Source organism: Aquarana catesbeiana, linkage group LG03 (genome assembly GCF_042186555.1).
Source record: "Aquarana catesbeiana isolate 2022-GZ linkage group LG03, ASM4218655v1, whole genome shotgun sequence".
Lineage (NCBI taxonomy): Eukaryota > Metazoa > Chordata > Amphibia > Anura > Ranidae > Aquarana > Aquarana catesbeiana.
In genome coordinates, this window is record NC_133326.1 from 554063420 (window position 1) to 554135508 (window position 72089).

At 43.2% G+C, this 72089-nt stretch overlaps 1 long non-coding RNA gene and 1 pseudogene across 1 annotated transcript; both read right to left on the reverse strand.

Moving 5' to 3' along the window:
* Positions 1-11096: 11096 nt before the first annotated feature.
* Positions 11097-11251, reverse strand: LOC141135996 (U2 spliceosomal RNA; annotated as a pseudogene).
* An 8670-nt stretch (positions 11252-19921) lies between these two features.
* LOC141134638 (uncharacterized) lies at positions 19922-40381 on the reverse strand. The gene is made up of 3 exons (XR_012243251.1): positions 39867-40381; positions 25683-26164; positions 19922-20546 (listed from the first exon to the last, which is right to left on the reverse strand). It is a non-coding gene; the product is annotated as an uncharacterized lncRNA (long non-coding RNA).
* Positions 40382-72089: the final 31708 nt, after the last annotated feature.

The window sequence follows — 72089 nt, forward strand, 5'->3', positions numbered from 1 at the left end:
TAGTGAATTCAGCTTTTGCATCCTCTGCCTTTTCTCCCTTGCACATATCTGAAGCATCAACCCTCTAACAAACGCTTTGTGGGCGCACCACAGTACTGCCGGGTCAGACACCGAACCAGTATTGGCGTCAAAAAATTCAGATAGATTTTTACTTAAATTACTAACATGCTGTGGCATTTGAAGAATACGTGTGTTGGCTCTCCAAATATATGCCGGACTTGGAGTGTGCCCCTCCACCACCGTGATCGATACAGGAGCATGATCAGACCATGTTATGTCATGTATGGTGGAGGAGGACACTGCCTGCAATAACATTTTATCTACCATAATCAAATCTATTCTGGACGGTTCTTTAATTCTGATTGCTAACTCTGTGGGCAATCAGTTTGCTGCTTTTTTTGTTCTGATTACTGTACACTTTTTTTGTCTGTCATTTTATTTTATGGTTGATTTGAATTTTTAATTGAACAAGTTCTGCCCCTCATAGAAATCAATATAATTTACCTCTGAGTTCAGGTTCGCCAAATTTTGAGCAAGATTTGCCATACCGTTGGTGAATCAAACATGGGCAGATGCGCCCATCACATTAGCTATTGCAAAATTTTCACACAAAGTTGGATTTTCTTATTCATTTGGGATTACTGTGAGCAGACTGAGTTTGGATTAAGCTCATGTGTGTGTTTATCTATGACCATAACTATATGGGATAAAGACTTGAATTGGTAACCTACTACGGTGCCCTTGCACAGATCTGATGTTTCATATTGCAACTATTCCTTTGTGAATCTAGTATAAACATAAAATATGTTTACTTTCTAGGTGGATACTTTGGTAACTCTGGATTACAAACTGTACCAGAGATTATCACTTATCATAAGTGGATCTGTGTGTTTGATTGTCATTGGCAATTCCTGATTTGTCCAGACTGGGGTTAAATGGGAATGTGAGTACTGAATGGATGAATATCCTATTTACTTGCCTTTACCAATATTCAAGTGTCTGTAATGGGATAAATGATGATTTTGGATGATGATTTTGGATGAATATCTAGTAGATTAAAGTCTTGTTTATGTGCTTATTTTAGTTCCACCTTGAGAGGGGGGAAATGTGTATGCTCTACATATGTTCTTATAATCTTTTCAATTATGAAAACTGCACATGATACCTGGTTATTATATACTGGTGGCAGAGCCATGTGATTAATTTATTTTAATAATTGCGCTTTATGGGAAACAAAGTCTCTGCTCTGATATAACTTGTGATGGCAATTTATACTAATTAAAACTTTATGTGAAAGGTGCAGGTATTAGAAACCAACAGTGTTATGGCTATTTAAGCATCGTGTTGACCCATCCTACTTTCAGGCTACCATGTCGTCCTACTATACATGTACAACGTACATTCAGGTGAGCAGTCAGGTGAATGGAGGGAGATGCCTGCTGTCTACAAGACTTAATTTTCTGTTTAAAGGTTTTGACCTTCTAACATATAGAGTTCATACGGCAGTGTCCCTGAATGTAACATGATAACATAGGTTGAAAAAAGACATCAAGTTCAACCAATAATAGAAAACCTTCATAAACAGAACCCTATATCCACTGTTATTCCAAAGAAAGGCCAAATATAAACTCCTATACAGCATGGTCCAGTTTGCTCCAACAGGGGAAAAATTCCTTTCTGGTCCCAAAAGGCAATTGGATATTCCCCGGATCAGCAATCGCTGGTGCTATTACATGTATCCAGCTTTTCTTTTAAAACAATTACCGGGCTGGCTAGAAGTAGTTCCTGAGGTAGCCTATTTCACTTTTTTAGAGCTTTTACTGTAAAGAAGGTTTTCCTCCAGACGCAAAGAGTGCCCCCTTGTCCTTTGCAATGACCTTAAAGTAAATAACTTTGCACCAAGATCACTATATGGACCATTTTTGTCATTATACATAGTGATCACATTCCCCTAAAATCACCTCTTCATAGGGGAGAATACATTCAATTTAGGTAATATTTCCTTATAGCTGAGCTCATCCATGCCTCTTACTAGTTTAGTTGACCTTCTCTGCACTCTCTTCAATTCCCTAAAATCCTTTTTGTGAACTGGTACCCAAAACTGAATTGCATATTCCAGATGATGTCCTACCTAGGTCTTGTACAGGGTCAAGATCAGGTCTTTCCCTCTGGAGTCTATACTTATTTTATTGCAAGAAAGTACTTTGCTTGCTTTAGAAACTTCAGCTTCACATTGCATGCTAGTAATACAGTCATGAACTCCCAGAACTCCCAGATCCTTCTTGATCATTGACGCAGTTGTACTTTCCCTAAAATATATGATGCATACATGTTACCAGCCTCCAAGGGCATAACTTTACATGTATCAACATTAAAGCTTCATTTGCTACATAGTTGTCCAATCAAACAGTGCGTTCAGGTCTGCTTGTAAATTGAAGACATCAGTGAGGACATCGTTTGTTGTCATCTGCATAATACGCAGATATGGTACTTTTAATCTCAAACTCTATATAATTTTTAAATAGGTTAAAAAGGAAGGGTCCCAACCCTGAACCTTGGGATAAACCATTAACAACCTTAGACTACTCCGTTTATGAATCATTAATTACTTGATAAGCCACATCCCAGTCCATGGGGCCTACTGTGTAGTATGACCATGAGGGTAAGGCCTCCTCATGTCTGGAATACTTATTGCTACCAAGTGACCTCCAGGGTTCTGCCTGGTTGCGGGTGGCCAAATGCCCACTAATACAGAGACTCTCATGGTCCATGGGTAGTTTTACTAGGTTTAGCAGTACAAGTACAGGGACCTAATGATATACATGGCTTCCACAAGATAGTCTCTCTCATTCTCCTTATAACCTAGTCCAGCGGCAGACCCCTCAGCATTCTGGCCGACCATTTTGAGAGTCACAGAACATATAATGGTTACTCCAGCCCTCGCTGTAAATATAACTCAGCAAGGGTGTACAAACCTTTCACACATTACACTGCGTCACACACATCCAAGCTCTCTGAGCAGTGGAATGTCTAGTCAGATTAATTTGGTATTTTATTGAATTAATGAAACATATGTTCAGGATCCAAATTATTGGCAGTTTATTATACATCCTCAAGATTAAGGTATTTCCTTCCAAAATACATGCTCCTTCACATCCAAACCTCTCATATATCAAACATTTCACAGGAACATCCAGCTTACCAGTGGTCAAAGTCCCTCAACACTGCCATAGGATAATCTTCTAGTTGTTCTTCAAACTGCTAGGACGTTTTAGGCCCAAAGCAGGGGGCCCACCCAGGGTAACATGTGGCTCCCTAACTACTGCATACTGGAACTCTCCTTGGTCCTTACTGCAGCTATCCTTTCCACTAGCAGCTCCAACTCCTACTTATATGGTCTAACAAAAGGGGTCTTTACGTCAGTTTTCTATCCATTTACTGACTGAATTATCTAAGCCTACACATTATTTTACACATCTGTGGAGAACCATATCAAATGTTTTTTGCAGAGTCTAAGAATACCGTATGCACAGCCACGTCTTTGTCTAGGTTTATGCTTACTACATCATAAAAAGAAAGTAGATTTGTTTGAAAAATTAGGTCTTTTTTGTAAATCTATACTGATTATCGCGTATAATATTGTTTTTTTTTTTTAACTTGTCTATGTGGTCTTTGAAATTCTGAAAATTAAACGTGATGATTGTTTATTATATATTAGGTGCAGGGCCCTGTGAAAGTTTTTAAATGTTTTTAATAATTTAATAATTGTGCTTTATGGGGAATAAAGTTTATTTGATTTGTGTATATATATATATATATATATATATATATATATATATATATATATATATATATATATATAGTGATGTTAATTATGCTGATTAAAAGCTTATGTGGGAGGTATGGCTATTAGAGACCAACAGTGTTATGATTATTCATGGAGTTGACTCATTTGACCTCCAGGCCTAGTTCCAGGCGACCGCGTCCTCTTACTGTACATGTACATTCAGGTGAGCTGTGCCACTCTGCTCCAGACAGGTGAATGGTGGCAGATGCCCGCTGTCTCCAGGAATCAATTATCTGTTTATAGTTTTGAGTCATTTTTCCTCCTTACCCAGCCCAAGCCTCACGGCATAGTGGGGCTCCCATGCATCCTTGTGTCTGCCAGTTATAAAACATGTTTTCCACCATCAGACTCAGCTGGGTAGGAATAAATAGCAGTGCTTGCTCCACATGGCGTCGTGGGACTGTCATCTATTCGAAATTTCCGAAATGATTTTGCTGTATTAATACATTTACAGGCGTGTTAGTAATTGGGCAAAATATCACTCCTAATACGTTTTTTGGATAGGTTTTGTAGGCCACAACAGCTGTAGCCAAGGTTAATCTCTCGCTCACAGGCCAAATTACATTATTTTCAGCCTAGGTTACACTAAAGCACTGACCAAATATCCTGCAGATGTGCAATTTCAGTTAAGTTAGCTGAATGGGATTATCCAACTTGCAGTGAAAATGCAGGCAATTTGCAATAGTGTGAAGTGGATAAGCCACATGGCAATAATGTGGCAATTTTGGAAGTTTTCTATCAGCTTTCAGTTCCAACATTAATCATGTGGAATTGAACGATCCACAAAACTGTTGTGTTAATGATAACATTTTAAAAGTTTCCAACTGAAAACTGCCACAAGCCATATACATAATAATATGGTCAGAAGATATGATCATGTCATAAACATGCCCAACTGCATTCAAAATAGATTACAGGTTAAAATGTTCAGGGAAGTCAAAGACTAATGATAAGTGAATCACTCTTTTTGATTAGGTTAAACACCACCCATAATACACTAGAATCAGAAAAAAATTGTAGACTTAAAATCGAGAATGCTATCATTTGCAACAGTTAAAATGATAGAGACCTGAGGTCATTTTAAAATGTCTTGTGAAATTCAGTCTATGCCTTGTGCTTTGTTAAGAAAATGTAAGGAATTACAATTTAAACACGTGAGGTGAAAACTTTACAAGGCTTCTTCTCAGATTCCGTTTCGTTAATTAGTCATAAATGTTGTCACTTCTTCTGTCTGGTTGTGAAGGTGCTCCCTTTTTAATTGGTTAGTGAAACTCAGTGCCTCAGAACAGGCCGATTATTTTTGGCTGGCAATTTGATACAACCCTGTTATCTTGTGTCAGGATGGCACAGGAGTAACTTTGTGTCTGTCTGGTGATGCTTCAAGACTCTGCAGGCTATACATTACTTTAATAAAGCAGCAACTAACTGGACTTCTCTTTCTAGGCACAGTTTTCAGTTTAGGAAAAAAATGCAGAGGTCACTGAATTAGACTTTCCATCTGGAGCTCCCTACATAGAAAATACACCTGACCTTTCCTCTTACATACTCATTACCTCTAGAACATCACATCCTCCAATATAGCCTTCCATAAAGTAAAAAAATACTCTGCTCCTGACTTTATCTTTACCTTTTTGATTACACCACGACCAGGATATCACATCTTGCAACATGACGTTCCATAAAGTAAAAAATACTCTGCTCCTGACTTTATCTGTACCTTTTTGATTACACCCAGACCATGATATCACACCCTACAACATGACCTTCCAAAGGGTAGAAACTACTCTGCTCCTGACCTTTTCTCTGCCTTTCTGACCACCACCCGGCTATAACACCCTCCAACATGACCTTTCATTATGTGGAAGTACTCTACTCCTGTCCTTATCTTTACCTTTATGATTACACCACCACTGGGACATCACACCCTCCAACATGACCCTCCATTAAGTAGAAAATACTCTGCAATAATAAAACAAAAAAAGGGGGGGGGGTAAGTAATAATTAGAGTGGTTATAAAGGCTTTTTTTCCTAATGTATTAAACATGTTATAATAACCTGGTCTGTTCAGACCCCGGGCCTCCTCTACAACCACCTTTGGGAGATATAACTAGAATGGGATTAATCAAACAGTTTGATCGGCCCCATGCTGATTATATCTATGCAATGCCCCTAGTGGGTTTTATATTGCAATTATAGGGGAGTGTTATCTCGTGGAGACTTAAAGGATCACTAAAGATATATATATATATATTTTTTTTAAATAACAAACATGTTATACTTACCTCCACTGTGCAGCTCGTTTTGCACAGAGTGTCCCCGAACCTGATCTTCTGGGGTCCCTCTGCGGCTGTCTTGGCTCTCCCCCGCAAGGAATCAACACCTTCATGCGAGCTCCCTCGCATGGTGTTGAGTGCTTGCGGGCGTGCTCCCGTGATACAGCCCGCGGCCATAGCTGCTCACTGTATCACTCGGCCCCGCCCCCGGCACGCCATGTCATTGGATGTGATTGACAGCAGCGCGAGCCAATGGCTGCGCTGCTTTCAATCCATCCACTGTAGCCAATGAATGGCCAGGCTGAGCGGCGAAGAGGATGTCGGGGGTGAGCGCGGGACTTTCGAGGGGTCAGGTAAGTAAAACGGGGGGGGCTGGGGGGGCTGGTATTGTCGGATGTTTTTTCACCTTAATGCATAGAATGCATTAAGGTGAAAAACTTTTACCTTTACAACCCCTTTTAAGGTAGTGTAATCACTGTTCTGTGGAACATTTTGTAGGATGTTACTGTGAATGTGCAGCTGACACCCGGATTCCAGGCAGTGAATTGTTTTTAATAACAATGTTGTCATTCTTACTGGTGAGGGTGAAGGTTGGTGATTTTGAATTTTTACTGGTTTGTTTTTATCCCATTAAAGTGCAACTAAACCCTCCTATCGTTCTCAACCAAGGAAGCTGTCATCTTGGCCTATGTTTGATCTTCAGCTGCCATGGTGCTACACATCAGTTATGACACAAGCAATTTGATGGTTTGACAGCTTGGTTGAGAGCACAACCAATGTGACAGTTACATTCCCAGCTTTTTTTTAAACTGTTAAATTGATGGGTTTAGTTCCGCTTAAAATTTCTAATAAATTCTGTGAGTTAAACCACATGGACCTCGGGTGGTAACCTCTGTATTGCTATGGGCCACTATTGGCCTATAATTTCATTTTTTTTCAGAAAATACTCTACTCTTCACTCTGCCTTTCTGATTAGACCAACACCAGGATATTACACCCTCCAAATGATTTTCTGTATTGTAGAATTCCTCTGCTCATGACTTTCTCTCTACCTTTATGATTACAATACCAACAGCACATAACGCCCTCCAACGTTGCCCTCTATAAAATAGAAAGTACTCTCCTCCTATCCTTGTCTCTACTTTTCTGATTATACTCACCAGTAGGACATTGTAGATATCAACTTGATTCACCATAGGGGAGAAAATTCTCCCCTCCCGATCTTCTCTCCACATCTCTGACTGGAGCTCAGCATTAACTTCTAAGCATTTCACCAGATCTGGGACATTTTTCCAAAACCTTCTAATTTTGAACAAAATTTTGGGAAAATAGAAATTCTCAAATAAGGCTAATCCCTGTGTTATTTCCAACAGGCAATCAGAAGTGGGCATATAATTGTATCCAATTATAGCCTCATGCCCATTGGTCTCAGCTGGTACAGGAATAATTTAGTGCAGACTGTACAATACAGCACCAACATACACTGAAAACTTAATTCAACTCATCAATGCAGGCTTTGTGTGCCCAAGTGGCTCAAACTGGGCCTTGGCACTGTTTACTATCACCCTCTTACTTCCTGACACTTCCTGTGGGAAAAGTTGACCTTTGTCTGCGCTGAGTGCTCCTTTTGTCTAATGACGCTACAGCCAACCCCCTTCGCAGCCTCTCCACTTCTTGTCTGTCTGTGCCCAGCGTCAACGCCATGAGTCATGCTGATAACATGCCCACTTTGATCCCACTTGCAGTTGGTGTGTTAGGTGACGTCCTGTAATTATCCCCTCTCCTGTCACTCTCTTCTCTAACCCCCCCTTCCAGTGCCAGCCAAGCATGGCAAACATTCTTCATCTCATTGTTCTCATGCCCACGTTGAGGCTACAGCGATCTGATACTGTGTCCTTTCAGGGAAAACTGAGCATGAAAGACCACTATTAAGTGCTTGATGATTGGCTGTCTCTTTGAATTTGCGGTCATCCCACAAAAGACGATGACTTAAAGCCTAAAAATAGGAGATGCTAATCTGTTATCACAGCTCCCTCTTCCGTGTCCCGCTTACGAGCTTGTAAAGGTGTGACACATGTGACCCCCTGTGACACTCGGCATTGCTGCCATGACATATTGTGCAAACGCCGTGTGCCTGTTTTTAGCAAGTGCTGCATAGTATGTAGAGCAATTTGCAAAGCCGTCCAATCATCCTTGCTATGTGTGGCTGATGCTTCTCCCCATCCCAGCCTCACAGTTGTTTTCTCTAGTAATTAAAATGTTGGTCTTCAAGCTGTCATCACTTTTGTAGCGCCAGGCCGAGCATTGAGACTGTTCCACGTTCAGGGCTGTCTCATCTTTGTCTTAATGTACCGCAATGCACAAAGCTGTCTGCACCTTGCGCTGTCATCTGTAGCCAACCGTGTTTCCGCAGTGTCATGTCTCGCTCTGTCGCCCCTCTGCATCTTTTCATTGTCCCCACTTACACGGTTGTCTCCTGTCTCCCCTTTTAAGTCTGAAGTCATCCTGATTTCTCCATGAAGTTATGCTTTTACAGTAATGGCAGCAGGCATCGTCATTGGAATTTAAGAAATTGATCATTCGCCTACTTAGGCACAGTGAAGGTTGCTGTCCTTGGGGCTAGGCCCTTGTTCTGTCTGTCAGTTCACTGGCATGCAATTGCATCGTTAAAGCCTAACTCCAGCCAAAGTTTTTTTTTTATAATTTTGGATAGAGTGGGAAAGGTTCAAATTTCAGTTTTTTATTTCTGGAGCATGTGTGACTGAGGAGCTGGACTTGACTCATCAATGAATCATGGTTGAAAAAGGTTAGTCAAATTCATATGAGGCATAATGACTTTGGGAGGCTGCTCTTACCACAAACAGGGTACTCCTTGTCTCAAGGACCCATAGTTTGGAATACATGTGTTAAATGTTCAATGAGAGCACCAGGCCAAAGAACTAAGAGTCCAAAATTCGTTAACATCGGTGTTCTTTTAAAACAAGACAATATAAAACAGTCAACAGGTTCAAGGAGTTCAAACACGTCTCCCTTTATCAGAGTTTGAAAATTTTATGTACTTGGGAGGACTTAAAAATGGCACAGTCACCATAATAAATTATTTGGAATATAAAAAGTGGAAAGTGCCCATGAGCAAAATATCAGCAGCATTCTTTTTTTAGGTTTTTTTATGTCTAAAGCCTGGAACACACCACTATTTTTTTTTCTTTCAACCCAGTGGGCTGAACAAAAAACTTGACAGCTCAGGAGGAGCTGCTGTACTAACTATCCAATGTTGGTACAGCGATCTCCCCTGCTGAGCTATAGTGTTCTGACAGCGGAGACGCCCCCATCCCCCCACCAGAACACTTTGGTCAGGAGCCGATCGGCAGACATTTTTTGGTCATGCCCCAAATGGTCGGCTTCTGTTGGACTGGCTGTTGTACACACCGGCCAATGCTGTCTGACATTCGGCTCGTGTGTACTAGGCTTAAGACTCCATTGAGTAGCTTTCTCCTTCATGTACCTGTGACACCCGTACAAGAAATAAGAAGATGGTTGTCACCAAGACTAGAAAGCACAGACAGCAACAGTAAGAATATCAGAAGGACTAAACCCTTTATTCTACTCTCTCCACTCTACAATGTCTGTGTCCCCCTTGAAAAAAAATCACATAATTTCCTGTCCTTTCCAAAAAATAAATAAATGAAAAAAAAAAAGTAATACGCTGCACTTTTACAGTTTCTTGTTGCTTACTCCCAAAGCAAGGTAAAAAATACCCTGTGCTGGCAGCACACTGAAGAGTCAAACTGTTGCTCTCACACACAACGCAGGTCTCCCATGGTCCAACACACCCTCGGCTCACTGCTCCAATCAATCGTTGCATAGAGAGCTAGAGCACCATTGATTGGAACTGTGTGCAGGAGGAGTGTGTTGACCTGGGGGACACCCATGCCACTGCTTATGTATGAGAGCAGGGGTCCGACTTCCCAGTGTGCTGCCAGCACAGGGAATTGTAACCTTTGCTGCATTGTTTAGCAAGTAACCCTAAAATAGCAACATATTTACTCTATATGCAGCATGACTGCATTACAGTAGTGAATGCAGAGGGTTCAACTGGGCTTTAAAGAGTATCTAAAGCCAAAACTTTTTTCAGTTTTGTATGGAGTGAGGGAGTGTTAAACCCCTGTCAGGTCCTAATTGCTGACTGTGTCCAGACTGGAGAGTATCATCTTTTCAATATCTCCTTTTGACTATTGTTAAAGTGATAAGAAATCTAAATGTTTACAGGTTGTGGTGCAATTAAAGTGTTTCTCTGGACCACCTCCCAAATACGTAGGACCCCTCCCTGACCCCCCCAAGGCACAAGGCTCTTGACAGGGGTAAGGCACCCTCAGGTCCACCTAGTCAAAAGGCCTGGTGGACCCATCTCAGCCACAGCAGACATCAAGTACTAGGTGAGGAGCTCTACCAAAGAGGGACCCCAACCCAAGGCAGGGGAGGAAGGAACCTGATGGCCACACTTCGTTCCTCCCACTAAGACTTCAGAGTTGTTCCAAAGACCCACATCCTCCATCCTAAGTAAAAAAGGCAATACAAACATAAGTGCACATGTGCAGAGAAAAAATATGCAATTAAATAAGCACCAGCGCAGTTCCATTAGCTAAGCGTTTTGGCCTGGTAACAAAAATTGCCCCAGTCTCAGCCAAAAGGCTAAGCCCATGAGGCGTAGTGCAGAAAAAGCAAGCGTGTTGTGGGCTAGAGCTCATTCTCAAAGTGAGGTTTCAAACCCATAGTGATAAAAAGAGCACTCCCAGTGCGCCACTCCTGGGGGGCGCTTGACACCACAAGCTGTCTGCCTTACCAGCCCATGAATACAACAGGTAGCACTGTTCAAATCAAGAGGCACTTGGCTGCTTGAAACCCTCCACACCAGGGAAGTACTCCTGACCCATACCTTACGTGGTGCATGCTTTATTCAGTTTCCTTGCCTATTGGGAAGGTCCAATAAGAACTCCCATCAAACCAGCAGAAGCAATATATGACAACCATCCTATCTGAAAGGACCAGACGAACCTTGGAGCGCACCTACTGGACACTGATAAGAACAGATACTACACTTGATCTTAGCCAAAAGGCCACAGGAACAGAGGAAAAATCTTCCAATGAGGAAAACTGTTCTGGTGACAACTGTTTAGGAGAGGATTTTCCCTCACTTTACAGGGACGGGAGTAATGGAAATCTCCCTAATGGGACAAAGACAAAAAAATGACAGGGGCCCTAACCATTTCTTATTCTATCCATAGCCATATACTTAAAAACGTTTTGGCTTTTGGTAATACTTTAAAGCTGAACCCAATGCAAGATGCAAAAGACACACACTAATTAATCTCTGTATTTATTAATACATCAGTCATTTTATATACAAGCAGTGTAATTACCTGAATATGACCTGGTATCAACCTTTTGCAGTACCTATACAGCAGCGCTCAGACTGGGAGCAGGAAAATCAGCCTAAAGATCCAAGCAGTTGTGCCTATGCAAAAAGCATGATGATAGGAGAAAGTAGAGTGACAGAGAGATAATCTCACCAATCTGCTGCTTCTCCTTTTCACTGACCAGTCACAGGCTGTGGGAGAAAAAAAACCTGTGTTACTGTAAAAATATCAGGTCTCCTGCACTGCCAGACAGGCTTTGCTGTGTGGCAGATCTGTGTAAATCTCAGGTCTGGATTGAGCGTAATACGTATTCTTTGCAGGCAAAATCGCTTCCTTATACCTAGTACAGACAATAAGAATATTGGACCAGACAAATGATCATTGTTTTTTTTTTTTAGCATGCTTGTCTCATATTGAAAACCAAAAGGTTACTGAAGTTACAAAAATTCTTGTACGACAGAATACCACTTGGGAAATGATGTAATATACTGTAAGGTATTCTTTAATTTCCGAGCATTAGGGATGGGCCGAACACCAGCCCCCCCGTTCGATTCACACCAGAACACCTCGAACAGGCAAAATGTTCTAGCAAACATGCGAACCCTATTAAAGTATACGGGACACGATCATGAAAAATGAAAAGTCCTAATTTTAAAGGTTTATATGCAAGTTATTGCCATAAAAAGTGTATGAGGACCCGGGTACTGCCCCAGGGGACATCGATCAAAAAAAGGTTTTTAAAGCAACTGTTTTTTCAGGAGCAGTGATTTTAATAATGCTTAAAGTGAAACAATAAGGGTAGTGTCACCTTATACTCCTTATACTCCTCTGTGGCGCAATCCAAGCTTATCCCATTTTTTTGCCTATCCAGATCCAATAGTCTGGACCAGATTTGGGATTAAAACAGTGAGTGCGGTGATTGGAAATGGGGTGTTATTGACGTTAGATGTGCTCAGAAGTAAGCACCAGCTCCCTAGCGCGCACCTGTTCCATTTTCTGTTATTCAGGCATGCTTTTTCAGCTCAGTTTGGGTCCTCCACCCTAAATGTGCTGGCTGTGACCTGGAATCACTACTCAGGGACAAGGAACTACCCAAAGCCTTATCTACTATATATAAGGAACTGTTCACTGACACTACAAAGCTTCTCACATCCTGTCGTGCTGCCTGGACGCTGGATTTCCCGCAGCTTGACAATGATGACTGGGATGATGTCTGGAGCACCACATTTGCCAGACTGGTGTCAGCCCCTGATCACCTGATACAGTTCAAGTTTCTTCATAGGATATACTACACCCCCGCTAAATTAGCAAGGATTTTTCCTGCGCACCCCTCGAACTGCTGGAGGTGTGATGCACCTAGAGCAGATTATTTGCATATTTTTTGGCTCTGCCCACACATCCAGCGGTTCTGGGTGGGTGTGATGGACTGTGTTAGGTCGGTAACTACAATTGCTATTGCACCATCTATTGAAATTTGTTTGTTGGGCTTGGTGGACACATAAGCACCCAAAAATGTGATCCGTACTCTACTCACATTGCTCCTGTACTATGCTCGCAAAGTGATTATCTTATCATGGAAGAAACTGCTGGCTCCTACCCTCATGGCCTGGAAGGCATTGATTAACAAGGCTCTACCGCTGTATGAAGCTATATATCTCAGTAGAGGGGTACCAGATAAGTTTAAAAAGGTGTGGGGTGGCTGGATAGATGACAATTCAACTGCATCAGATTAATTGCCTCCTGGGGAATATATGAACTATGTGGCGGGTCGTGAGGCTTGTGTAAGCCTAGATGGGAACCTATAACCTCTTTTACTACTGCTATTTGGGGATATCATACTGCATATAATAATTGTACATTGTTTCCCTTTTTTCCCCTTTACTAGGGTTTAATATGGAAGGATTTCTGATGTATGTTATTATTTGGTATGGGAGTTGCATTGTACACTGGTGCTGGGTGCTGAATGTTTATTATGTTCAATGTTTGTATGTATCTTTTTCTATGTTTAAAAAACCTTTAATAAAAGAATTTACAAAAAAAAGTGAAACAATAAAAATTAAATATTCCTTTAAATATCGTTTCTGGGGGGTCCCTTTAGTCTGCCTGTAAAGTGGTGCATATGTTACATATAGTAACATAGTAGGTGAGGTTGAAAAAAGACACAATTCCATCAAGTCCAACCTATGTGTGTGATTTTATGTCAGTATTACATTGTATTGTAACTGTATGATGTGGTCGTTCAGGTACTTATCTAATCATTTTTTGAAACTATCGATGCTCCCCACTGAAACCACTGCCTGTGGAATATGTGCGATGTGTAGAACATGCCGCAGCAATAATGACATTTCTAAAGGAAAAAATGTCATTTAAACTTGCTCACATCTGTCATGTATTGTCGGCAATGTAGATGAAAAATCAAGGAGAAAAACGGCGTGGGGTCCCTCCCCAGTCCATACCAGGCCCTTCAGGTCTGGTATGGATTTTAAGGGGAACGCCACTCCAAAAAAATAATTGGCGGGGGGGGGGGCCAAAATCCATACCAGACCCTTGTCCGAGCATGCAGCGTGGAGGTCAGGATGGGAGGGAGACGAACGAGCGCCCCCCCCATCTGAAGCATACCAGACCACATGCCCTCAACAACCCCAAAGCACCTTGTCCCCATGTTTAACAAGGGGGCCCCCAGATCCCGCCCCCCCCCCTATGTGAATGGGTATTGGGTACATTATACCCCTACCCATTCACCAAAAAAAGTGATACTTTTATTGGTGAATGGGTAGGGGTATAATGTACCCAATACCCATTCACATGGGGGGGGCAGGATCTGGGGGTCCCCTTGTTAAATGGGGCTTCCAGATTCTGACAAGTCCCCCGCCCGCACACCCCGACAGCCATTGGCCAGGGTTGTTGAGAAGAGGCTCTTTTCCCCGTCAACATGGAACAAAGTGCTTTGGGGGCCACTATAAAGCACCCTCCCCATGCTGAGGCCAAGTGAGCGGCCTGGTATGGTTCAGAAGGGGGGGTGCTCTCTCGTCCCCTCCCTTTCCTGTCCTGCCAGGCTGCTTGCTTGGAAAAGGGTCTGCCATTTTTTTTTAATTTTGCCGTGAAGTTCCCCTTAAAATCTATAAAGGAAAAGAACAGTAGCAGCGCTAAGATTGATAAAAATATAAATATAATTCCAAATATTGATATTAATTAGTGAGCATCAACACTAATAAATGAATCACTCAATTGGTTGATAAACAATATCTATACCGTGAAAAACCTTACCCCAGGGGTATATATAAATAAAGGATCAATAAATGATTAGTATCTGAAAAGTGTTCAATAAAAATAAAAAATAGATATTAATCAAAGGAATGTTCAAAAAAATGTGCAAAAGGTAAACTTCACAAACATGAAGGAAATAATTCCGTGACAAATCCACCACCGCATCCAAGAAGTGACCACCATGAGAAATGCATGCTTACTGAACAGCAAGCAAGAGAAGCTTGTGACCTTAAACCCGGTCAGGGCCTTTACCCCAAGGCAGGCAGGTAACTCTGAGTGCCAAGCTGGTCTAGGGACAGAGCGGATGTCTCAGGGAATTTCAGCATTCATCAGAGGATACAGATAATCAGCAAGCTCTCTTGGGTCAGAAACCTCCGACAAGCCGTCATATAAAACCCGGAAAAAAAAGGCTCACCATAGCGTTATACCATCAAGAAAATTTATTAAGAATAAAAAAATATAATGCACTTACAGAAGGTTAAAAGCAATCAACAGGGAAAGTCGGCCGGCTAAACAGAAAAAATGCCCGTCCAATAGAGACACTGGTACGCGGTGACATCAGCACGTCAACTCCTCCCGACGTTCGCTTTGTCAACAAATTACATCGTCTGGGTTCCCCAGCGCTAAGATTGATATTTTTGATCTTAGCGCTGCTACTGTTCTTTTCCTTTATACTGTTGGGTGTATCTCACTTTTAGCAGCAGCTGTACATGTTTTGTGTTGCAATATAGCGCGGTATTCTACTTTTGTTTACCCTTAAAATCTATGCCAGACCCGAAGGGCCTGGTATGGATTTTGGGGGGACCCCACACCGTTTTTTTTCTTAATTCTGTCATATGGTTCCCCTTAACCACTTCAATACACTGTATCATGTACTCTGCACTGCACTATATACCCTGCACTGTATTATATATACTACACCGACTGCACTATATATTCTCCACTGTATTATATATACTACACTCGCTGACTGCGCTATATACTCTCCACTGTATAATATATACTACATGGACTGCACTATATTCTCTGAACTGTATTATATATACCACACAGACTGCATTATATACTCTGAACTGTATTATATATAATACACTGACTGCACTATATACTCTGAACTGTATTATACTTACTATACGGACTGCACTATATACAGTTGCAATAAAAAGTATGTGAACCCTTTTGTAATGATATGGATTTCTGCACAAATTGGTCATAAAATGTGATCTGATCTTCATCTAAGTCACAACAATAGACAATCACAGTCTGCTTAAACTAATAACACACAAAGAATTAAATGTTACCATGTTTTTATTGAACACACCATGTAAACATCCACAGTGCAGGTGGAAAAAGTATGTGAACCCTTGGATTTAATAACTGGTTGAACCTCCTTTGGCAGCAATAACTTCAACCAAACGTTTCCTGTAGTTGCAGATCAGACATGCACAACAGTCAGGAGTAATTCTTGACCATTCCTCTTTACAGGACTGTTTCAGTTCAGCAATATTCTTGGGATGTCTGGTGTGAATCACTTTCTTGAGGTCATGCCACAGCATCTCAATCGGGTTGAGGTCAGGACTCTGACTGGGCCATTCCAAAAGGCGTAATTTCTTCTGTTTAAGCCATTCTGTTGTTGATTTACTTCTATGGTTTGGGTCATTGTCCTGTTACAACACCCATCTTCTGTTAAGCTTCAGCTGGCGGACAGATGGCCTTAAGTTCTCCTGCAAAATGTCTTGATAAACTTGGGAATTCATTTTTCCTTCGATGATAGCAATCCATCCAGGCCCTGACGCAGCAAAGCAGCCTAAAACCATGATGCCCCCACCACCATACTTCACAGCTATGGTGCCAATATCTGAAAATTGATCACACCTGAAGTACTGACGGCCTATTTCATTTCCTGAGACACTAACATGCCAGAAAAGTACAAATACCCCCCAAATTACCCCTTTTTGGAAAGAAGACATTCCAAGGTATTTAGAAAGATGCATGATGAGATTTTTGAAGTTGTCATTTTTTCCCACAATTCTTTGCAAAATTAAGATTTTTTTTTTTTTTCACAAAATTGTCATATTAGCAGGTTATTTCTCACACACAGCATATGCATACCACAAATTACACCCCAAAACACATTCTGCTATTACTCCCGAGTATGGCAATACCACATGTGAGAGACTTTTACACAGCCTGGCCACATACAGAGGCCCAACATGCACGGAGCACCTTCAGGCGTTCTGGAGCACCCAGGCCAATTCTGACATTTCTCTCCTACATGTAAAAATCATCATTTATTTGCAAGAAAATTACATAGAACCCCAAAACATTATATATGTTTTTTTAGCAAAGACCCTAGAGAATACAATGGCGGTCGTTGCAACTTTTTATCTCACACGGTATTTGCGCTGCAATTTTTCGAACTCGTTTTTTTAAAAAAAAAAACAGTTTTGTGCCTTAAAAAAAACAAAGCAGTAAAGTTAGCCCAATGTTTTTGCATAATGTGCAAGATGAAGTTATGCCGAGTAAATAGATACCTAACATGTCACCCTTCAAAATTGCACACACTCGTGGAATGGAGCCAAACTTCGCTACTTAAAAATCTCCATAGGCGACGCTTTAAAATTTTTTAGTGGTTACATGTTTTGAGTTACAGAGGTGGTCTAGAGCCAAAATTATTGCTCTCGCTCTACCGATCGCAGCGATACCTTACATGTGTGGTTTGAACACAGTTTTCATATGTGGGTCTGGACTTACGTATGCGCTCGCTCCTGCATGCGAGCACACGGAGACAGGGGCGCTTTAAAATTTTTTATTTTTTTTTATTGTTCATTTTACTTTATTTATTTTAGTTTGATGCTTTTTTCCAAAAAATTAATTTTTTGATCACTTTTATTCCTATTACAAGGAATGTAAACATCCCTTGTCATAGGAATATGGCATGACAGGTCCTCTTTACTGTGAGATATGGGGTCAATAAGACCCCACATCTCACCTCTAGGCTGGGAAGCCTGAAATAAAAAAAAAAAAAACGATCCTGGCTTCGATCATAGTGGTGAGTCGGTAGAAGCACCTGAGGGCGGCGGGAGGGGGGGGGGGGGGCGTCCCCTCTCGCCTCCCGTAAGAGCAATCAAGCAATGGAACAGCCACTATGATCACTCTTATGGTGTAGGGAATCACCGGCTGAAAAAGCTGATATCTGAATGATGCCTGTAGCTGCACCCATCATTCAGATATCCCCGCACAAAATCAAGGACGTCGTATGACAGCCAGCGGGCGGGAAGTGGTTAAAACACATTTTTTTTTTTAACACAAAGTTGTCCACAAAGTTGTTCTCCTACTCCTCCTGAGTACGGCGATATCACATGTGTGAGACTTCCACAGCCTGGCCACATACAGAGGCCGAGTACAGCAGAGTATGGCAGAGTATAGCTGAGTATGGCTGGGTATGGCAGAGCATGGCTGGGTATGGCTGAGTAGGCAGTGTATTACAGGGTAAAGCTGGGTATGGCTGGGTATGGCTGGGTATGGCAGAGTATGGCTGGGTATCACCGAGTATTGCAGAGTATGGGTGGGTATTACAGAGTATGGGTGGGTATCACCGAGTATTGCAGAGTATGGCTGGGTAAGGCAGAGTATGGCTGGGTATCACCAAGTTCCCTATACAAAGGTTGGGGGGCTTTTGGTTCCTTGAGGCTGAGTTCACATCTCTGTGCGGAGGGGCTCACAGCAGGGGTCCAATGCATCCCTGTTCACCATTTCAGGTCCGATTTTGATCTGAATTTTGGGCTGAATTCGGACCTGAAATGGACCAGAAGACGCACAGGACTCATGTGCAATTCGCTAGGCAGCCGTCCCGGAGCTGTGTAAACCGGCTCCATTGAGAGCCAGTCACAGGCTCCTGACATGCGAATTGAATGCGTTGAAACCTGCATCCTATTCGCAATAGTACGAACCCAGCCTTAGCCCATTCTTACCATAACCTGTATGATTGGGTTGTCTTGTTAGGTCCCAAGCCCTACTCCATAGAAGCCATGGTTCCCATACACTGCACCGGCTGTATGCCTTTTAGAATAAATTGCTCTATAATATCAGGCTATTTTATCAGTATACAAAGTGCATGGCTAAGGGGGTACAAAGAAGTGATTTGCATGGCTCTGTCCACTGTCCTAAAATGAGGGATAACCCTCTTACTTTTGTAATATATGATGGACTGAGACATGTGAATACTTTCTGCTCTAAGCAGGCTTTACTGTGCTACCCACTCAATTGGTTAGAATTTTTGATTCCTTTAGCTCCAGCAGGGCTGGACTGGGACAAAAATTTGGCCCTGGACTTCATCCAGACCGGCCCTCTTTAATTTTGCAGACACACACAAAAACAGTATATAAACTATGCGCAATTGCACAAAAAACATAAGTAAAAACATTGCACTGTAAGTATACTTTTACAATTTTGTTGTTTATTAATAATTTTTTAAAATATTTTTTTCACAGTGCTTCTGGGGAAGGGGTGGGGGGTATGTGGCAGTGGACGGTGTCAGTAGGACAGTGGTTGGTGTCAGTAGTTTTTTATTTTTACGTATTGATTTTTTTTACAATCAATTTTTTTTCACAATGCATTTTGGGGGGAAGAGGTTGGGGCAGTGTTGGTACTGCAGGGGGAAGTGGTAACAGTAGTTTTTTAATTTATTTTTTTACAATTAAATTTTTCAATATCTATTGTATTTTTTTTTTTAATCTGCCCTGTTGGTGGGCTTTGGTGAGATATCAGGGGTCTAAACAGACCCCTGACATCTCCCCTTTTGAGACAGGGACTAAGGATTTCGCAGTCCCCTTCTCAGCACTGAAGATGAATGGACAGGAGACAGCAGCTCCCGTTCATTCATAAACTGAAGCACACAGTTTACTCGCTTTTTGCTCAGTTTTCACAGGGCACAGGAGTGATCAGTAGCGATTGCTCACTGTGTCCAATTTAGGAAAGGAAGGGGCCAGTAAATTACATATTTACCTGTCCCTTCCTTCGCTCTCCATCCTGATGGTTCCCCACCGCAGCCGGCGGGAGAGAAGAGGAGGGAAGCCAGCTGGGGGGGGGGGGGGATAGGAGGACACAACGGGGCTGAAGAAAGAGGACAGGGGGCCGGAGGAGCACACAGGCAGCAGCTGGGAATGATCAATGAGGCAGGAGGGACAGCTGTGAACACCGATCTCCCTGTATTGCTTGTTAGCCGACACCTGTGGGTGGGAGAGGAGAAATGGCTGTCGGCTAAAAAGCTATACAGGAGGATCGGTATTCACAACGGTCGCTCCCACCGCACCGATCATTCCCGGCTGTGAACCAGGGGACCAGCCAGGATCGGCCCTGCAGCCTTGCAGCCGGGATATCACAAGTACCTTGCGGGTACGCGGGAGACTCCCGCACCTCACTGGAGACTTGGGATGTCTGGAAACCGTCCCACTGAGCCATCGGCCCACTGGGATACTCCCAGTAGTCCCAGGGGCCAGAACATGCCTGAGCTCCAGTATGGTTCTACTACCTCATTCAACTTTAATAATAAAAATTCCAGCCCGTTTTTCAGACTCTAAACAGGTGCATTTTAAATTCACTACACTTCAATACATTTCTGTTCTCCCTCAATTCCTCCAATCCATCAGCTTCTCACTCCTTGTCAAGAGTCATAAAATTGTTCTTTGTCAACCTGTTTACGATTCCTTTCAGAAAACCTTTCCATCCTCATTGCCATCTCTGCGAATGTTTGGAAATGGAAAAACAGAAATATTAGTTTAAACACTACGTGTTAAAAAAAAAAAAAAAAAAAGTGGGGAAGGGAGGCGGAATACAGAGTTATATGACTTTTACAAAATGTAGAAAACATCAGAAGACTGCATGTTTATAGATAGTTTAAGTGTTCCTGGCTCTGGACAAGTTCTGTCTACTTGTAGACCTGTTTTATGCAAGTGACATCGCATACTGCAAATAAGAGGAATGAAAGATGGCTGAGAGGGTGACTATGGGGGTAGAAAAAGAAATGAGCTACAAGATGTGGAGGTATAAAAGACATCTGGGCAAATAAAGTGGTTGTAAACCTCAGACATAAATATGAACAAAGCATATCCCTCTATAGTGTGTACTTGTCTCAATTAAGAGCACTAAGTGTCATTTCTGTCTGCTGCTTCATTCTTCTGCTATCATCACGAGTCACTTCTGACAATTTTTCCTGACACCAAGAGAAAAATGGTGACACAGGAGGGACCTCCAGCTGATTGAAAGCCTCAACTCTTTTCCTGTGTGCTGTGTGAAGGGGGGGTGTGTCACTTCCCTCCAATCAGCTCTCAGATCTCTCCTCACTGAACTCTGCGGAGTCAGCTCTTCATCACACCTTTTTTCAGGACCCTTAGGCCTGGTTCACACCTATGCATTTTTTAATGCGTTTTCAGTTTTGTAGAAACACACTATAGTCCATTTAACATGGTTTCCTATGGATGTAGTTCACATCTGTCCATTTTATGGAAAGGGCTAGGGACTTTCTTCTGGTTTTTGGTTCCATAGACTTCAATGGATCAAAAGCGTGTATTGAAAAATGCAAAATGCACCTGCAATATGCAAACTACAACCTGCACAAGTGTTAAACGGGCCTTAGGCTCCATTCACACTAGCGCGTTTTTTGATGCATTTTGCATTTTGCAGAAATGCATGGGAATTTTTTAACATGGGTTCCTATGGAACATGTTCACATCAATGCTTTTTTGTATCTCTGCGTTTTTGGAAAGGGTCGGGGACTTTTTTTCATGCAAAAAGCAGCGTTTTGCATGTAATGGATTTCAATGGACAAGCATCAAAAACGCAAGTGCACCGTTTTTGCAGCGTTTTTGCAGCGTTTTTGGTGCGTTTTTGGTGCGTTTTTGCCGTTTTTTTTTTTTATTTTTTTTTATTTTTTTTTTTTTGTAATTTTTTTTAAGACTGTAAAAAAAAATGAAAAAAGAAAAAAAAAACACAAAACGCAAATCGCGGCAAAAACGCCGCAAAAACGCTACAAAAACGCTGCTCAAAAACGTGCCAAGCATGAAAAAAAAACCTCCAAAAACGCTCAAAAGCAACATGCATAGGTGTGAATCGAGCCTTAGACAAGTTTTATAATCCAGCACTTTGAACAATGAAGAGAAGATTGCAGATTAACAGGTACAACTACTGTATGAGGATGTGTTTCATCTCTGTGTACCACCTGAGGCCAGTCACTTCACTGGGTATATGTAAGGGTTTACAACCACTTTAACAATAAGGGGAAAATAAAGTACTATTAATATAGCATATTTGCCAACAGTCCAGATTTTCCCAGGACAATCACGATTTTGGGACCCTCGTGCCGATCGGAGCTTGTCCCGACTAATTTCCCGGGATTTTGCTTTTGTCCCGGGAAAATCAGGAATGTTTTAGGGAAAAAACGACTTACGGGCTACAAAAAAGTGGCCGCCGTTGCCTCTGACAGTACATTTGCCCTTGTGTTCAGTGGAGAGAGGAGGGGCAGCCAATAGTCTTCTCTCTTCAGTGTTCAAGTATTCTCTTGTACACAGAAGCCTATTGGCTGCACGGATCAATTGGAGGTCCCTCCTCTCTCCACTGAATACACGTGGAAGCTGGGAACTGTGTAGCTGCCGCTGCACATGAAGGAGATGATCGCCGCTGCTGGGGACAAGGAAAGCTGTGCTGCACTGATGACACAGATGTAAAGGAGGGCTCTTCTGCACAACACGGATGTAAAGGAGGGCTCTGCTGCACTGGGGACACGGATGTAAAGGAGGGCTCTGCTACACTGGGGACACAGATGTAAAGGAGGGCTATGCTGCATAACACAGATGTAAAGGAGGGCTCTGCTGCACTGGGGACACAGATGTAAAGGAGGGCTCTGCTGCACTGGGGACACAGATGTAAAGGAGGGCTCTGCTGCACTGGGGACACGGATGTAAAGAAGGGCTCTGCTGCACAACACAGATGTAAAGGAGGGCTCTGCTGCACTGGGGACACAGATGTAAAGGAGGGCTCTGCTGCACAACACAGTTGTAAAGGAGGGCTCTGCTGCACTGGGGACACAGATGTAAAGGAGGGCTCTGCTGCACTGGGGACACGGATGTAAAGGAGGGCTCTGCTGCACTGGGGACACGGATGTAAAGAAGGGCTCTGCTGCACAACACAGATGTAAAGGAGGGCTCTGCTGCACTGGGGACACGGATGTAAAGGAGGGCTCTGCTGCACTGAGGACACAGATGGAAAGGAGGGCTCTGCTGCACTGGGGACACGGATGTAAAGGAAAGCTCTGCTGCACAACACAGATGTAAAGAGCTCTGCTGCACTGGGGACACAGGTGTAAAGGAGGGCTCTGCTGCACTGGGGACACGGATGTAAAAGAAGGCTCTGCTGCACAACACAGATGTAAAGAGCTCTGCTGCACTGGGGACATGGATGTAAAGGAGGGCTCTGCTGCACAACACAGATGTAAAGGAGGGCTCTGCTGCACTGGGGACACGGATGTAAAGGAGGGCACTGCTGCACTGGGGACACGGATGTAAAGGAGGGCTCTGCTGCACTGGGGACACGGATGTAAAGGAGGGCTCTGCTGCACTGGGGACACGGATATAAAGGAGGGCTTTGCTGCACTGGGGACACAGATGTAAAGGAGGGCTCTGCTGCACAACACAGATGTAAAGGTGGGCTCTGCTGCACTGGGCACACGGGTGTAAAGGAGGGCTCTGCTGCACAACACAGATGTAAAGGAGGGCTCTGCTGCACAACACGGATGTAAAGGAGGGCTCTGCTGCACTAGGGACACAGATGTAAAGGAGGGCTCTGCCGCACTCGGGACACGGATGTAAAGGAAGGCTCTGCTGCACAACACAGATGTAAAGGAGGGCTCTGCTGCACTGGGGACACAGATGTAAAGGAGGGCTCTGCTGCACAACACAGAATTAAAGGAGGGCTCTGTTGCACTGGGGACACAGATGTAAAGGAGGGCTCTGCTGCACTGGGGACACAGATGTAAAGGAGGGCTCTGCTGCACTGGGGACACAGATGTAAAGGAGGGCTCTGCTGCACAACACAGATGTAAAGGAGGGCTCTGCTGCACAACACAGATGTAAAGGAGGGCTCTGCTGCACTGGGGACACAGATGTAAAGGAGGGCTCTGCTGCACTGGAGACACAGATGTAAAGGAGGGCTCTGCTGCACTGGGGACACGGATGTAAAGGAAGGTTCTGCTGCACAACACAGATGTAAAGGAGGGCTCTGCTGCACTAGGGACACAGATGTAAAGGAGGGCTGTGGTGCACAACACAGATGTAAAGGAGGGCTCTGCTGCACAACACAGGTGTAAAGAAGGGCTCTGCTGCACAACACAGATGTAAAGGAGGGCTCTGCTGCACTGGGGACACAGATGTAAAGGAGGGCTCTGCTGCACTGGGGACACAGATGTAAAGGAGGGCTCTGCTGCACAACACAGATGTAAAGGAGGGCTCTGCTGCTCAACACAGATGTAAAGGAGGGCTCTGCTGCACTGGGGACACAGATGTAAAGGAGGGCTCTGCTGCACTGGGGACACAGATGTAAAGGAGGGCTCTGCTGCACTGGGGACACGGATGTAAAGGAAGGTTCTGCTGCACAACACAGATGTAAAGGAGGGCTCTGCTGCACTAGGGACACAGATGTAAAGGAGGGCTCTGCTGCACTGGGGACACTGATGTAAAGGAGGGCTCTGCTGCACTGGGGACACAGATGTAAAGGAGGGCTCTGCTGCACTGGGGACACGGATGTAAAGGAAGGTTCTGCTGCACAACACAGATGTAAAGGAGGGCTCTGCTGCACTAGGGACACAGATGTAAAGGAGGGCTCTGCTGCACAACACAGATGTAAAGGTGAGCTCTGCTTCACAACACAGGTGTAAAGGAGGGCTCTGCTGCACAACACAGATGTAAAGGAGGGCTCTGCTGCACTGGGGACACTGATGTAAAGGAGGGCTCTGCTGCACTGGAGACACAGATGTAAAGGAGGGCTCTGCTGCACTGGGGACACAGATGTAAAGGAGGGCTCTGCTGCACAACACAGATGTAAAGGAGGGCTCTGTTGCACAACACAGATGTAAAGGAGGGCTCTGCTGCACTGGGGACACAGATGTAAAGGAGGGCTCTGCTGCACTGGGGACACAGATGTAAAGGAGGGCTCTGCTGCACTAGGGACACGGATGTAAAGGAAGGTTCTGCTGCACAACACAGATGTAAAGGAGGGCTCTGCTGCACTAGGGACACGGATGTAAAGGAAGGTTCTGCTGCACAACACAGATGTAAAGGAGGGCTCTGCTGCACTAGGGACACAGATGTAAAGGAGGTCTCTGCTGCACAACACAGATGTAAATAATGGCTCTGCTGCACTGGGGACACAGACGTAAAGGAAGGCTCTGCTGCACAGGGGACACAGATGTAAAGGAGGGCTCTGCTGCACTGGGGACACAGATGTAAAGGAGGGCTCTTCTGCACTGGGGACACGGATGTAAAGGAAGGTTCTGCTGCTCAACACAGATGTAAAAGAGGGCTTTGCTGCACTAGGGACACAGATGTAAAGGAGGGCTCTGCTGCACAACACAGATGTAAAGGAGGGCTCTGCTGCACAACACAGGTGTAAAGGAGAGCTCGTATAAAAAGAAGCAAAAATACTCTTGCGCACAGGTGTATTGGCTAGAAAGTCCCAAGGGTTCAAGAAGGACTATGGATTTCGGCCTTGCTGCTCTCAAGGATGGGATGGTCCTAGTGTTAAATGAAAAGAAGAAAAAGAGCGTACCAGCCTAGTGCATTATCCTTGACAGATTTATTAATTAAAAACAAGATAAAAACTACTCACAAAGGTCGAAGAAAAAATCGCATAGTATATGGCACAGAGGCAAATATTCCAGTGGTAGCAGTTTTCCAGGTCCCAGGAAGGAGGCATACGGACTACTGCTGGCTAACGCGTTTCGAAGGTTACCCTTGACTGCATCTCTTGAGTCTTCTGGTGTCATATATTGGCCAGGGTTGTAGCAGGCAAGGCCTGGTTTTGCATGTAGAGAGAGGAGCGAATGTGTCCAGGGATGATGACAGTATGTTGCTGTAGACAGAAGTCGCCAGGTCTGGGCAAGACAGGGGTGTGATGCGGTGTTTGTAGGATGGCAGCATGGGAGGTAGGAGACGGAGAGTGTGAAACTGATGACAAGTTACCGGTGAAGAATATTTGTTGCTGATGACTTTTATTTTTTTCTTTTTTTTTTTGTTTTCTTTCTAGCGTGAAGATCCTCTTTAAATTCCTGTATCACACAAGACACGAAGCATGGTAGGTCCGGACAAAGGCTTGGGAAAGGGAAAAAAAAAAAAAAATAAAAGTCATCAGCAACAAATATTCTTCACCGGTAACTTGTCATCGGTTTCACACTCTCCGTCTCCTACCTCCCATGCTGCCAACCTACAAACACCGCATCACACCCCTGTCTTGCCCAGACCTGGCGACTTCTGTCTACAGCAACATACTGTCATCATCCCTGGACACATTCGCTCCTCTCTCTACATGCAAAACCAGGCCTTGCCTGCTACAACCCTGGCCAATATATGACACCAGAAGACTCAAGAGATGCAGTCAAGGGTAACCTTCGAAACGCGTTAGCCAGCAGTAGTCCGTATGCCTCCTTCCTGGGACCTGGAAAACTGCTACCACTGGAATATTTGCCTCTGTGCCATATACTATGCGATTTTTTCTTCGACTTTTGTGAGTAGTTTTTATCTTGTTTTTAATTAATAAATCTGTCAAGGATAATGCACTAGGCTGGTGCGCTCTTTTTCTTCTTTTCATGTAAAGGAGAGCTCTGCTGCACAACACAGATGTTACGGAGGGCTCTGCTGCACTGGGGACACAGATGTAAAGGAGGGCTCTGCTGCACAACACAGATGTAAAGGAGGGCTCTGCTGCACAACACAGATGTAAAGGAGGGCTCTGCTGCACTGGGGACACAGATGTAAAGGAGGGCTCTGCTGCACTGGGGACACAGATGTAAAGGAGGGCTCTGCTGCATTGGGGACACGGATGTAAAGGAAGGTTCTGCTGCACAACACAAATGTAAAGGAGGGCTCTGCTGCACTAGGGACACAGATGTAAAGGAGGGCTCTGCTGCACAACACAGATGTAAAGGAGGGCTCTGCTGCACAACACAGGTGTAAAGGAGGGCTCTGCTGCACAACACAGATGTAAAGGAGGGCTCTGCTGCACTGGGGACACGGATGTAAAGGAGGGCGCTGCTGCACTGGGGACACGGATGTAAAGGAGGGCTCTGCTGCACTGGGGACACGGATGTAAAGGGGGGGTCTGCTGCACTGGGGACACGGATGTAAAGGAGGGCTCTGCTGCACTGGGGACACAGATGTAAAGGAGGGCTCTGCTGCACTGGGGACACAAATGTAAAGGAGGGCTCTGCTGCACAACACAGATGTAAAGGAGCGCTCTGCTGCACTGGTACACGGATGTAAAGGAGGGCTCTGCTGCACAACACAGATGTAAAGGAGGGCTCTGCTGCACTGGGGACACGGATGTAAAGGAGGGCTCTGCTGCACTGGGGACACAGATGTAAAGGAGGGCTCTGCTGCACAACACAGATGTAAAGGAGGGCTCTGCTGCACTGGGTATACGGATGTAAAGGAGGGTTCTGCTGCACAACACAGATGTAAAGGAGGGCTCTGCTGCACTGGGGACACGGATGTAAAGGAGGGCTCTGCTGCACTGGGGACATGGATGTAAAGGAGGGACTCCACTGCCTGGGGACACCTGATATAAGGAGGGGCTCCGCTGCTGGGGACACCAAATGTATGAAGTGGCTCCGCTGCAGGGGACACCTGATGTAAGAAGGGGATCCACTGCTGGGGACACCTGATGTAAGAAGGGGCTCTGCTGCTGGGGACACCTGATGTAAGAAGGGGCCCCCCTAGCTGGGGATACCAGATGTAAGAAGGGGCTCCGCTGCTGGAGACACCTGATGTAAGGACGGACTCTGCTGGGGACACCTGATGTGAGGTGGGGCTCCACTGCTGGGGGCACCTGATGCAAGGACGGACTCTGCTGGGGGCACCTGATGCAAGGACGGACTCTGTTGGGGGCACCTGATGCAAAGAAGGACTCTGCTGGGGGCACCTGGTGTAAGTATGGACTCTGCTGGGGGCACCTGATGCAAGGGCGGACTCTGCTGGGGGCACCTGATGCAAGGACGGACTCTGCTGGGGGCACCTGATGCAAAGAAGGACTCTGCTGGGGGCACCTGATGTAAGGATGGATTCTGCTGGGGGCACCTGATTTAAGGATGGACTCTGCTGGGGGGACCTGATGGCATCTGGTGGCAGGCGACGTGGCAGGTGACACACTCAGGGGTCCCACTGATTCTGCATTATGGTGAGTTGAATGATTTAATTCTATAATACAATGTAATAATATAAATAATAACAACCATGGTGGCGGGATGACTGAAGCGCTAACACCAGGTGTTTGGAGTATCTTTATCTGCTGATTGTTAAACTCTGGAATACACATATTTCTAATGTGGTGTATCCCTCATTCATTTCAGACTCTAACCACACCCCCATTGAGCCATGCCCATTTAACCCACGCCCGCTGTCCAGCGTAAACCACACCCATTTTTCAGCACGGCGCACACGCATTTTTATTTTTCCTTTGCCACGTCTACAAATGCATGCCCCACCCCCTAATTATAACGTGACTCTGCCTACAGCCAAAAAAGTGTCCCTAAATTTTTTTTTACAATGTTGGCAACTATGATATAGTTTAAAACTGTTTAGGGCCATTAGGGCGGAAACTCTTTGATACATAACTGTGCTGTACTAGCGTCCCCTAAAGACGTGCATTCGCATGAAACACGTTGGGGCAGGAGCTACACGCTGACATCTCACCGCCACTTCCATGCTTGGAACTGGTGGCTCTCTTTGTAAGTGCACTGTTTTATTTGTCATGACAATTGTTTTATTGGCATTTGGATGACGCCTTTTACTTTTTAAAGTGGAATCTATACTTTTTAATAAATATACTACACTATATGTGGGCCCCTGCTTGTGGCTCCATGTGGTGAGTGTTTTTTTTCCAAACAGTATCAAGCAAACTGTCTGACTGTCCCCAGTGGTGAGAAGCGGTACTGCGGGGTGTCCCCATTGCGAGAATGGAGCTGTTTGACCACGTGTGAAGGATTCCATTGGCACAAACACGCATGTTGCTTCTTTTCTCTGGCAGCTTTAATGTTGGTAAGTGCATTTTAGTTCTGTTGCTCACACGTGCTGGAGAGGATTTGCATTAGCTGGTGGAAGACACTTCCTTTGCTGTGATATTTATCACATATTTTGGACTTTTTTGCATTGGACTTTACTCACACTGATTTATTTCCATTATTATTTTTGAATATTGTGGGTGCGTTTTGCACATTATGAATGCTGTGTTGATAGGACACGCTTTAAGTTTGTAATATTCTATATTTGGAGGTGCTGCATTATTTTCTTTGTTGGTTTGTTTGGGTACTGTATATTTACCTATTGCAAGCTGCCTATTTCCTTTCTTTAGCACTGGCCCCCGTTTATGTTTTTATAACTGTGCCAGTTTACTGTATAACATAGACCTAGCATCAGATATACTTTTTAATACTAAGTAATGTGTGATTGTAACCCTTCCAGTTATTTATTAGCTCTCACAGAGATAACAGTACTCCCCATGACAGTGCCTTCATCTGCTTTCACTCTAGTAGGATGGCTACATCTTTATTCAGGCATCAACCAAGGTCATCATCGACTTCCTGGACTGAGATGCCAGCTCAGAGATTACATAATTATGTAAATCCTGGTGCCTGTAAAGTTTTTGCCTGTGTTCACAAACTTCTGACACAGATCAGCCCCTGTTGCAGTTGCTCACCTTGCGATTTTGCTACAAAGCTACAATGTTTCAGTCTGATCATAGAAGAGACCGAGGAAATGTCTTCTGCCAGCAGCAAACCGACAAGCCCATCTTAGCCAAGGAAAAGTAATTTGACTGGAACTTAAAGTTGGCTTTTTGGGTGACAAAAGGTGGAGATTTTTGGTAAATGTTACTGTTGCTGACAATATATGAAAACGTTACTTGATATGAAAAAATTAATGTACCTTCATCTTATTACTAGATAGAAATGTGGACAGTTGTGGAGGCAACATGGACTCTCGTGGTACAATATGAACTTACAACAGTCAATTTACAAAAATATATACATTTATTATGAACAAATATACACATCATAAAAAATGATGTGTATAATCTATCTCAGTCACTGAAGCTACAACTTCAGTCGAACTTCAGATTGAAATGGAGTGATAAGGCATTGACATATTTGGGCACAATTATTCCATCTCACACATCGAAGGTATTTGAAATGAATTTCCCTCCGTTACTTACGAAGGTCCGGACGCCTCTCAACAAATGGAATTTGGGATTACACTCATGGTTCGGCCGTTGTAATATTCTTAAAATGAGTATTCTTCCCAAATTCTTATACCTCCTACAGGCTTTACCCGTCCACATCCCATGTAATTATTTTCAGCAGATACGAAAAGTATTCTCTGAATTTATATGGGCCCACAAACACCCCCGACTAAAAAGATCCCAACTCACATTGCCAAAGCAATACGGGGGATTGGCAGTACCAGATGTACACAAATACTATAGGGCGGTTCACCTTGGCAGACTGGTTGATTGGCGCAGACACAGATCCTTAAAACTGTGGACCCAGCTTGAACAAGATCAAAGCCCTGTTCCTATGAATAGAGCTCCATGGTTTTATGACTCCTTACCCAATAGGGTGAAGTCACACCCGCTGGTGGGCCAGACTGCGAGGGTGTGCTCCCTTCTGTTCAAAAAAGGTTCCCTCTCAATATATCCCCGATATTGGGGAACCCAAGTGTAACAAGCCCCTTGCTCGCTCGATTCTACTCTCCCGACACTCCTCTGCAGCTATAGAATCAGATTGCAACGTCTGATGGTTCGGTCATCCAATGCTCCGGGATTAGAACTTCAGCTATGTGCCGTTCTAACCCAGTTGTGATAGCTCAGAACAAACAAGTTTGTAAGTTCAAACAGGAATCTATCTTTATTGACAAAATACAGGCTTTTATACACTCAAAGTGGAGGTGCAGAACACAATACAGCTGTAACCTAATTAACCTAATTAACATGAGCTAATTAACTAATCCCTTTAGATAGCCTAGATGACTCAGACATGCCCGTTAGGCCAGACTGGCCGTCTTGTAGTTCAGAAAATCCAATCAACATTATCACAATCAACATAGACTCTTCTTCACACAATAGCAGAGTTAATTAACACAAATAACAATGGGGATCTAATGACTCTTAGATCCCATAGTAGACTTATTTACAATACACATTTTAGCAGACAATAGACAGACAGGTGTTGGAATTTACATCAGCATCTCCTAACAGTATCTGTCCCAGCATTATGAATCAGCCACTATTCCAATATGGCAAATCCAGGGACCCCAGAGTCTGTGTGTCCTGGGGGACCAGGACCCGAATCCACAGTAATACCACCTCAAGAGTCCCCAGGCATACAGCTCACAAAGAGCACCGTTCCCCCAAATGCAAGGGCCCCCAATCGATCGGCAAGAGGCTAGCATACAGTCCCCTCCAAAAGTCTCTCTCCCGGCTAGGTCTGTCACATTTCTCCCCTTTTGGCAGGAGACTAACACAGGAGGAGACCCCAGACGGGTTGACTCCGAAGTTAGTCAGTAGTTCCAGTCCTCTAATGCCTGCATCCACACAGTACCCCAAACAAATTGTTCCAAACAAAGCATTACTCACCAAGCCAACCTCTGCCTCTCTCAGAGAACATATCTTCCGCTGGGGAGAGGCCTGGACTGGCCCTTCTCCCTGGAGTCCTTTCTGCCGCTGGAGAGAAGACAGGGTGTCTGGGCTCACTCCGTCATGCTGTTGGGGATCTGGGCCGACTGCCCAGCATCCCTGGGGTATACAGGTGGAGACTGAAGTCCCATCCACCTTCACAGGACATCCATCCTCTGTTAGTTGAGGGCAGAGTCCAGCAGTACTCGGCCCTGTTGCCAGCCCTTCTGCTGGAAACCCCACACCATCTGCTCCGGCTAACTGTTGGGGAGGGATGACGAACACCTCCTCTCCCTTCTCCCCCTGTATCCTGATCTGCTGCTGGGACAAGACCACCTCCTTCTCACCCTGAGCCTCCGGAACCGCCGCAGGTGTAGGGCAGAGATCTTGGACCCTCTGTCCGGTTGCCAGCGCTTCAGCTGGGGAAGTTCCTTGTGACTTCACAGATACTTCTGTTGGTGCTGGGCAGAGCATAGTGAAGTTTGGCCCTAATAACAGCTCTTCTTCTGCTGGAGGCTCACAAGGTTGTTCTTCCTCAGCAGAAAAGTCTATCAAATCCCCTGTCTCTGCAGCTGGTGTCTGGGGATAAAGGTTCACCATCTCCTGTCCCTGGAACCCAGAAGATGCTATCAATGCTGGGCAGAGCACAGTAAAGTTTGGCCCTAATAACAGCTCTTCTTCTGCTGGAGGCTCACCAGGTTGTTCTTCCTCAGCAGAAAAGTCTATCAAATCCCCTGTCTCTGCAACTGGTGTCTGGGGATAAAGGTTCACCATCTCTTCTCTCTGTGGAACCCAGAAGATGCTATCAGTGCTGGGCAGAGGTTAGCAGAGCTCTGCCCTGTTGTCAGCACTTCAGGTTTGGGGACGGCAATCTTCAGATTTTCCACTGCCGATTCTCTGGCATTCTGCTGGACAGGCACATTCCTCCATCCAAGATCATCCAATGCAGAAACAGGTTCATCAAGGTCAGTCAGCACTTGCTGCATCTGCCATAAGACCTCTGCCTCCATAGCTGCGGGTGCAGGTTGGCAAAGCACACCGTTACTCTGCCACATTGTCAACTCTTCAGCCAGGATTTCAGAGTTGTCAACTGGTATTTCATGATAGTCCCAGGCAAAGGGAGCACCACCCTGCTGCTGAGCAGAGTCTAACAGCTGTTTGTAGGCGATCTCCAACTCCCATTCCTGAACGGCCAGAAACTCCAAATCTTCCAGTGCCCAGCGCACTTCTGCGACATTCAGTCTCCGCTCTCTGTGCTCCATTATTTCCTCCAAACGCCACTCCTGATCACTTCCAAAGTCAGGGTCCCTGGACAGCCTCCAGTATAACAATCCCAGGCCATCGTAGTCAAAGCCTTCCGTGGGGCTGTCATCCGCTGTCCATGGGCACACTTGGGCTACATACCACTGGAGGGCTCTGTAGCTCTCGTCCAACCGCATTTCTGCCCGGATCAGCCTGCTTAACTCGGCTGTCCACTCCTGGTTCGGCTGTTCCCCCAAAAACAGCATTCACACTTCATACTGCGACCAGTACCTCACATGGATGGAGGGGAGAACTTTTCCCTGGTGTCGCTGCTCACGGGCTAGCGCTTCCTTCCAGAGTTCACAGCAGATAGAATCAAACCATCCTAGCAGGACCTGCTCTGATACTGGTCCTCTGTGCTGTATCTCCTTCTCTCGCAACCTCCTTCTGAATTCCTCATCCATGGTGGCTGGTATCTTGCCTCTCCTGCTATCCTGCTACCTTGGATCCAGGTGATGGTTTGGATGTGTTCACGGCAAGGAAGCACGATCCCACCATTCCCTCCACGGCTCTCAAGTAAGTCTTTCAGCGTGGCTCTCCTGCAGGCTGGTTTGGAGTGTCCCAGTAACTGGAGAGCAAATCCCACTGCTGCCCCTTGCTCGCTCGATTCCACTCTCCCGACACTCCTCTGCAGCTATAGAATCAGATTGCAACGTCTGATGGTTCAAACAGGAATCTATCTTTATTGACAAAATACAGGCTTTTATACACTCAAAGTGGAGGTGCAGACCTCCTGCTCATATTACTCTAACAATACAGCTGTAACCTAATTAACCTAATTAACATGAGCTAATTAACTAATCCCTTTAGACAGCCTAGATGACTCAGACATGACCGTTAGGCCAGACTGGCCGTCTTGTAGTTCAGAAAATCCAATCAACATTATCACAATCAACATAGACTCTTCTTCACACAATAGCAGAGTTAACACAAATAACAATGGGGATCTAATGACTCTTAGATCCCATAGTAGACTTATTTACAATACACATTTTAGCAGACAATAGACAGACAGGTGTTGGAATTTACATCAGCATCTCCTAACAGTATCTGTCCCAGCATTATGAATCAGCCACTATTCCAATATGGCAAATCCAGGGTCCCCAGAGTCTGTGTGTCCTGGGGGACCAGGACCCGAATCCACAGTAATACCACCTCAAGAGTCCCCAGGCATACAGCTCACAATGAGCACCGTTCCCCCAAATGCAAGGGCCCCTGATCGATCGGCAAGAGGCTAGCATACAGTCCCCTCCAAAAGTCTCTCTCCTGGCTAGGTCTGTCACACCAAGTTTTTCGCCGGGCTATCAGGATGAATCCTTTAAACATCTACAAGTTTTAGGTTATTCACAGGCATCGCACTTTCTAACACAGGGTAGATGGCCCTCGTTACATAACCTAATGGACCCTTTAGGATCATTTCACCTGAAGTTTTGGAATGCTTTACAACTTTCCCATTTCCTTAGGGCTCTCCCCTCACCAAACAATTTCGAACAGCTCCTTACCACCTTAGAGGAAATATGCTCAACGGAAGGAGCACTTCTACATACGCTCTCTTGCATGTACAACCTTCTGATCACTCCCCCGGACTCCCCCTTACTAAGCTGCTTAAGAGACTGTGAACATGACTTGAAACGTAAATTTAGCCCACAACAAAAACAACGCATCCTCCATTTCACATACAAATCGTCAATATGTACAAAACCGCAGGAAACCAATTTTAAAATTTTAACCAGATGGTACAGAACACCAGCAAAATTAAACACAATTTTCCCAACAACTTCAGATAGATGCTGGAGGTGCCAGGAGGAACGGGGTTCACTACTACACGTCTTTTGGACATGTCCTATCATAGCACAATTCTGGTCAGAGGTCAAAAAGATTATTCAGAAATTCTCAGACCGGCAAATTCCAGATGACCCTGCCTTCTTCCTCCTCCACGTCTCAGCTGTCCCGGTGAGAACCTACAAAAAATCAATTATTTGTCACCTTCTGGATGCGGCCAAATCATGCATTCCACTAAAATGGAAGACCCCACAGTCTCCGACTATCGGGATGTGGCTCAGGAGAGTAGAACAAATCAATAAATTTGAAGACCTAATCCTAACAGCATGGCACCAACAAGAACGATATTCCAAGATGTGGTCACTTTGGAACATGTTTGTATATTCTGAAGAGGGACGCAATTTATTTGGAGGCTTGAGCTCAGACTAAAAGCAAAAATGAGGCCCTAAAGATCTGAATCCCCTTCCCCACAGTAGCTTCCCCCCCCCTCTTTTTTTTTTTTTCCCCCCTCAGCCTAACTGCCGTTTCCCTCCTACCTATACTGATTCTTACTTTTCTAGTTTCACTATTCTGCTTCTTTCCTTTCTCTCGTGATTCACAGCTGCACTTGTTTATTATTAGTAAATAAAATAAGTGGAGAAGGCCACATGGGAGTAATGTACTGAACAATGTCGTTCATGTTAAGAGCTGGGCAAATTGTTGTCTGGCCAACTATTTCCTTTCTTCTTCATTATTGTATTGCTTCTTCTAAGTTCTGTACACATTGAAACGATGTTTATTCTATGTCAAAGGTCCATGGACCTCTCCCTTTGATTAAATAAAAAATTTGTAAAAAAAAATAAAAAAATGATGTGTATATTTGTGAATAATAAATTTATATATTTTTGTAAATTGACTGTTGTAAGTTCATATTGTACCACGAGAGTCCATGTTGCCTCCACAACTGTCCAAATTTCTATCTGTTGCTGACAATTGTGACTTGTTAGAAACTAGGTCATGCAGTCTTTGCAAAATAAAAAGTGTATAATACTCAGCAGGTAACTTTTTCTCAAACAATAGGTGCTGGAACTCAACTACGACCCCCCTAAAACTCCTCCACCCACACACACCCTCCAAATCACATCAAATAGTGGGTGTGGTCAGTCAAATTTCACGAATAGTAGGAGGGTCTTAAAAGGGCATTAAATACCAGGATTACATTACATACAGAGTGCAGAGTTCAGGGTGTTACACACACAGTGCAGAACTGTCACTTGTAAACACAGAAACTGGACTTATGTGTTTACAAGTGATTGTGGTGAGCAGCCTCCCCCCAAGGGTCTGAGCCAGAGGTGGTGGAACCCCCCCTGAAAAAAAGCCCTGATACTCAGTGGTGGCAAGTGCTCAATTTTTTTGGCGGGTCGGTCCATGAGTCAAACCCTCACCCCCCTGTCGCTCACCCGTCCGCCCACCAGCCTCGCACTTACTCGTCTAGGTCGCGGGCAGCTTCAGCGGCTTCCCCTGCATCTCCTCATCCTCGGTGGCTTCCCCCTGCTCCTCGGCAGCCAATACCGTTGCTTCTCCTCTCAGCCAATTGGGTTTTAAGACCTGCTTCCTGATTGGCCGGAAGGAGAAGCCTTTCAGGCCAGCCACCAGTAGTCTTTAAGAAAGCCCAGTGGCTGGTCGGCTAGTGGTTAAAACATGTAACTATTCCAACTTAGATACAAATTCAACTTGAGAACAAACCTACAAAACTTTGTAACCCGAGAACTGCCTGTATATGTTTTTTACTGTACCTCTGCATTTTCTGTAAAGTAGACCAAATTCTTAGTTGAGTTTAGCTTTCCAGCATATATTTATTGCACATTCAGATTTTTTTTAATTTAGATTGTTTGAAAACAAGGGGGCTGCCAGTGGAATCCCCCTTTATTGTCCGTCTTGTCTTTCACCTGTTGATCTGTCAGCCATCAGTCTCCCTGAACAGTGACCTCATGCTCTCACAGCGTCCTGCCAAGCTGGAAGTCTTATTATAGCCAAATAGCTATGACACAACGCATCAGGTGAGGGATAGGACAGCTCTCCTTACAAGCTCATCTCTTGCTCAATGCTATGTGTCACACTGGACGGTGTCACTTTGCGATCGCAGCTCTTTCCCCCTAAAGGAAATGTATCATTGAAACACAGAGAGACCTCATTAGATAACAGGAGGCTTTGAGCATTAAGTGTTACCTACAGGATTGTTCACACAAGACACTAAACGAGGGGCCTTTGTGAGGGTTAGGAATAAAAAAAAAAACTCTGCACAAGACATTTTTCCTTTATTGATTTGCATTTTTAGATCCTAGAAAATGCATTAAAAAATAACATATCGTAGTTTGAGATATTTCTTTTTTTTACATGGGTGGAATAATGCCATTACTGTATTTATTGGCGTATAACACTCACTTTTTCACCATGAAAATCGGGTGCAAATAGCGTGTGCGTGTTATACGCGAATACTTCAATTTTAGCTCCCTAAGACGGGACATGGAGGGGGGGGCGGGACGAGCGCCGTCAGATTACATGCAGTGAGGATCTCCTGTTTACTTGCCGGCCTCTGTAATAGAAAGTCCCGTCTCCTGGGCTGCCATTGGACCACTGTTCTGTCTATCATTCTCACTGTATGTAATCTGTTGGCGCTTGTCCCGCCCCCCTCCATGTCCCCTCTAGGCTGCAGATGGGCATCGATCAGGCTGCACTGATGGCAATGGTGAGGCTGCTGCATTGATGGCAATGGTGAGGCTGCAGCATTGATGGCAATGGTGAGGCTGCTGAATTAATGGCAATGATGAGGCTGCAGATGGGCACTGACCCTTATTTTGCTTCAAAGTTCCTTATTTAAAATGTAAGTTTTTTTCCTGAAACTTCCCTCTTAAAATCAATGTGTGTGTTATACCCCGATAAATACGGCAAATCACCATCTGCGTCTCCAGTGGGAGATATCCCATCACTGTGAAATGGGGACTCCAATCTCTCTAATAGTGACACAGAAAGCAAAAAATATTTAAAATAACATTTTCAGTAGGAAATGGTGAAGACTTTTGTCAAGTTCTTATTGTTTCAAAGTTGGTCAGAGGAAAGAATGCAAATGTATTTTCAGTAAGTCCAATCTGAAGCTGAATCCAAGCTGAATCTCACTGATATTTTAGTAACATCAGGACTGTGGGATTTGGGGGGATTTTCGTGGTCTTGTTCTTGTGCTTGTTCAGTGTTGTTTCTTCGCTGAATATTACAGTTACAAAAAAAAAAAAACATTTTAACAGCAATGCTCCCTACTGGATGAATGAAGCAAAGCAAAAAAAAAAAAAACCCAAAAATGCGAATTTGCCATATCATAACATAACTGTATTAAATTTTTCCACCCTTTTTACAGTACCAAGTTAAAAATACCTGTACAGTAAAACCTTTGTTTGAGAGCGTTTTGCAAGACAAGCAACATTTTTAAATACATTTTTACTTGATATAAAAGCGATGTCTGATATACAAGTAGCGTCATGTCACAACTAAGTATAAAACAGAACAGAGGCGCCTCTAAGTGTAGCAATATGGTTACATTTAATGAATGTACAACATTTAGCAAGTCACATGGTTGATGATTAAAACGGGCACATCTAATGCCGCGTACCCACGATCATTCCGACAACAAATGTTCGATGGGAGCTTGTTGACGGAAATTCCAACCGCGTGTAGGCTCCATCGGACATTTTTTGATTTGAGAGCTGGTTCTCAAATTTTCTGACAACAAAATCCATTGTCAGAAATTCCGATCCTGTGTACACAATTTCAACGCACAAAATTCCACGCATGCTCGGAATCAACCAAAAGAGCCGCCCTGGCTATTGAACTTCATTTTTCTCGGCTCGTCGTACGTGTTGTACGTCACCGCGTTCTTGACAATCAGAATTTCCGACAACATTTGTATGACCGTGTGTATGCAAGACAAGTTTGAGCCAACATCCTTCGGAAATAAATCCAGGATTTCATTGTCGGAATGTCCAATCGTCTGTACGCGGCATTAGCATGCAGGCATCCAGGGTAAAGCTGTCCACATAGACCATCCTTTACACCGCCATTGACGTCATCCCTTCCACGCTGGGCTCCACGAGCTCCTCCTCACTTTCAAAACACTCTACTGCAGAGTAGTCTTCCTGGTCATGATTGCAGACTGACAGCAGTGAGAGCTGGTGGTGCAGAAGATGGTCTATGTGGACAGCTTTACCCCGGACGCCTGCATACTTAGATGTGCCTGTTTTAATCATCAACCATGTGAGTTGCTAAATGTTGTATCTTCATTAAATGTAACCATATTGCTACACTTAGAGGTGCTTCTCTTCTCTTTTTTACCCTGTAGCTCCTGCTGGATTTTGCTTCTAATCCCCTTGTAGAGGCTTCCATTTGTGGATGGACATTTTATGGTTACACAACCTATCACATTGTTATAATCTTTTTATATGGACTATAAACTGAAGGACTTATGAATAAATGGTTGTGGAACGAATCATTTGAGTTTCCATTATTTCTTATTGGGAAATTCGCTTTGATATACAAGTGCTTTAGATTACAAGCATGTTTCCGTAACAAATTATGCTCACAATACAAGGTTTTACTGTACTGTATTTATGTTATCTACAACATTTTTACTTCTTTAAAGTGTTACTAGACCCACAACAGTAAAATCAGTCTGTATATGATAGAAGTAACAAGACTGCTATATACTGCTGAAAAGAAAAGATATTTAGCAGTTTATATTTACTAAAATAATTGCATTTCCATGTTCTGTGTACTGTAGGAGACCAGATATAGTGAATGCAGGGTCCTGGGTTTAGTAACACTTTAAAGAACATTTGAAGAATGTTTGTATGTATAAAGGTTATATATACTCAGCTATTGCGTGTATAAAAACACAATACAGCATAGTTTATCTGTAAGCACTTACATAAGGGGAAATAAAGTTTTCCTTCATCACAAGGAATATTTTCCATTGAATGAATTAGCATTCAGCAAAAACACTCTGCTTCTCTTCATGCATACCTTGAAAATGGTCCAAAGGTTAAACCTGCCGTCAGTCGGTAAATTGAGGTTGCATCAGTATATATCCGCAGAGGCCTTCATCCAATTAGAGACTGCACCTTCTGACACTTTGAAAACAAACCACTTACCCCAAAAATAATCTCAGCTCCGTAAACAAGAGAAGAGCCACCCCCAAAGTTTGCTCACACTGGCCAGAGTCTTTTCTGTGTGCCAGTACGTGACAGGATCCTGTTCTGTGGAACGTCAACACCAACAAAAGGAACCAGCCACGCACAATGGCTGCACTGTAGCTCAAGTAATACACTTTAAAGAGTGCGCTGACATGTGTCCAGCTCCGATATCCCAGAAAATTCTTAGAACTAGCTGCCTATGGGGCTTGACATGAAACTGGAATGATATGTAATAAAACACCTTGATCTTTATCAGCTCCAAAGGCTTGGAGCTGTGGGGTCTTCTGCTTCATGGGGCTCCATCCAGGTTGACAGGAAGGATCCCACTGAGGGAGGTATAAATTCCTCAAAGTGAGCAGAGACCTGCTGGAAAAAAAACCCTTTGGTTGCAAGGAGAGAGGAAAGATGGAAAGAGTACAGGAAAGCACAGAAATGGAACAGATAATGCCAAACATATTTCTAGAGACAAACTGGGCTGTCAAGAGCTGGACCTTCAGATTTTTGTCCCTGGAAATGTCTTGGTGTTCAGATTTGACCACTTAAACAAGCAATGCCTCCTAAAGTACATGCTAGATGCACTTTTTTTTACAAATATACATTTTTGTAGTCTTTCTTAAAGCCAATCTCAGGCAAATTACAATCTGATATAAAGTAAGTTCCCCAATCAATCCAGACCTAATAATAACATTTTGGATGAATTTGGGTTTAAGGCATATGTTTAACCAGAACAAATTCATGTGAATGGGCTGGACCATTCCATTTATACCCTAACAGGAGAATATGGAAAGAAATGCAAAAGTTACTATTAATAAATGGGAACAGTGTTGTAGCATTCACATCCTCAAATGTGCATCTAGTCTGAGGGGTCTGGCCCTTTCCCACCACTAGACCCTATTGTTTACATTTACACTATTGAATGTAATAGAGTTGTGCTGGTTGGGCCATCTCACAGATGTAGTGGCCTATGCAGTATACCAATGGTGGTCAACTCTCTTGATTTAGAGGGGCCTAATCACCAATAGGGACACACATCATTTCCACCACATGCAATACTACAGAAAACTGTCAGATACTGCATGAATGGAACAGAAGATAACCAGAGACTGTGAACATGTTGTAGAAGTTGTTGGAGACTGAGGAAATTCATCAGGAGACAGTCATAGACTGGAGACACATTAGATGAGATGGACAGAGATCACTGCTATTATGGGCCCTTGATAAATATATGCTTGCTAAACTGTGCTTCCTGCAGCCCACTTAGAAGGGTTCTAAAGGCTCATAGTATGCATTAAGGTAAAAAAAACCTTCTGGGTACAACTCCACCCCCCCCTTATACTTACCTGAGCCTCACCTGGATCCAGCGAGGTGCATGAGAGCAGCGGCTCCAGGGTCTCTCTCTCCTCATTGGTTCACAAAGCGGAAGCTGCTGTCAATCACAGCCAGTAAGCCAATGAGAAGAGAGGGGCCAAGCCACGCTCTATGTGTGAATAGAGAGTGTCCATTCACAGAAGTGCGGCTCGGGCAAGCCTGCTCGAGTGCCCCCATAGCAAGAGGCTTGCTATTGAGGGCACATGGCAGGGGGGAGGAGTCAGGACCGCCAACTGGGAATTAAAAAAAAAGGGGTTTGGGGCTGCTCTGTGCAAAACCATTAAACAAAGCAAGTAAGTATGACATGTTTGTTATTATTGTAAAAATTAAAAAAAAAATCTTGCCTTTAGAAACACTTTAAAGTGACTTTTGCCACATCAAGATCTATTATGAAAGATCAGAAGAAACCTTATAAAGAGAAAAAGGAATGGACAGTACAGATAACAGTAACCATTTAACTTTTAACACCCGGTCTAAAGTAATTTTCTTCTTCAGAGGCCTGAGTAAGCACGTAGGTAAGGCAAACACAAACTACTGTCTGCAGGACAACCAGGGATTACACAATAAGAATCAAAGGTCTGCATTAAGCCTCTAGGCCAGGGGTCTTCAAACTACGGCCCTCCAGTTGTTCAGGAACTACAATTCCCATCATGCATAGTCATGTCTGTGAATGTCAGAGTTTTACAATGCCTCATGGGACGTGTAGTTCCACAGCAGCTGGAGGGCCGTAGTTTGGTGATCCCTGCTCTAGGCTGTAGGATGGGCACCCTGATGAAGTCCATGGTGACACAATGTATAGGGCGGAGCTGGTCTAAGGATAAGGAGACTGAACCAACACTCTTCCACCAGCCAATGCTTTTCAATAGGAGAGTGGAACTCTTAAAGATTATCTGACAGTTTTGGGTGAAGCAATGTGTGTTTAAGCAGAAGAAGAGGGTACTTAAGATTTTTTTTTTGGTATTGATTTTAGACCACAGCTTTATTCTTTTGATTTTGGCGTTACACATTGTTATGTAATGTATTTTATATATTATCTGTTATGAATGTCATTTTCACTATTTGATGTAGCACATTACATCACTTGAGTATTTAATTCATTTAGGTGGAGTGCTGCACTTTTTTGTATATATAATATACAGTAGTGTGTAAAATGGCGAGGCTTTGATAAAAAAGAAAAATTGTATCCAAAGTTTCCATTTTGAGTGTTATGACGAAGCCAATAAACAGTCAGTTCCTTCGGAATATGTGGTTATAGGGGGTTTGCATACACAAAGTCATGATTGAGGATGTGCGATGTGAAAGGTTTTCAGTAACGTACTTGCAGCGATTGACATTAATATGTGATTGTTGTTGATTGAGGCACTTTAGCCCATGTCTCCTCAAACAACCATGTAAATATATGACCTCAGCACATTATCCTGAGCCATAGGTGAAAACAGAAGCCCATTATCACAGTGAAGAGGTTTTTATACACACACACATCATTTTCTCAGCACCTCTGAAAACATGCATAGATCTTGGATGTTTCTACAGATACTTCCACGTGCATGGGATTATTAAGAGACAAAAAAAAGGGTAAAAAAAAAAAATTAGGATGCTGAGCCATGTGAGCCATGTCTACATTTCATCTTATAAAATGTACAACACATAATTACCTGTCTGCCACAAGATGCGTTCATCGCCTGTGAAGAAAAAGCATTACTCACTAGATCAAAGAGGCTCTTCCTCATCTTACAAAAACAGATGACGCCACCCACAGCCAATCCACAGCAAAGGCTGACAAGCTCCGGGAATCGGACCTGATAGAGAGAATTGTGAAATATCCCAAATGATCATGATTAAAAGAAATTTAGGTCTTTCTATTTTTTCATTTTTTAGACATGTATGTGAATGTGGCCAGTGAAACCAACTGTTGCTTAAAAAAGTTTCTGAAAGCAGACCTTCCTTTCCATTTTCTACTTTATTATTAATATTACCCCCTCAAGGAATTCTCACATCATTTTTTTTCTTCGGGGGAAATACCTTTTCTGGGAACTGCAGCTCATGCTTCTTCCTAGGCAAGAATGACATTCCCCCACCAGGGAGCGCCGGGGCTCTATAGAAGACACTGCACATTTTTTGGGGGTCACTGCTTCCACAGTCCTGTTTACTTCTTTAAAGAGAAGCTGATCTTTTTCCCATTATTGACGTACTGTGTGTTGCTCTGCCCTATCTATGTAGAGGGTGGGCATCTTTGTAGAGGCAGGGCTTTGCTTTCTCATGTTGGACCCTCCAACAAGGAGGACAGTGAGTAGCACAGCAATGACATCACAAAATTTCTCTCCATATCCCCTGAGATTAGCAGTCAAAAACAGCTGTACCATAAGTTGGCCATACACCAGGAGAATTTTGTTCAAACATTCATATGGAAATTTAGAAAAATCATTGATTACATCATTCAATAGTACCATTATAGACTCAATATATTTGTATGGAAACCCTGAAAAAATGTTGTTTAATTGCCATGCCATTGTTTTCAATTCTACATTCGATTTCAGGATGCATATGAGCATTACAAATACATTTTTTCCCCAAAAGAAAACCACTTTCACAGTCAGACGTTCAGATGTGAGGAAATTTCCATCCTTCTCCTTATATTTTCCTGAGAAGAAAACAATAGTCAATTTGATATCATAAAGTATTAGAAAATCAAACGATCGTTCCAAAAATAATTGTTTTCAACAGAAATTCTACTAGTGTATGGGCAGCTGTAGATCCCACACTGAGGCTGAAGAAACAGGAATGCCTAGCCACCCTTTGATACCAGGAAGTGTACTGCTTTTCTTCAGGAGAAATTTCAGACAAAGGGTAGCTTTGTATGAACACAAATAACATTTATAGATGTTCCCTATAACATTGTAAACCTTCACTTTTTGAATTCACACTGCTTGCACTGCCAAATACTGCTCCAATGCATAGTAATCTTCAAACCAAGTTTCTTCTGAAACCGACACTTCCAGGAGTCCCAATCTCCTGTGTCCCCCACTCTGCTAAGTACTGTAAATATTCCTGCTGACCCCTACATAAATAGAGGATTAAAAATAACTCCTAAAACTGCAGAGGTTATAACTTATGGTGGTGGGTGTAGGTGTAATTTCAGGGTGCTGCAACTGTCAAGGGCCTAAAGGGTCCAGGGGTTCAATCTAGCTTATCCTATTCTCCTAGTGATGTGCATGAGGACCCCTAGTATGCAATAAAATATTGTGTAGCAGAAGCTTTCCAGGGTGACAGAATGATGTTTGAAAGCTCTAACCATAGCCCCTTCTTGGGCAATTTTGGTGCTTATTTTGTTATGATTGAAAACTCTAATAAAAATTATTGAACCAGAAAGCTCCAACTATTAGGCCAGATCCCTAAGACAATAGGATGGACATGGTGTAGCAAAGTCTAGCCAATTCAGGTATGAGCAATTCTGAGTGAGCAAGGCTAGGCTTGACCTGCGTAGTGAGTCACAATGACTTCCATGATATAGTAGTACAGCTTTCCTTGATTATGCAACTTGAAACACCAGGAATGACAGAATAGTGAAACAGAGGTCTTTCCAGGAATGCAGCAGTCAGTAACACTTGGATAGGTCAGTGCATGCAGGTAACTGGTATACAATTTCACTACAAGTTCCAGTAATAATGGACTGGCAGCTCATCATCATTTGATTGGGGTACTCATCAGAATGGGAGAATCTGCTTCAGGTACTGCAAAAGGAACAAAGAAGTCCCAACAATCCTTGTTGGCTTTTAGGAAAAAAATTAGCTCTCCGTTCACATCATCTAGATCAGGGATCCCAAACTCTTTGACTCATCGACACCTTCATGACATTTCAGATCTTTCATCGACTCCCAAACATTTATAATATTACATTAATTTTATAAATACTACCAAGTGTATGTATGGACAAAACATTTTTTTTTAAGTTTTGGTTAAAGTAGAGAAGTATTTGCCTAGAGATATATTTTAAAGCTGAACCACAGGCACATGTTCTTTCATTTAAAGTGAATGTAAAAACCATATGAACATGCTTCAACATATGATTAGTATCTGCTATCATAAAAAGGATGATACGTATACTGCAGAGTGATAGTGCATGTAAATACTTTACATTATAGCCTTTGTTAGTCGGTCACATGTTTTTTATCCTGTTCTAATAAATTAGAAGTAAGTGGGCAGAGCATTACTCACGTCACTGCAGTGTATTTCGACCTTTGCCCCGTTCTGAATAGAGCCTGCTAGTGTGCTGGTGGGCATGGGACAAAAAAATATCCTAACTATAATAATGTTATTTAATACCTAACCCATGAAAAGATTGCTCATTTTACTCCTAGTTCTTTAGCAATAAAAACATGTTTTTTTTAACCACTTCAGCCCCGGTACCATTTGGCTGGCCAAAGACCAGAGCACTTTTTGTGATTGCGTCACTTTAACTGACAATTGCGCGGTCGTGCGAAGTGGCTCCCAAACAAAATTGACATCCTTTTTTCCCACAAATAGAGCTTTCTTTTGGTGGTATTTGATCACCTCTGCGGTTTTTATTTTTTGCGCTATAAACAAAAAAAGAGTGACAATTTTGAAAAAAAAAACATTATTTTTTACTTTTAGCTATAGTAAATATCCCCCAAAAATATATAAAAAAAAATTTTTTTTCCTCAGTTTAGGCCGATACGTATTCTTCTACATATTTTTGGTAAGAAAAATCGTAATAAGCGTTTATTGATTGGTTTGCGCAAAAGTTATAGCGTCTACAAAATAGGGGATAGTTTTATGGCATTTTTATTAATTTTTTTTTTTTTTACTAGTAATGGCGGCGATCAGCGATTTTTATCGTGACTGTGACATTATGGCGGACAGATCGGACACTTTTGGCGTTATTTTGGGACCATTTACATTTATACAGCGATTAAAAATGCATTGATTACTGTGTAAATGTGACTGGTAGTGAAGGGGTTAACCACTAGGGGGCGCTGTAGGGGTTAAGTGTGTCCTAGGGAGTGATTCTAACTGTGGGGGGGATGGGCTATGTGTGACATGACACTGATCACGTCTCCCGATTACAGGGAGCTGTGATCAGTGTCAGTGTCACTAGGCAGAATGGGGAAATGCTTGTTTACATTAGCATTTACCCGTTCTTCCTCTCCGTGAGACGATCGTGGGTATCCCCGCAGACATCGAGTCTGCGGAACCGCAATCACACTCACGGAGCTTTCGGCGCGCGCGCGCACGAACGCCCACAAGCCGCGTCTTAAAGGGCAATGTAAACGTGCGTTAATATGCCTGTACGTGCCCTTCTGCCGACGTAAATCGGCGTGAGCCGCTGGGCAAGTGGTTAATAACTGGCATCATAGCTGCTCGTGTGATACTCCAACAAAATTTAGGTGGGTCAATAATAGTAATTGAGACCTGTTGGTCCAGTGGATATTGCACTTTGGTGTTATGCCCTGATAAAGTCATTTCATTTATTTCTACATTTCTGTACGAGGCCTTTGGGCACAGCGATTGTAAAGATATTTAGAGCAGCTTTAGCTCCAGTGAAGCTCAGTACACTTGAAGAATTGACTGATTTGATTTGATTATCAAGGTCACATGGCATGAAAGACAGGGGAGAAAAAAGAGGAAGTGCTCCATTGGTGGAAAACCCTGTGAGTAAAGCTGATTGCTTTGTACATTTATTTTCTTTTTTAAATCAGTTGGGCCTACAAACTCTGAAAAGGCATATCTGGAGTGACTGAACTCATTGGTGAGCGCTACATTTGAGTTAAACAACCCCCAAGTTGTCACAATTGGTGCTCAAATGCAGGCAGTAAGGTGGAGTTCCGGATCCTTGCATGCCAAAACACTGAGTTTACCAGAGACTGTTCATGCTCTGCAGTGTGTGCAGCAGGGGGTGTGCCAGCAAAAGAAATGTGCATTGTGTGTTGCAGCTCTTAAAGAGACAGTACTCCAAAAAAAGTTGTGACCTGTAGAAAGGAACTGTTTTAGGAAACCATTGCGTGCTTGACTGCTGGGGTGGGGTGGTGAAAATGTAAAAAAGTATGCGCTTTATGCAGATATCAGAAAAAGGCTGTTATGGATGGAGGGAATTTTGCTGAAAACAAGCCCCAAACAGGCAAGAATGTCAGATTGTTTCCAAGGATGCTGTGGACTAGTGCAATCATCTGACATCATTGGAGCAAGCTAAAGAGGAAAGCAAGCCATCCCTCTGTGCAAGGAGAAAGGAGGTGGTTGTCCATACCCAGGAGATAAATGTTGTTGCCCATAGCAGGAAAGTTAAGGTCAATCGTGAGGCCTGTGGATCATGGAGTGTGCCTACCAAGGGTTGTGGCAGGTGGGTTTGAGAGGAACAGCTGTACAGCCAGCTGAAGAGAGCTGGAAAAGTTATGCTGGGAGAGTGTGGTCTCCCGTGGCAACAAGAGGAAAGGTATCAACTGGATGGAGAAGCTGAAGTTAAGAAAAACAATCAGTGCAAACACATTGATAAAAAAAAAAAAAAAAACGTGAAGATTGCAGGCTGTACACTAAAGGCAATCACATATACCTAGCAAATAGACAATACAATAAAAAGGTAAGTGCAGCGCATAAATAAAAGAAAAAAGAAAAAATATGTATATAAAAGTCCAATCCAGATGGAAACTCCAATCACTGGATAGAAGGAATGATAAGATCCCGCGTGAAGAAGTGAAAAAAGTCCTTCTGATGTAACATGTGACAATATCTTTCACCAAATGAGCCCAAATACGCTTACCAGAGATGGTGGACCTCCCTGCCACAGAAGGTCAAATACGCATGTATCCCCACAAGTAATGGTGCAAACCTTCCATAAGGCTTAGCCGATCCTCAATCGTAATATGTGGAACTCCTGTCCAGCAGAGAAATCCAGAAGCCGAGAGGAAAACCTCCAAGAGCCAATAGGATGATGGTATGCAGCGCTGCAGATGATTGGGTAGAGTTCAAACAAATCTGCTTCCACTGACCTTTATAAACCATTGCTTCAATGATACGGATGAGGATGATATTGGATCCCACAAGGAGGGTTATAATGAACCCTTTCCAGGAAGGACGCCAGAATTTCTTCTTACAGTTATCTTATATTTTTAGAGCTTGGTAGAGTGCAGAAATAAAATTCAGTGGTAGGCTTCCTACACTCTACCAAGCTCTAAAAATATAAGATAACATTAAGAAGAAATCCTGGTCGTCCTTCCTGGAAAGGGGTCATTATAACCCTCCTTGTGGGATCCAATATCATCCTCATCCATATCACTGAAGCAATGGTTTATAAAGGTCAATGGAAGCAGATTTTTTTGAACTCTACCCAATCATCTGCAGCGCTGCATACCATCATCTTATTGGCTCCTGGAGGTTTTACTCTCTGCTTCTGGATTTCTCTGATGGACAGGAGTTCCACATATTACGATTGAGGATCGCCCAAGCCTTATGGGAGGTTTGCACCATCCCTGTGGGCATACATGCGTATTTGACCTTCTGTGGCAGGGAGGTCCACCATCTCTGGTAAGCATATTTGGGCTCATCTGGTAAAGGATATTGTCACTTGTTACATCAGAAGGACTTTTTTCACTTCTCCACGAGGGATCTTATCATTCCTTCTATCCGGTGATTGGAGTTTCCATCTGGATTGGACTTTTATATACATATTTTTTCTTTTTTCTTTTATTTATGCGCTGCACTTTCCTTTTTATTGTACTGCATGGAGAAGCTGCAGTAGAGAGGTGGCTCAGTGTCCCCACAAAGGAGGCTGGGATGCCCGTGAGTTTATGGTGCCTGGGAGTGGAGCACAATCAATTAGGTTAGTTGGGACAAGAGGCTAATAGAAATACTGAGAGAAGCTTCTGTGGGTGATAATGAGGTGGACATTATTACTGTTGTGCCAAAGGGAGGGTCTGCAGAACAGCCTGTAATCATGGGCGTGTTGGCTGCTGCAGAGGTTAACCCTCTCAAAACAGAAGTGCCAAGTGAGTGAGAATGTACAGCAGGAGTTCTGTCCACAAGCCATAAAGAAGTTAACGGTGTAGTAAAATGTCAGTTGATAGGACAGTTGCATATGGAGTGTTGGGTGACAGGCGATGTGAAACTTTGAGACGGTCCCATGGGGAATAACTGCTTTCCTGTGTATGGTCCCTCCTCAGACACTGTCCTAACAAACACTGGAAAAAGAGGCCCTGATGACATTGACAATAATGAGCTGTATAATCCATTGTTGACTATAGCTGTTGATAATAAATAGAATAATGTGGTAAAAAATCCTGATGGTTTGGTTGTCAAAGGTAACCACACAGGTATTGGTAAATCTGAAAAACCCGTAAAAAAGATGTGTGAAGGTTTCAGTATAGGCCATAGCAGCGTGTCAGTAGGGCGAAGACAGGGACACTGGGCAGAGTCCCCGTTTAGGTAAAAAAGAAATAAGGTCACACAGAAGTAGACCCCTGTAGGTAACAGCTGGCACAGAGGTGCCAAAATGAGGAACTGGTGCGAAACAGTAGAAATGTAGGAGAAGGTGACAAAGGTAGGTTCTCCAACCCAGGGGCCAGATCTTGCCAGATGCTTATGCGTGCAGGTGTTTGTAGTCTTTATAATCTAGGACCTGACCATAATTCAGGGCTTCACCCTCCTGAGGAGTTCATATGTGTTGTTGCATAGGAGCAGCCAGAGAAGTGTGCACGTCTGCACAGTGCTGTCTGGGACAGGACAGACAGAGGCCTGAGACTGAGCAATGGTGCTGTTAAAGAGAGCCAGGAGGCTGATTATTACTGAATTTTGTGTTGATGGTGGAAACTCCTGCAAAGGAAAGCTAATTGGTGTGAATGCTTTATTTCTCTTTTAAATGAAAGTGGGCCTACCAGGCCTGAAAAGGCTTATCTGGCATGGACTTAACTCACTGGTAAGTGCTACATTTTACATTTGAGTTAAACAAGTTGTCACACCATGCTATTATAATTCCTGGCTCCATAAATTCCTTAAAAGAAATCTTCCACTATTTTTTAACCGCAGCCTGAGGTGTCATCCCTTGCCCAGATCCCTACCTTAAGAGAATGGTCATTGGAAATGGACTCTATCATGGACGGAGAACACCCTTGGCAACTGAATACAACAGGCTAGATAAATATATATTCACCTGGGCCTCTTGGACTGTATTCTGAAAATTCTATGGAATTTCAAAATATGGCATCTGTATAAATTCAACTCCTCTTTGTCTCAGTTAAGTTGGGTAAAGGGGGAATAATTCCCGAATTCCCCCACCCCCTTGGAACCTGTCAACTGTTTTTCCTTCTAGTCCTAAACCACCATCATAACACTTTTCTTATACTCCCTTCTCTTAAACTGGCCAAAGATGGATCAAAATTTGGGAGGTTGAGCAGGGACCAGCCGTATTCGATCCATGTGTGGCCATCCCTTTTCCACAGAAGCGGATTGTTAGATTAAAGTGGTTGTAAAGTCCTTCATGTTGAAAAAATAAATATAGTGGTTGTAAAGTCAGAAGGTTTTTTTTATCTTAATGCATTCTATGCATTAAGATAAAAAACCTTCTGTGTGCAGCAGCCCCCCTTAACCCCCTAATACTTGCCTGAGGCCATTTCGATTCAGCGATGTTACAGGAGAGTGTCGGCTGCCCGGGAGTCTCCCATCTTATTTTCTAAGATGGCAGTGTGGAGCCATTGGCTCCCACTGTTGTCAATCAAAGTCAGTGAGCCAATGAGGAGAGAGAGGGGGTGGGCCGAACTGCGGCTCCGTGTCTGAATGGACACAGAGCAGCATCTCGGCTTGAGTGCCCCCATAGCAAGCTGGAGGGAGTGGCCAGGAGCGCCAGTGAGGGACCCGAGAAGAGAGGGATCTGGGCTGCCTGTGCAAAACCACTGCACAGAGCAGGTAAGTATAACATGTTTGTTATTTTTAATTTTAAAAAAGGAAACTTTAAAGCATTTGTTAACCCCCCCCAAAAAAAATCATATCCTGGTCCCTTAACCACTTCAATACCCGCGTATAGTCAAATGACGGCCGCAGATGGGATCTCCCATCCTGGGTGGCCGTCATATGACATCCTGGGCTTCCCGGCCGTCTAAGGGGTGCGCGCGCCCACCGCATTGCTCGGGACCCGGTGTGTGTGCCCGGCGGCCGCGATGTCCGCCGGTCACCCGCGATTGCCCGTTAACCGAGCAGGACCGTGGATCTGTGTGTGTAAACACACAGATCCACGTCCTGTCAGGTGAGAGGAGACCGATCTGTGTTCCCAGTACAGAGGAACACCGATCAGTCTCCCCCCTTGTGAGTCCCCACCCCCTACAGTTAGAATCACTCCCCTAGGAAACACATTTGACCCCTCGTGTCCCCCTAGTGGTTAACCCCTTCCCTGCCTGTCACATTTATACAGTAATCAATGCAATTTTATAGCATTGATCGCTGTATAAATGTGAATGGTCCCAAAAATGTGTCAAAAGTGTCCGATGTGTCCGCCATAATGTCGCAGTCACGAAAAAAATCGCAGATAGCCGCCATTACTAGTAAAAAAAATAAATAAATAAAAATGTTTAAAAAATGGCATAAATCTATCCCGTATTTTGTAGACGCTATAACTTTTGCGCAAACCAATCAATATGCGCTTATTGCGATTTTTTTTACCAAACATATGTAGAAGAATACGTATTGGCCTAAACTGAGGAAAAAATTGGGATATTTATTATAGCAAAAAGTATAAAATATTGTGTTTTTTTCAAAATTGTCACTCTTCTTTTGTTTAAAGCGCAAAAAATAAAAACCGCAGAGGTGATCAAATACCACCAAAAGAAAGCTCTATTTGTTAACAATTTTGTTTGGGTACAGCGTCGCACGACCGCACAACTGTCGTTTAAAGTGCGACAGCGCTGAAAACTAAAAATTGGTCTGGGAAGGAAGGGGGTGAAAATGCCCTGTATTGAACCGGTTAAAGCAGATTACACAGTACAGCTCTTGTGCTATGTAATCTGCCCCCCTCTAAACTGTAAAAAAAAAAAAAAAATAAACCTACCACTTCCTGTATGCCCTCTCTAAACAGACCACGATAACCAGGACTGCTCCGCCCTGATCACCTTGGTCAAAGTGCCTCACTCTGTGATAGGCTGCTGTCCCCTCAGCTCTCCTCTCTCCCCCTTACCCCCTTCTTCCTCCCTGTAACCGCTCTGTCTGTCTCCTCTCAGCCCAGCCCCCCCGCCTCTATTATAAAAAAATATACGTATAATTGTCACTACCAGCCCCTCTATTAGAGGCTGGCATAGACTTTTACAAATGGGTTTACAAACCCTTTAATATCAGTTTAACTTCTGTTGAAAAGACAAGCTAAAAAAGTTTTGTTGATCATCAGCTGTAGGCACTGAATAGTGTATTCTGATAGTGGAGAGATCTGCTGTCAGAATACAATGTCCCTGCTGGCAAGTTTCTTCATCTACCTCATTTGTGTGGATGGAGGAATCTGTGTTTTTTTTTTCATTCAGCCCACTGTCTTTTATATCGCCCTCTATTCTGTAATCATTTTCCATATCCATTCCCCAATTCTATCCTAGGCAAAAACGTTCTATGGCGAATAGACAATCTCTTATTAAGATAGATGAATACATTATGAAACATTCTTGGGCAGGCAAAGCAATACAGTGACCCAACAGCAGGGGTAGGCAACCCCGGGCACTGGTGCCGCAAGTGGCACACAAAGCCTCTTTTACCGGCACTCGACTCAGCAGAGCATTGCAGGGAAGTGTCAGTGAGACACTAATGCATTCCAATTTCAGAATTCCCCAGGCCACACCTGCACTGAGGGGGAGGCTCTGTGCCCCCACACATTGTAAAAGATGGGAAACATTGTTTGGTTCTCTAACTTTGCTGTAGCTGCGATCGTCGGCTTTTGTGATGGGGAAGAGATTGGGTACAGTTCTGCTGGGGGGGCGGTCCCTGTTTCCAGGAGGAGGAGGACTGTCATTGGCCACTGCTAAAGCCAATCACTGTCCTGCTAGCCCTGTCCACCATCTGGAGGAAGATGACTTGCTTGGTTGCCACTACCAATCTCATAAAAAAGGGATTTCACTGTCATTAACCACTTCCCTACCCAGCCATAGTCATATGACGTCCTGGGATGGGATCTCCCATCCTGGGTGGACGTCATATGAAGTCCTGGGATTCCCGGCCATCTAGGGAGCGCACGCGCGCCGCGCTGCTCGGGACCCGGTGCGTGTGCCCGGCGGCCGCGATGTCCGCCGGGCACACGCGTTTGCCCGTTAACCGGCCGGACCGTGGATCTGTGTGTGTAAACACACAGATCCACAGCCTGTCAGGTGAGAGGAGAGCGATCTGTGTTCCCAGAACGGAGGAACACTGATCGGTCTCCTCCCCTTGTACGTCCCCGCCCCCTACAGTTAGAAGCATTCCCTAGGAAACATATTAACCCCTCCCCGCCCCCTAGTGGTTAACCCCTTCACTGCCTGTCACATTTACACAATAATCAATGCAATTTTATAGCATTGATCGCTGTATAAATGTGAATGGTCCCAAAAATGTGTCAAAAGTGTCCGATGTGTCCGCCATAATGTCGCAGTCACGAAAAAAAATTGCGATCGCCGCTAAAAAAATAAATAAATTTAAAAAAAAAAAATGCCATAAATCTATCCCGTATTTTGTAGACGCTATAACTTTTGCGCAAACCAATCAATATACGCTTATTGCGATTTTTTTTTTTACCAAAAATATGTAGAAGAATACGTATCGGCCGAAACTGAGGAAAAAATTTGTTTTTTTTAAAAAAAAATTGGGATATTTATTATAGCAAAAAGTAAAAAATATTGTGTTTTTTTCAAAATTGTCGCTCTTCTTTTGTTTATAGCGCAAAAAATAAAAACCGCAGAGGCGATCAAATACCACCAAAAGAAAGCTCTATTTGTGCGGAAAAAAGGACGTCAATTTTTTTTGGGTACAACGTTGCACGACCGAGCAATTGTCGTTTAAAGTACGACAGCGCTGAAAACAAAAAATTGGCCAGGGAAGGAAGGGGGTGAAAATGCCCTGTATTGAACCGGTTAAGAAAACTACAATCAGGTGACAGTTTGTGAAATTACTGTTGACCTTCTTGGAACTTTGTTGAAATTATTCCTGAACCTTTGCTTCACTTACTACTGAACCCCTGTACTCTGTGTCCCTTTAAGCCACAGCCAGTATTCAGCGCAATGAAAATCACACCCAACTTTTGCTGCAGCGAAGAGCGCCACATTTTTTCTCAGCTGCGGGGCCTAACTTATGATTCTGCACACAGGCCCACTGCTTTCAGAAAATGCCCCTGACCTGAGCTCATCATTGTGCATCCATTCCAGATGCTTATATGTGACATCACATACATCCCATACATCCCATACATCCCATACATCACATACATCCCATACATCCCATACAAACACGTGGGCTGGATGTGAGAGGTGGATCAGCAGGATGAGTGTGCCAGGACAGTTAGATGTGTCTCATCTCTGCTTCCTTTTACCACTCTGCATATCACTCATATCATAGATGAGAAGAGGGTACAGCAGTGGGGAAAAAGAGCAGGAGGGGTTCAGAGGTGGGACAGAAACGCAGGAGGGTACAACGGTGGGGCAGATGTGCAGGGGGTACAGTGGTGGAAGAGATGAGAAGGGGGTTAAGCAGGGGGACAGAAGAGCAGGGGGGGTTACAGTGGTGGGGCAGATGAGGAGGGGGTTCAGTGGTGGGACAGAAAACCAGGGGGGTAGAGCAGTGGGGCAGATATGAAAGGAGGTGTATTGGTGGTACAGATGAGCAGGGGGTTACATTGGTGGGGCAGGAGAGCAGGGAGTACAGAGGTGAGACAGATGTGCAGGAGGTACATTGGTGGGGCAGATGAGAAAGCGGGTTACAGTGGTGGAGCAGATGAGCAGATGGGTTCAGTGTTAGGACAGATGAGAAGGTGATTCAGTAGTGAGACAGAAGAGTATGGGGATACTGCGGTAGAGCAGATGTGCAGGGAGGTACAGAGGTGGGGCAGATGAGCTGGGGGTACAGTGGTGGGAGGGATGAGATGGGGGTTACAGAGGTGGGGCAGAGGAGCAGGGGAGTACAGTGGTGGGACAGATGTGCAGGAGGTACAGTGGTGGGGCAGATGAGAAAGGGGGTTACAGTGGTGGGGCAGATGTGCAGGGGGTTACAGAGGTGAAACAGATTTGCAGGGGGGATAGTGATCTGAAGTGTGGAGTTGCAGCAATTGGGACTGATCTGAGACGTGAGAGTGCAGGATGTTAATTTCCCACTACTAAGTCGTTTACAGCATTAACTTTATAAAAAAAATCCTTTTCATGATTGAGAGTGTGAAGTTGACATTTTTTTGTTAAAAAATTGGCTTGCTCAATTTCTTTGAAAACACTTTTCGGCACACTGTGCTCAAAAGGTTGCCTACCCCTGACCTACAGCGCACTAATACTAACTAATTGAAGTAAATGTACTTAGATACATTTGTTGTCCCTCCGTACATCACATTATATTTGTATCTATGGGGTTGATTTACTAAAACAAGAGAGTGCAAAATCTGGTGCAGCTCTGCATGGTAGCCAAAAAGCTTCTAACTTCAGCTTGTTCAGTTAACCTTTGACAAAAAATCTGGAAGCTGATTGTTTTCTAAACAGAGCTGCACCAGATTTTGCACCCTCCAGTTTTATTACCGACCGGCCACTGTATATATACGAGCGGGCACAATTTTGAAGCGTGACATGTTGGGTATCAATTTACTTGGCGTAACATTATATTTCACAATATAAAAAAAAATTGGGCAAACTTTACTGTTGTCTTATTTTTTTATTCAAAAAAGTGAATTTTTTCCAAAAAAAGTGCGCTTATAAGACCGCTGCGCAAATACGGTGCAAAAAAAAGTATTGCAATGACCGCCATTTTATTCTCTAGGGTGTTAGAAAAAAAACAATATATAATGTTTGGGGGTTCTAAGTACTTTTCTAGCAAAAAAAACTGTTTTAAACATGTAAACACCTAAAATCCAAAACGAGGCTGGTCCTTAAGTGGTTAAAAAGTAAATCAACCCCTATGTGTCTTTTGAACAATACTTTACAGCAGGGGTGTCCAACCTTTTGACTTTCTTGGGCCCCATTGGAAGAAGAGGAATTGTCTTGGGCCACCCATGAAATAACACTAACTAAAGATAGCTGATAAGCAGAAAACTTTGGGCAGGTCACAAGTTAACAATCACTGATATAGATAATGTACCTATCTGAGTAAAAAAACTTTATTATTTTGTAAAATTTTTTACTGTAAAAGAGGGCAATGTAAAACTAGTGCGATATTTGACACTGCTTTTACATTAAAAAAAAAATCAACATTTTAACCACTTTCCGACCAGCCGCCATCGTTATATGGCGGCAGGTCGGCTCTCCTGCGCGAATCGGTGTACCTTTACGGTGGCTCATGCAGGCACAGTTGCGGACAGGCGCGCGCCGCCGGCGGCATGCTCTTGCTCCCGCTGCATGCTGCGGGAGTGGCGTGCCCGTTGGTCAGGCGGACTCGATGTCCGCTGGTGATCCGCGATCGCCTAGTACAGGGGCAAAAGGGGGATCTGCCAGTGTAAACAAGTGGATCTCTGTTCTGACAGTGATCGGGAACAGTGATCTCTGTCATGTCCCAGTGAGCCCATCCCCCCCTACAGTTAGAACACACCTAGGGAACACACGTAACCCCTTAGTAATGAAATATGAGTGGTGTATCCGCGCAACGGAACAGAAAATTAAAAAAGTGGAGAAAATGGAAAAAAAATGGAAACAATGGAAGAAATCGCATAAAGGACTGCTGCCTCCACAGATGTGATTTCCACCTAGGTGGAAAAAACAGAAGGTAAGTGAAGGGTTAGTGTGTGGGTGTGGGCTGTCCTAATTTATAGAAATACTTGGTAAATTGTGTGTAGCCAAATCCCATATGTAAAGTCGCATAAACCAAAATTGCAAATAAAAAATTCAACGAAAATAAAACCAAACATAAAACAGCAAAGTGACCCCCTTTGGAGTGTGTAGGTGTAACGTTGTCCTAGTGGAGAAAAAAGTGAAGAAAATGAAAAAAAATGGAAACAATGGAAGAAATCGCATAAAGGACTGCTGCCTCCACAAATGTGATTTCCACCAAGGTGGAAAAAACAGAAGGTAAGTGAAGGGTTAGTGTGTGGGTGTGGCACAGTCCTAATTCATAGAAATACTTGGTAAATCGTGTGTAGCCAAATCCCATATGTAAAGTCGCATATAAAGTATAAACCAAAATTGCAAATAAAAAATTCAACGAAAATAAAACCAAACATAAAACAGCAAAGTGACCCCCTTTGGAGTGTGTAGGTGTAACATTGTCCTAGTTTAAAAAATACTTTGTAAATCGTGTGTAGCCAGATCCCACATGTAAAATCGCATGTAAATTATAAACAAAATATAAACAAAAACGCATATAGCAAATATAACGGCTAGGTTGGCCCCCTTTGAATTGGGGGAGGGGGAAGGGGAACAGGGGATGAAATCAAAAAATGACTTTAGCCAAAGCTATTCCATCCGCATAAAAACCCCATATAGTGATTGACAAACATAACATTGCTGAATAATTACATAGGTTAAATCGTGACTAGTGCTCAGTGCAGTTTAAGTGAAAAACTTGACATCTTTGTAAAACAAGGCAGGTATTTGTATTAATCTTGGTGATCAGGTGCTCGTGTCTTGTGATCATGCGGACACTCACCAGCTTCTTTAACCCCTGCGGGGGTAATGCGCAGTCACAGTGTATGCCACTGTGTGGCAATCCACAGGCTGTTTCTGGGTCACGGTGACGTTTTAGGCATAAGAGAAGAAAGAGGAGATTCCATAGCGTAAAACCATAAAACACTCTTTATTGAACGCAGATGACAGAATGGTACTCACATTTAAGCAGTTTATAATAGGCAACCAAATGTCATCAAAACAGGAGAGCGTCAGATTTAAGTTGGTGATCCTCTGGGAGATGATGCAAAAGCGTCAGAATAGGCCACGCCCTATGCGTTTCGTCACAGGGACGTCAACTGGAGCTATGACGAAACGCATAGGGCGTGGCCTATTCTGACGCTTTTGCATCATCTCCCAGAGGATCACCAACTTAAATCTGACGCTCTCCTGTTTTGATGACATTTGGTTGCCTATTATAAACTGCTTAAATGTGAGTACCATTCTGTCATCTGCGTTCAATAAAGAGTGTTTTATGGTTTTACGCTATGGAATCTCCTCTTTCTTCTCTTATGCCTAAAACGTCACAAGTCACAGCCCCGTTAAAAATCACAGATCGCTGCCATTACTAGTAAAAACAATAAAAAAAATAAAAGCCCCTAAATCTATCCCATAGTTTGTAGACGAAATAACTTTTGCGCAAACCAATCAATATATGCCTATTGTGATTTTTTTTTACCAAAAATATGTAGAAGAATATATATTGGCCTAAACTGATGAATAAATGTGTTTTTTTATATATATATTTTGGATATGTATTATAGCAAAAAGTAAAAAAAAAAAAAAAAGTTTATTTTCAAAATTGTCGCTCTTTGTTTATAGAGCAAAAAATTAAAACCGCAGAGGTGATAAAATACCACCAAAAGAAAGCTCTATTTGTGGGAAAAAAAAGGACGTCAATTTTGTTTGGGTACAGCGTCACACGACCGCACAATTGTCAGTTAAAGCGATGCAGTACCGTGTTGCAAAGAATGGCCTTTTCATTAAGGGGGCAATTCCTTCCTGTCTTTAAGTGGTTAAATTGTTTTCCTGCTTCAGGGTGACAGCTGTGCCACTATAAGTCGCTGATCGCTGCCATTATTAGTATAAAAAAATATATATATCCAATAGTTTGTAGCCGCTACAACATTTGTGTAAACCAATCAATATATGCTTATTGGGATTTTTTTTTTTTTTTTACCAAAAACATGTAGCAGAATACATATTGACCTAAATTTTATGAAGAAATTCCCTTTTCTAAATTTTTTATTGGATGTGTTTTATAACAGAACGTAAAAAATATTGTTTTTTAAAAAATATAGCACAAAAAGATAAAAAACAGTGGTGATCAAATACCACCAAAAGAAAGCTCTATATGCATGTTGGATACCACTGCTTTACAGTGTACGCCACTATGTGACTATGAAGATTACTACAGTTGCTTCTTTTGTATTGTATATGAAAAACCCAATACATTTTTGACTGAACTAACATTATGGAAACAGCAACACAGAAGAAGTACAACATCCCTCAAGGCAGCTGAAGACTCCTAGTGTGTCTTAACCAAATCTACACTATATTATCAAAAGTATTGGGCCACCTGCTCTTACACGCACATAAACTTTAATGGCATCCTAGTCTTAAGCCTCGTACATACATCGGATTGTTCGCCAACTAAACTGTGGAATTTTGTCTGAAGGGCTTTGGCCCAAACTTACCTTGCATACACAGGGCCACACAATTGTTGGCCAACAATTACGAATGTAGTGACGTACTACATTATTTTTCAGCTCTTTAGCGCAACCCTTTGGGCTCCTTCTGCTAATTACGTGTTAGTAGAAGTTTGGTGAGTGTTGATTCACGCTTTTCATTTCGCACTTTTCATTTCGGTTTTTTCATTTCGCGCTTTTCATTTTGCGCTTTTCCGTTTGTTTCTGAACGGCCGTTCGTCAGCCAGCCATGTTGCGGAATCGGAGGAGATAACTTGTTATTTATTATTGGCCTTGGAGTTATTGCTTTGACATTATTTTTTTGGTTGAATAATGATTTGATTTGGTATATTTTCTATATTTTTGGATGCATAGAATGCACTTTTTGGTTAAGTTCTATTGGCAGATAGCATGTCCTAATTTTTTTTTTTTTTTTTTTTTAATGCACAATAAAAAAATTGTGTAGAATAATACTTGGCTACATGTTTTACTTCAAATGACAGTTTGGAGTAGGCAGTTACATTTTAAAAAATACAATGTAAAATTGACAAGGGACACCAACATAGTTGTATCTTTGATCTTAAAAACTACGGGATAATGGTGTTGTGGTAACTTGCCCAAATAAAAAAAAAAAAAGCATAATAATATTATTCTTGATATCACTAGAAAAAAAAAGCCTTTAAAAATTTGTTTGCAATCACTTCATCAGTGCCACCAGCAAAGCAGCTTCATTATTATCCCATTAGAGAAGAAGAGAATTGTGCACTGCATTTCGAGATTTCATAATTTGCCACGTCACGAATGTTAATTCTCCATTATGAACACTAGTTTACAAGACTGACCGCTTCTGGCTCGTCCTTGCTTCCGAGCATGCGTGTTTGTACTTTAGACTTTTGTCCGACAGACTTGTGTACACACAAACACACATTTGTCCGCGGAAAATTTGAAAACCTGCTATCTAAACATTTGTCCGTGGAAAGTCCGACAACAGTTGTCCGATGGAGCATACACACAGTCGGATTTACCGCCAGCAGCCTGTCATTGAACATTTTCCATTGGAAAATCAGATCGCATGTACGGGGCTTTAGTCCGTAGGGTTCAATATTGAGTTGGCCCACCCTTTGCAGCTATAACAGCTTCAACTCTTCTCGGAAGGCTGTCCACCAGATTTAGGAGTGTGTCTATGAGAATGTTTGACCGTTCTTCAAGAAGCGCATTTGTGAGGTCAGGCACTGATGTGGACAAGAAGGCCTGGCTTGCAGTCTCCGCTCTAATTCATCCCAAAGGTGTTCTATCGGGTTGAGGTCATGGGTGTGTGGTGTGGGGTTGTTTTTCAGGGGTTGGGCTTGGCCCGTAAGTTCCAGTGAAGGGAAATCTTAAGGTGACAGCATACCAAGACATTTTGGACTATTTCATGCTCCCAACTTTGTGGGAACAACTTGGGGATGGCCCCTGCCTGTTCCAACATGACTGCGCACCAGTGCACAAATAAGGTCCATAAAGACATGGATGAGTGAGTTTGGGGTGGAGGAACTTGACTGGACTGCACAGAGTCCTGACCTCAACCTGATGGAACACCTTTGGAAATGAATTAGTGCGGGGACTGCGAGCCAGGCCTTCTCATCCACATCAGTGCCTGACCTTACAAATGCGCTTCTGAAAGAATGGTCAAACATTCCCATAGACCAAGCCCTTAGATCTGGTATGGATTTTAGGGGGAACCCCCTACGCCAAAAAAACGGCGTGGGGGTCCCCCCAAAATCCATACCAGACCCTTATCCAAGCACGCAGCCCGGCCAGTAAGGAAAGGGGGTGGAGACGAGCGAACGCCCCCCCCCCCAAGCCGTACCAGGCCGCATGCCCTCAACATGGGGAGGTGGGTGTTTTGGGGGAGGGGGCGCCCTGCGCCCCCCCACCCCAAAACACCTTGTCCCCATGTTGATGAGGACAAGGGCCTCTTCCCGACAACCCTGGCCGTTGGTTGTCGGGGTCTGCGGGCGGGGGGCTTATCGGAATCCGGGAGCCCCCTTTAATAAGGGGTCCCCCAGATCCCGGCCCCCCACCATTTGTGAATGAGTATAAGGGAACATCGTACCCCTACCCTATCACCTAGGGAAAAAAGTGTCAAGAAAAAAACACAGTACACAGGTTTTTAAAGTAATTTATTAGGCCGCTCCGGGGGTCTTCTTCCGACTTCAGGGGTCTTCTTCCGACTCCGGGGGTGTCCACGGCGTCTTCTCCCGAGAGAGAGCGTCGTGTCAACATCTCTGGAAGAGAAGGGGGAAGAAGACGTCTGAAAAGACTGGGCTCCTCCGCTAGCAAAAGAGCGGCAAAAGAGCAGAAGATAGCGGAGGGAAGAAGGCACCGGAGGAGAACCAGAGAGCGCGGAGACGACACCGGAGAGAGGGAGAAGAGGCCTGAGAGACCCCCAAAGTCGGCAGAAAACCCCCAAAGTCGGCAGAAGACCGAAGACCCCTGAAGTCGGAAGAAGACCCCCGGAGCTGCCTAATAAATTACTTTTAAAACCTGTGTAGTGTGTTTTTGTTATTGACAATTTTTCCCTATGGGTAGGGGTACCATGTACCCCATAGTCATTCATATTGGGTGGGGGGCCGGGATCTGGGGGCCCCCTTAATAAAGGGGGCTCCCGGATTCCAATAAGCCCCCCGCCCACACACCCCGACAACCAACGGCCAGGGTTGTCGGGAAGAGGCCCTTGTCCTCATCAACATGGGGACAAGGTGCTTTGGGGTGGGGGGGCCGCAGGGCGCCCCCTCCCCCAAAGCACCCACCCCCCATGTTGAGGGCATGCAGCCTGGTACGGCTCAGGAGGGGGGGCACGCGCTCGTCCCCACCCCCTTTCCTGACCGGCCGGGCTGCGTGCTCGGATAAGGGTCTGGTATGGATTTTGGGGGGACCCCACGCCGTTTTATGGCATAGGGGTTCCCCTTAAAATCCATACCAGACCTAAGGGCTTGGTATGCCCTCAGAGGGGAATTCCCCCTCGCGCTCGCCGCAATAGGAAAATGTGTTTTTCCTATTGCAGCCAGCGCGAGATGTACAGTACCCTGTCTCCGAGAACCAGCGCGATGGGTTCGCGCTGGAAACATTCTCGCGGCCGCGTACTGTAGTTTGTACAAATGTCCGATGTTTTTGTGTGCACACGATCGGACTTTGCTCCATCTGACTTTTGTTGCCGGAAAGTTTGTCCATTCGCACAGCCAACAAAAGTTTGATGGAAACAGAAAAAGTTTGTCCGATGGAGCGTACACACGGACGGATGTTGCGCCAAAACAGCTAATTTGCATGTTTGTTGTCAAAAAGTCTGATCGTGTGTATGGGCCTTAATATTAGTAAATAGAAAAATAAGTAAAAGGAAACAAATTAATTAAGCTTGGCCAGGAAATTGATGCCAACCAAACAAAATGAACTGCCAAATGGATGCTCCAAAAAAATGGAGGAAACAAGTGCATAGAAAAAGAAGAAAAACAAAAGAAAAAAACAAAAGAAAAAAATGTATACGCCTATATACTCATGGGAGTTCTTCAAACAATAAAGACGGAACATTTGGTGTAAACCATCTTAACAAAATGAACACCTATACGAGAAAACTAAAAACTGACAATGCTCAAGATTGATTTATGAATGCATTGATGTCCCACTCAATGTTTAATCCATGGGGTATATAACATCATTTGATGTGAAAAAAAGATGCAGCGCTAAAATAGTCACAAAAGAATAAGGAAAAACTCTCAACAAACCAAACTAAAACAATAACCATTTACAAAAGATATAGAAAATAAGATAAAAAAAGAAGAAAAGTTAAAATGAAAACCAAAATGACAAAAAAGGGTAATGGTGAAAAAACCCTCATCCAGAAAAACTAAGGCAGATGCACAAACAAAATTTACAATGTGCAATTAAAAATAACCACGTGAAATAAATTAATGTGATAAATCAAACTAAATGAAACAATAGCACATATAAAAAATTAAAAAACCAAAAAATATATTATAGGTTAAATATAAGTGTAAAGCCCCATCTAGGAAAAAAAATCTGTGAAAAAATAGATGAAAAAAAGTCCATAAAGAAGTGAGGATAATAATCCAGAAGTGGGTGTAGAAAAACCAAATCCTAGTTCCAGGAAAGTAGCACACCCAATGTAAGAATAGAGGCTCCTTACCAGATGTAAGTGACCACCGTAGGTGGTCTCACCAGGCGCAGGGAATCATGAGGTCTCCCCTAAACCTATTTTTTTTCACATATGCTTTGGAGTTTTTTGTATTAGACTTTTGGTGCTGGCTGCTTTATTTATATCTAATATTTATTTTTTTCACATATAATTTTTTATATATTATTTTCAATTTTATTTTTCATTCACCTTTACATTTTTGAGTGCAGCGTTAACCCTTGTGGTTCCTTTAACATTTCATTTGATGTATCCAGAACGTTTCTAACTTAGATACTCCTCTCAGACTAGACTCCCCTCTCCAATGAGGTACAAATTTATCTATGATTTGGAAAGTAGTGCCCATTGGGTTTTGGTTATGGCAAAGTAGATAGTGCTTGGATACGCTATGATTAGTGCGTCCTTTCTTTATGGCTGTAATGTGCTCATTGACTCGTATGGCAAAATTGCGTATTGTTCGGCAGGTAATAAGATAGACAATATACTTCGTCAAACAGGTAGCAAATTGCTTCATCTCATATTCTCTTCCGGTGGAGGAAGATGTAAAAGTTTAAATTTTGCGCACTTTACATGTGTTATGTTGACACACTGTACACTGACGACATGGGAAAAAACCTTTCATATTATGAAAGAATGATGGAACTATCGGCGGGTCTGTTACATTGGGTGCAATTTGACCCTTAACAGATAAAGCACCTCTATAAATCACTCCAGCTCGTTCAGGGAGTAAGGGGCCCCCCGGGCTTCCCGAGCAATATGTGCCTCCCACATATTTATATATTATTATTTTTTAATTTCATCACATAACATGGATGTTTTTGAATATCGCACTAGTCGCACCTTTAACACAGAGGGGGTGTTTACTGTTCTTAACACAGACTCCGAAATAGGAGGCCTATTTTTAAGGCTCAAAAACTTGATGGTATCTGAACTCCACCTTGAATGGGACATTGCCTTCCTGGAATAATACTCCAAGGAGCGCATGGTCCCAAGGGGTTTAAGGTGGACTATCCATCCACAACAGGGAGACCTGGATGTGGAGTCTTGGTTTCATTATTTTAATGAGGCAGGTATTTCCCTGCTAGGTTTTCTCGTAGATAGAAAACGGGCAAGAAGGACCATAATTGATAAAGAAATTAAAGAAATTAGAGACAAACTCCTTCCACATAAATCCACCCCACAATACATACATTACTCTTTCCACAAACCTAAAGAATCATCTAGAGAAAGAAGAACGAGAAAAAAAAACAAAAGAAATATAGTAGACATCAGTGATTATAAAAATGGAAGTGTTTTCAGTTGGCAAAATAAAGATCAGGGAACTGTTACCTCTGAAATTAAACATCCTTCAGTGGAGACCTCAAGTCCTTCTGACACAAGATCACCATATGCACCAACTGCTCCACCCCCACCAAACAGAGTCGAACATAACACTCATTGCACCAATTATCCTCCATACACCTATACCCCAACATAGGGGTTTTGTCCCCAACAATGGGGGCAGAGGGAGAAACACTAGGGGTAAAGGTTAGGGTAACAGAGACCGCTCATCGTACTATGAACCCTATACACAAGATTCTTCACCCCGAAGAAGATACATGAGTCAAAGTGACTATTATTAACACCATTCATATCCTCAGAGGACCCCGGTCCACACTCAAAATAGGTTCTCATCATTAAGAGAGGAACGATGGAGGAATTTCCATAACTCCCAATACACATATAGGGATAGAGATAATGGTTATCCCAATAGATCACCGTTTAACTGCAACCAAAATTTACCCGGACCTTCCCATACGGAGGGTTTTCACAGGGATACAGAAAATTCCAAACGAAATCCAGATCAAAACGTGGTACCAGAGGGGGCGGCGCACCAGGCAAAAGAAAACGAATATAAAGAATAATGGCATATTTAATTTGAGCGAAGTAGAATTTACCAAAGCTGAACAGTTAGTGTTAGACAAAGGACTCAAATTTGTTCTCCCGAGGAAACTAAATACATTTTCCACATTTATTGACATACACAAATATGTGCGGAAACTTAATGTCCAGAGATACATTGCGTCCAATCCTAGTAGGCCTTCAAACCTACAGATCACCTCAGACACTGTACACTCTGGGTTAGCAAACCCATCATTATTTAATCCCCGGCTCCTACAGCACCTTCAATTAAAGTTTTTCGAGATTTGGTACTTACAGATCTAGAAGAATTGCCCAACAAAATAATATACAGTGATCCTAATATTAAGATTGGGCTCAAGTCTCTGTGCGAACGTAAAGACCTTATCATTCGCCCAGCAGATAAGGGGGGGGGGTTGTTATTCTTGACAAAAGTGAATACCATGCGGAAATGACTAGAATTCTCAGTGTCGCTGAGACGTATCTACGCCTCCCCAAGAACCCTACTTCTGACTACAAAAAAAATACTTGTTGATCTAGTGGATACTGGCTCACAGCTAGGTATTCTAGATAAAAAAGAAAAAAACTACTTGATTCCAGTAGTCCCACGAATCCCTATAATCTATTACCTGCCCAAGGTACATAAAAGTGTGACCCAACCTCCAGGTTGCCCGATCATCAGCGGGATTAATTCAGTGATGTTGACTATTACCTTCAACCCATAGTCAAATCCATACCATCTTTTTCTGAAAGATACTAGAGATACTATTGCAAAACTACAACAGGTTACATATAGTGAGGATCTCATATTGGTCACTGCTGACGTTACATCTTTGTATACATGTATACCTCACGAACTGGGCCTGGGAGCGGTAGAGTTGTTTCTTTCAAGGGACAAGACCATTCCTAGAACTCAGAAGAGGTTTATTATGGACCTTTTACGGTTTGCCACCAAGTCCAATTACTTTTGGTACAATAATCAATTCTATCTGCAAATGAAAGGTGTAGCCATGGGGGCTAAATTTGCCCCTAGTTTGGCTAACATCTTCATGGCCAAATGGGAGGAGGATGTCGTCCATACCCTGGATCCACCACAGTTAGCTCTGTGGGCCAGGTATATTGACGACAACCTCCTCCTATGGAGGGGCAATATGGAATCCTTGGACAGTTTCATGTCTAATTTAAATGATAATCAGGTTGGCATTCACTTATCGTATGAAGCGAGTGTCTCCAGGATTCATTTTTTTGGATTTGGAAATCGTTGCAGCTAATGGCCAACTTGAGACTAAAACCTTTTTCAAGGCTACCGATCGCAACGGATATATTCCGATTGATAGCTGCCATCATGCAGCATGGTTGAAATCAGTGCCCAGGAGTCAACTGATGAGGATCAGATGGAACTGCTCCCATCTTTCAGATTATTTCCAACAAGCAGAAACTCTGAAATCCAGGTTCACTGACAAAGGATATGACATATCCATGATCAACGATGAAATCCAACAAGTAGCTTTGGTTGACAGAACATCTCTGATAGTTGAACAACCAAAAAAGATCTCAAGACAACAAACACAAATGGTCCTTTTTGACTAATTTCTTGATTCAACACAAACAGATTAAGGAGATCATCTGCAGACACTGGAAAGTGCTAAAAAATGATCCTACATTAGGCCCCTTACTCCCTGAACGAGCTGGAGTGATTTATAGAGGTGCCTTATCTGTTAAGAGTCATATTGCACCCAATGTAACAGACCTGCCGATAGTTCCATCCTTTTTTTTTTATAATATGAACATTTTTTTCCCATGTCGTAAGTGTACAGTGTGTAAACATAACGCATGTAAAGCGCGTAAAATTGAAACATTTACATCTTCCTCCACTGGAAGAGAATATGAGATGAAGCAATTTGCTACCTGTTCGACGAAGTATATTGTCTGTCTTATTACCTGCCCTTGCGGGAGGCAGTATATAGGCCGAACAATACGCAATTTTGCCATACGAGTCAATGAGCACATTACAGCCATAAAGAAAGAAAGCACTAATCATAGTGTATCCATGCATCTACTTTGCCATAACCAAAACCCAATGGGCACTACTTTCCAAATCATAGATAAATTTATACCTCATTGGAGAGGGGAGTCTAGTCTAAGAGGAGTATCTAACTTATAAACGTTCTGGATACATCAAATGAAATGTTATATACCCCATGGATTAAACATTGAGTGGAACATCAATGCATTCATTAATCAATCTTGAGCATTGTCAGTTTTCAGTTTTCTCGTATAGGTGTTCATTTTGTTAAGATGGTTTACACCTAGATGTTCCGTCTCTATTGTTTTAAGAACTCCCATGAGTATATAGGCGTATACATTTTTTTTCTTTTGTTTTTCTTCTTTTTCTCTGCACTTGTTTCCTCCATTTTTTGGAGCATCCATTTGGAAGTTCACTTCGTTTAGTTGGCATCAATTTCCTGGCCAAGCTTAATGAATTTGTTTCCTTTTACTTATTTTTCTATTTACTAATATTAGGGACACACATATATAGTGTTTTAGACTATTACATTTTAAGATTGAGATTTAGTATGTTATGTACATCTTTTTATCCATCATTGTCTTACACATTATCCATTATATATGGTTCGGATTATTGTTGTCACATTTCATCTGTATTTTCAAGATATTTTTAAGTTATTTCCATATTCGGTTCAGTTTATAACACATTTCATGTATGTCATTTTACTGCCGAGTCTAGTTTCTCTGTGTAATGCCCCGTACACATGGTCGGACATTGATCGGACATTCCGACAACAAAATCCTAGGATTTTTTCCGACGGATGTTGGCTCAAACTTGTCTTGCATACACACGGTCACACAAAGTTGTTGGAAAATCCGATCATTCTGAACGCGGTGACGTAAAACACGTACGTCGGGACTATAAACGGGGCAGTAGCCAATAGCTTTCATCTCTTTATTTATTCTGAGCATGCGTGGCACTTTGTGCTTCGGATTTGTGTACACACGATCGGAAATTCTGACAACGGATTTTGTTGTCGGAAAATTTTATAGCCTGCTCTCAAACTTTGTGTGTTGGAAAATCCAATGGAAAATGTGTGATGGAGCCTACACACGGTCGGAATTTCCGACAACAAGGTCCTATCACACATTTTCCGTCGGAAAATCCGACCGTGTGTACGGGGCATTACTGTGCGGCTTGACGGCCCATTATTTATAATATTACTCTTACATTTCACGTCTAATCTAAGTGATCATTTTCATTCAGACCTTTTTTGTTTACCCACGAAGAGGCTATTTCCGGCCGTAAGAATATTTGAAACGCGTTTGCTTTCCAGATTGAGCTGGAGTTAGTTCCTGCTTCCTGCCTCTGATGATACATACTCTCCTGGTGCATACCACGTCATCACGTTGACGCTGGAGTACGTGGTGGTCACGTGACGTCTTACACTGACGAACACTCGGGAGCGGTTGATTGGAGGATGATATAGAGGCTTGGTTTTTTACTAACCTCAGCCAGATACGATTGGCCTGTCAAATTGTCACATGATAATTGTTTGGCTTGGACGCCATCAAACCCGGAAGTCAAGCTGCACAGGATTCCGATCAGGTGTTTGATGGTTTTTATCTCATTTATATAAAAAGCGCAGTGGGTGGCATGTTGGCTTACACCCCAGCAGAAGTCTTAGATGACAAAACGCGTCGGGTTCATTTTGCTACCCTAGCTACCCTTTACTGCTCTGTTTTTAGTTCAACTGAACCTAATTTTTATCGCCCCTTTTTTATTAAATGTTGGAAACATTTTTTATGTCAATAAATTTTCCATGCTTATCGGATTTACACCATGTGGAGGCCTTTTTTTCTTTGTTTGTTCCTTGCCACATTTTGAGGATTGCCACCGTTGAGTGGAATTCGGCGGAAGATTCAAGCCTGTCCTTAGGAAACCAGACTAGCAGGAAGGTTAGGTTCATTTCATCTCTTCCAGAGGCGAACGAGCTGAGAGGCTTCCCTTTTCCACCAAGCATTTCCCCTGGGTTAGCACCGGATCTAACCCTACCGTTTGACGGTACAAGCCTATCTGACTCACCACCAAGGGCCTGTGAGTCCACCATTTCTGGTAAGGGCATTTAATTTCCCTTTGCTTGAATTTATGTTTGGAGAAGACCTGGCTTTGTATGCGGGTATGCCCCTGACTTCGTTGTGAGGAGCATTTATTAAAGTTTGGAACACCCTACACCCTCATCAATTTCCACTCTATTTGGACTTTTTAACTCACAACATTTTTCTTGTATGCCACTATTTATAGACACGTAATACTATCTCTTCATCTATGTTTGCATCATTTGTCTATGGAGATTTCTGAGACTATTCACTGTGTTGCTGATTACATACTTTTTATTTTCTCCTTTTTGCACCTTTGTTTAGATGTTATATCCAGTGAGCTACACTCACATTTTTTGGGGTCACTTATCTGACTCTCGGGATATATGAATTGTCAATTTTGGGGGTTACACACCATATATAGGTTGTTTATACACCATCGTCATTTTGGGTATTACCCTCACCATTAGGAGTCTACATTTATCCATGCAGATTTCCAATCTTCTATATAGTGCCACACATATTGTTTTATTTATTTCTCACAGTCTGATTGTCGTGTCGGCTGCTTTTTCTCTTAGAGTTGGCGCGGCAGTTATCCGTATTTATTTGCATTCCCATAGGCACACTCCTAAACCTTGTGGACAGCCTTGCCAGAAAAGTTGAAGCTGTTTTAGCTGCAAAGGGTGGGCCAACTCAAAATTGAACCCTACGGACTAAGACTGGGATGCCATTAAAGTTCATGTGTATGTAAAGGCAGGAGTCCCAAAACTTTTGGTAATATGGTGTATATCCAGTTGTTTTGCTGATTGCCCTATTTTGGTGCACCTTTTTTTGCTAGGATATAAACTGATCTCAGTAGTTGCCATTGTTGCTTTGCCAGCTTTAAACTATCTCACTTTTTTCTTTGGTGGTCTGCCTTGCTGCCTGAACTTACACCTCAACAACACCCAGAAACACATTAAAAAACAGTTTTGGCTCATTTGTTGACCTTCAACAAAAATGGTGACACTCCCTGAGACTCTATACCCAGATGGCACAACCAGATCAACAGTACACCCCCAGACTAACAGATTGGCTTACAATGATACCTTCCTAGACCTTTGTAGGGGCTGCAGAAACTACAAATATCCTGCTGAACAAATAAGAAAGGAAAATAATGAGAAAAGAACTCTAGTTGAACTTTTATAAATGACATCAACCCCTCCTGAAATATGATTTTAGCCCTGATAACTTTCAGCTGTTTTGGGATCAACACCAAAGATCTTGTATGTCTCGGGTACACACAGCCAGCGAGAGTGGCTCGGTTTGATGTTTAGGTAGTTGAGGGATTATTACACCATCTAATCACAGAAAGGTCAATAAGGTTTTGTGCAGAGCAGAAATGATTCTTTGTGGTTTGTCTAAGTAGCTGAGGTAACGGCTTATTGAGCTGAGATAATGAGTTTATTGGTCCTGGTTACTGTATTGAGGATTTAATGAGTGGGTAGGTGGTCACAATTAGTGGTTGATAAAGACTACAGATGGATCTCAGTTTTTACAAAGCTCGTGTGCGAGATTTTCCTGATTTGCCACATTAGTCTCTGTAATTGCCCCTGGCTGTGATTGATATTTCTTTGTTTACACAAGGGTGACGCCTCCTTCAAAAGACATTTTCACAGCAGTCATTGTTAGGCCAGGTACCTAATTCTGTTTGAAGCAGAAATGTAGCTTAAAATAAGCCAAAAATGAACAGTCTACGCTGTAGAACAGGGATCCCAAACTGGCGGTCTTCCAGCTGTTGCGAAACTACAAGTCCCATCATGCCTCTGCCTGTGGGAGTCATGCTTGTAACTGTCAGCCTTGCAATGCCTCATGGGACTTGTAGTTTTGCAACAGCTGGAGGGCTGCCAGTTTGAGAACCATGCTGTAGACTATATTACCAAAAGTATTGGGACACCTGCCTTTACACGCACATGAACTTTAATGGCATCCCAGTCTTAGTCCGTAGGGTTCAATATTCAATTGGCCCACCC